At 36.1% G+C, this 60,948-nt stretch overlaps 1 protein-coding gene across 1 annotated transcript; it reads left to right on the top strand.

The window, feature by feature from the left end:
• Positions 1-31,821: 31,821 nt before the first annotated feature.
• LOC124526047 (arylacetamide deacetylase-like 2) lies at positions 31,822-50,874 on the top strand. Its single transcript, XM_047098753.1, has 5 exons — positions 31,822-31,959; positions 44,106-44,328; positions 46,732-46,801; positions 47,725-47,896; positions 50,272-50,874. Exons 1-5 carry the CDS (start codon positions 31,822-31,824, stop codon positions 50,872-50,874), a joined length of 1,206 nt encoding a protein of 401 aa, XP_046954709.1.
• The last annotated feature ends 10,074 nt before the right edge of the window (positions 50,875-60,948 follow it).

Below are 60,948 nucleotides of genomic sequence, written 5' to 3' on the forward strand. Positions count from 1 at the left end.
GGCTGCATATTTTTCCTGTTCATCACATTATTTCCTGCCATTCCTTTCTGGCCTGCCAAGTTTCAGTAGATAGGTCTGCTACTCTCTTATGTGTCTACCTTTGTAAGTTAGGGCCTGTTTGTCCCTAGCTTTCAGAATTTTCTCTTTATCCTTGTATTTTGCCAGTTTCACTATGATATGTAGTGCAGAAGATTGATTCAAGTTACATCTGAAGGGAGTTCTCTGTGCCTCTTGGATTTCAATGCCTTTTTCCTTCCCCAGATCAAGGAAGTTCTCAGCTATGATTTGTTCAAGTACACCTTCAGCCCCTTACTCTCTCTCTTCCTCTTCTGGAATTCCTGTGATACGGATATTATTCCATTTGATTGCATCACTTAGTTCTCTAATTCTCCCCTCATACACCTGGATTTTTTTATCTTTCTTTCTCTCAGTTTCCTTTTTTCCATAATTTTCTAATTCACCTATTTTCTCCTCTGCCTCTTGAATCCATGCTATGGTCACCTCCATTTTATTTTGTACCTCATTTATAGCATGTTTTAGCTACCTATGACTATTTCTTAGTCCCTTGATCTCTATAGCAGTAGATTCTCTGCTGTCCTCTATGCTTTTTTCAAACCCAGAGATTAATTTTATGACTATTATTGTAAATTCTTGTTCCGTTACATTGCTTAAATAATTTTTGATCAATTCGTTAGCTGTCACTACTTGCTGGAATTTCTTTTGAGGAGAATTCTTCCATTTCGTCATTTTGGGCAGTCCCTGCGGTAGCTCCAAACTGCAGGGCACTTCCCCTGTGCTGTCTGGAGTAACTTGTGTTGGTGGGCGGGGCCACAGTCAGACCTGATGTCTGTCCCCAACCCACTGCTGGGGCCATAGTCAGACTGGTGTGTCCCTTATCTTCCTCTCTCCCAGGGGCAGGACTACTGTGGAGTGGTTGGCCCCTGTCTGGGCTACTTGCACACTGCCAGGCTTGTGGTGCTGCTTCAATGGGATCTGGTGTATTAGCTGGGGTGGATCCACAAGGTGCACAGGGGTGGGAGGGGCAGGCTCAGCTCACTTTGCCATTGGTGGTTCCCTGTGGGAGGGGTCCTGCAGCAGAGGGAGGGAGGCAGGCCTGTTGGAGGGATGGATCCACAGAAGCACAGAATTGGGCATTTGTGCAGTGCAAGCAAGTTCAGTGATAGGAACTGGTTCCCTTGGAATTTTGGCTGGGGATGGGAGAGGGAAATGGTGCTTGCCAGCACCTTTGTTCCCCCATCGAGCTGAGCTCTGTCCTTCTGGGGCTCAACAACTCTCCCTCCCTGTGAGAGCTCTCCCCCGAGAGCAGAGCTGTTGACTTTTAACATCCCAAACGTTAAGTCCCGCTGGCTGTCAGAACTCATGGAGTCTGGCCCCTCCGCTTTTGCAAGCTAGACTTCGGGGGGCTCTGCCTTGTCTGGTGGGCTGCCCCTTCACCGCCCCGGCTCCTTCCCGCCAGTCCCTGTAGCACACACCGCCTCTCTGCCCTTCCTACCCTCTTCTGTGGGCCTCTTGTCTATGCTTGGCTCTGGAGAGTCTGTTCTGCTAGTCTTCTGGTGGGTTTCTGGGTTATTTAGGCAGATGTGGGTGGAATCTAAGCGATCAGCAGGATGACAAGGTGAACCCAGAGTCCTCCTACACCACCATCTTCTGAGGTCCCAGCTAACATTTATTCATTTTTGAGAGACAGAGACAGAACAAGAGCAGGGTAGGGGCAGAGAGAGAGGGAGACACAGAATCGGAAGCAGACTCCAGGCTCTGAACTGTCAGCACAGAGCCCGATGTGGGGCTTGAACTCACAAACCATGAGATCATGACCTGAGCCAGAATTGGACGCTCAACCAACTGAGTCATGCAGGCTCCTGTGTCTTTGTGCATTTTCATGTAAACTTACAGAATCTCTGTTGTTTGGAGACCATAGTGCAGGTGGTTGGTTTCCATTGCCTCTTGTGAGGTGCCTCTTGGGTTTCACTTTATTTCCATCATTGGGAATTAGCCAGTAGCTGTGGTGAGAGTTTGCCTTAGACACACATCCTCAAAATGTTGAGATTTTTCCTTGGAGCAGCAGCAGGTAGGTCCATGTGTCCAGAATCTGTTGTTGCAGATGACACTGCAGACCTGAAACTACTGATAGTGGGAAATTAATTTTGGGTTTCCTCCTGCAATCTCCAGGGCCAGGGGGAAAGAAAGGAGAATGTATTGGGGCTCTACTTGCCCAATAGCTAAGGATAAGCCTTTCTTCTCTGGGGGAAAGAAAAGGCTCTAAACACAATGCCCTGCCTTTCAAACTCATGCATATTAAGGTTTTTTGTTTTCTATAATTTCTGCCACTTATTTCCTACCACACTGCAGCTTCTTTCAAGAAGGGAAGTTATTATGTATTGTTTTTGGGTTTGTGAAATTCAGTTTGTATTTGGAATATATGTGAAATTGGGAATTCCTCCTTAGGTCCATGATCATGATATTTTATTATTATGTTTGTTTGTATTAGTAATTTCTATACTTTGAAATAGGGGCTCTTTATGATTAGAAAATCTATAAAATTAGTTTAGTGTTAAAGTTATGATAATTTTCATATACTTGAAAGGCACCAAAATTATAATAATATTAATAAGTCTTATACTACCTTTTATAGCTTTATGAAATACCTAACCTATGTTAGGAGTGAAATTTATCAGTCTGTATTTTGGAAGCCTCTGACTCATGTACTGTTGTAACTTCCACAGACAGAATAATCCTGACATTGAAAGAAAAAATTTTTGAGAAGCAAGCTTTAATTTATTCTGGTTCACACACAGTTGTACTTAAATGCCACTTCACCTAGAAAATTAGCATGTTCCTTTTCGACAAGAGGTTTGGCAATAAAACTAATTGGCTAAGGAAGAACCATTTCCCAAGCAATGGGAGAAACATCCAACATAAGCCCATGGAATCAAAAGATTAGTTTATTTACTAGAGTGCTTTATATACTTAAAAGTATAGAAAGATATATAGTTACAGTGAACAAACTCTTGGAAAATACAGTTATTCATTTCTAGAATGAATATTATTATTCATTGAATGAATAATATTATTATTAATAAGATATCACTTTTGTTGACTAATGATTCCCAGTTACAGAATTGGACATCAACCCACTTTCTCACCTGACAATATGATTTCAAAATAGCTGTTGGCTTTATGTTAAAAGCCTTGAGAACGTAGGAGTTCAGGTTAATCATGACCACATAGAAGATGAATTTCTTGGAAGTCTGACATACACAGTATCACCTTTCCATTTATACCTAGGTCTAGGATAAGTGATAAGCATATTACTAGGCTAGATGGGAATTCATAAATATATAATAAGTACATGTAACTCATCATTTATTAGGGTGTTGTTCAGTTGTTAACTTACAATGTTTGGAAATACAGTACAAAGAATTATAAAATTAATGTTGGCCAAACTAGGTTTGAATGAGAGCTATAATAATTATTGTATTTTTTTGGAAAGATATATTTCTGATATTATATCTGGCATCTGTAAAATGAATAAAACTGTATATACTCTTTACCTTACTTTGATCCATTCTGATGGAACAGCTGTTAATAGAGGCCAACTGTATTAAGAGAAAAAGTGAAGTGATTACACTTTTCAGAAAGTGGCAAGGATGATAATGAGTGGGAAGGTGTAAGTTAATAAATGGAGATTGTAAGAGCATTTGCATGTATCATCTTGCATACTTTAAAAAACATTTTTTAAGTTTCTTTATTTTGAGAGAGAGAGAGAGAGAGAGCATATACAGTAGGGGAGGAACAGAGAGAGAAAGAGAGAAAGAGAGAGAGAGAGAATCTCAAGCAGTAGTGCAGAGCCCAATGTGGGGCTCAAACTCATGAACCGTGAGATTGTGACCTAACCCAAAATCAAGAGTCGGCCACTTAACTGACTGAGCCACCCAGGCAGCCCTCCTCTTGCATACTTTTAAGTCAGTTTAGGTTCATGGGACAGTCAGATGTACTTACATCTGGAGTCTGATTCCCACTTGCAGCATCAACTGTAAAAATACAAGTGTCATAGGACCTGCCATGTACCGTAGTACAGATTACTGCTTTAAGAATGTTTCTTATTCAACTGTACATGACTATCATTTTTACTGTATTACTTAGTATTTCTGGACTGTGATATCACTCAAGAATGGGTTACTCACTGATCTTTACAGGGGTTACAATGACATCTTAATAGTATTGATTATTCTAGCAAATAAACATGGTATATCTCTCCATTTATTTGGATATTCTTGGATTATTTTCATCAGTGTTTAATAGTTTTTAGTAGAGTTTCAGTATATATATCCTGAACACATTTTGTTAAATTTATACTGAAGTATTTAAGTTTTTGCTTCTAGTGTAATGACATTTTTTTCAATTTGAATTCCAATTATTTACTGCTAACATATGGAAGATTGACTTTCGTTCATTGATTTTGTAGTCTTTGACCTTGCTAAGATTCACTTATTATTCTTGGGAGATTTAAAAAAATAGATTCTTGGCAATTTTCTTTTTCCATTTTTAAATGTTTATTTTTGAGCACAAGAGAGAGAGAGATACTTAGCACTAGTGGGGGAGGGACAGAAAGAGGGGGAGACACAGAATTCAAAGCAGACTCCAGGCTTTGACTGTCAGCACAGAGCCCAAGGCAGGGCTTAAACCCACAAACCATGAGATCATGACCTGAGCCTAGGTTGGTGATTAACTGACTGAGCCACCCAGGTGCCCCTTGGCAATTTTCTACATAGACAATAATGTGTGTAAATAGAGATGGTTTCACTTTCCTTTCCAATCTGATGCCTTTTATTTCTTTTTATAGTCTTACTGCAATAACTAAGACTCCAAGTACAAAGATGAATAGGAATTGTGAGACATAACATCTTTGCCTTGTTCTCACTTTTAAAAGGGGGAAGTATTTGGTCTTTCACTGTTGAGTTAGCTGTACAGATTTTAGAGGGTTTTTTTTTTTTTTTACCAGATTAAGGAATTTCCCTTCAATTCCTTTACTGAGTGTTTTTATCATTAATCAATGTTAAATTTTGTCAAATGTATTTTCTGTACCTTATTTAGATAGTCATCCATTTTATTATTTATCATTTATTAATATAATGAATACATGGATTGGTTTTCAAATGTTCAGCCTGGCTTGCCTTCTTGAAATGGATCTGTTTAGTCAAGATATATTATCTTTTCTGTATTGTTGAATTCTATATGGTAATACTTTGTTTGGAATTTTGGTATCTATGTCTCTGAGGGCTCTTGGTTTCTAGTTTACTTATTTCTGTAATAGTTTGCTATTAGGGTAATGTTGGCTGCATAAAATGAATTTGGAAGTGTTCCCTCCTTGTTAAGGGTTGAATTGTACTCCAACCCACCCACAACTCATACACTGAAGGCCTAATCTCTGGTATATCAGAGTATGACCTTATTTGGAGATAAAATCTTCACCAAGCTAAGGGTGCCTAGGTGGCCCAGTCTGTTGAGTTTCTGATTCTTGATTTTGGCTCAGATCATGATCTCACTGTTTGTGAGTTCGAGCCTGACATTAGGCTTTGTACTGACAGTATGGGAGCCTGCTTCGAATTCTGTGTCTCTCTTCCTCTCTGCCCCTCCCTGGCTCTCACATGCACTCTCTCAAAGATAAATGTTAAAAAAAAAATTTTTTTAAAGTTTTCACAGGGCTAGCCAAATTTTTTTTAGAATATTTTTTTAATGTTTATTTTTTTGTGTGTGAGAGAGAGAGAACGAACGTGTGAGACAGGGAGGACAGAAAGAGAGGGAGACACAGAATCCAAAGCAGGCTCTAGAATCTGAGCTGTCTGCACAGAACTTGAATGCAGGGTTTGTACTCATGAACCATGAGATCATGACCTGAACCAAAGTTGGACGCTTAACCAACTAAGTCACCAAGGCACCTCCAGAGCTAGTCAAATTAAAGTGTGGCTATTAGGGTGAGCCCTACTCCAGTATGACTGGTGACCTTATAAAAAAGGGATCTTTGGACATGGAGATATACGTACAGAAATAAGGTAATGTGAAGATATAAGACAACACTATGTAAACCTGAAGATGACCATCTGTAGTCCAAAGAGAGAGGACAGGAAGAGATCCTTCTCTTCTAGCTCAAGAGGAAACAACCCTACCAACATTGTGAACTTCTAACCTTCAATACTACAAGACAATTTCTGTTGTTGAAGCCACCTAGTTTGTGGTACATTTTAATGGCAGCCCTAGAAAGTAAATACATTCCTCTAGTGTGTGTGTGTGTGTGTGTGTGTGTGTGTGTGTGTGTGTGTGTGTATGTGTATACATACATACATACATACATACATACATACAGTGTAGCATTCTTTCATTTGATTTTAGGAATGAGGCAAGATTGCCTACCATAATCATTTGTATTCAATATTTTACTGGGAATTCTAGCTAGAATATGTAGTAAGTCAAGAAAATGAAAGAAAAGAAATATAAATTAAGAAATAACACTTTAAAATAATGTGATTATTACATAAACATTCAAAGGAATCTTCTAGTGACATAACAATTTAAAGCCAGTAATAAAAATCAGTTGCAGTTTCCTTACCAGGGCAAAAAGACTATCATTTTAACAACTACAGAAAATTATAAAGTATCTGGAAACAAATTTAACAATGACAACAACAAATCTAACATTGAACTCTATGGGGAGAGTAATTTAATATTACTGACAGACGTTAAATAATCCTAAGTCAATGAAAAGATATGCCACGTTCATGGATCGGAAAACCTAATATCATAGAGTTGTCAGTGTACCTCAACATAACTTATAATTTCAATGAAATTACAGGAAAGATTTCAATAACTATAATGCAACTTGACAATCTGGTTCCAAATTTAAATGGAAGACAAAAGTTTAAGACAGGACAAGATAATGTTATGCACTTAAGAACAAGATTGGGAAATTTGCCTGAGATATTAAAACAAATGAAGCTATATTAGTGATACTGATTAGAGGTTAGACATAAACCCATGTAAAAGAGTTGAGAGTACAGAAGCATTGCCATGCATATATGAAATATGTTGGTGTAGAAATAACAGATAAGTGGCAAAAATATTTAATAAATAGTTCAGGGCTAATATATCTATATTAAAATTATAAAATAGAAATTTATAAATTTATAAAAAATGAATATATAAAAATATAAAAAATACTTTAAAAATTGGACTCATAACTCACACTACATATAAAACCCATTTTTAGATGGATTAATATAAATGAGAGTCACACTTCAAGAAATAATTATAGAATATTTTTTAGGTCATCTAGTTGGATTTCTGAGAAAAGGCATAAAATAAAAATAAACAAGGAAAATATTAAAACTTTTTTTAAAGCGTAGTGAACCAAGTAATAAAACTAACCTTTCTTTTTTTTAATTTTTAAATTTTTAATTTTATAAATGTTTCTTTTCTTTTTTTTTAATATGAAATTTATTGTCAAATTGGTTTCCATACAACACCCAGTGCTCGTCCAAACAGGTGCCCTCTTCAATACCCCTCACCCACCCTCCCCTCCCTCCCACCCCCCATCAACCCTCAGTTTGTTCTCAGTGTTTAAGTGTCTCTTATATTTTGGCAAAACTAACCTTTCTTTTGCAAACATTGGAAAAACAACACTCGGTACTAAAAAAAACACTCTCCGAAAGCATCATAGAGTCAACGTGGTGTTGACAAATTTCAGGGCCAATGCCCAGGTAAAGAAGAAAACCAATAACAACCTGAAAGTTGCTCTTTTCCCCTAAAGCCATCTGCTCTTTCTGCATGAGCTCATTCTAAGAGATTGGGAGGCTGAGCATATCTTTTGCTTTGCTCATGGGTGTAAAACAGGCAAAAATTGAAGTCCATATTCTGTTCAGAAGGTGTGGTCCTGGTGAGCATCCCAAAAGTTTGGAGGTAAATATAACCTATAATGGTTCTAATAGGTACTGCAACTCACATTCCATTTATTCTCAATCCCCATAACTGTATTAAGGTGATTGAGGAATTTATCAGAATGAAAGTGAAGAGGAACAGAACATAATCATGAGTCTCAAATTATTTCTAGTTTTTCAAGTACAGATACTCAAAGAGAAACAAAAAATATCCCCAGACACAAAAGGAGGCAATGTCACGTGATAAAAATCTGAGGCAAACCCAGACCATAAAAACAGAGCCACAGGAATCCAGATAATCTCAGAGACAGCTGTAAAATGTTCTATGCTCAGTTCAGGGATACAAAGGCATAATTCAGAAAAATTGGCACTTAACTGGAAATTGTTTAAAAAAGTAGAAATTCTAGAACTGCAAATAACATAAAACACAGAGATGGGTTTATTTGTGGTGAGAAATACATTTCAGCAGAAAATAAAAAGCTTGCATTTCTGGCCTGTATCATTGAGAAAATGTGATCTGTGCCTGCTGCATAAGCAAGTACAGCGCCGTGTTATGGTACTGTACCGGAAGTCTCTAATGATTTAGGAAGGGAACACACGAAGAGGTGGGAAATCCTTCTTATGAGGGTTTAAAAAGTCAGCATGGAGGTAGGTAGGTAAGGTTTGAGCTGAGAAATTAGATCCCACAGGAGGTGGGAGACAGATGTGACAAAACTCTAGTGGCCTTATGTGGTTGATGCCTTATGGTATGTTCAGTAGCTGAGGCCAGACACATACAATGTTCTGCTCTGATATTTGTATTTATCATGGAGAAAATTGGGTGAATATTACTTATTATAAACTTGTTTGAGGTAGAGTACACTTGGGAACCCACGTCTGTCTCAGAAAAGCTCCCATATCTCCGTGGGTATTTGTTTAACACAGTTTCTATGTGATGAAAACATCACAGAGAATATGTAATAAGCATATTCTGCCCTGAATGGTTTTCATGTTGCTTCATTAACTCACAACACACAAACACAAAACAAAGCAAAAACCAAACTTAACTACATGCTCCAGGAAATTCTTGCCCTTCTCATTTTCCATGAGAAAAGTTTTAAAACTTCTATAAGTCATGCACGTGATCTTTTTTTCCCCTCACTTCCTAACAGTGGTATTTACAGGAACATGTGTCCTTGCCAGAATAAATAAAAGATCTTCACAGACATCAGGCCTGAATCTAAAGAATTACAAAATAGAAAAAAGTTTTTGCATGTTGTCCATTGCTCCATTTCTGGATGCCTCTTTCTAGTTCCCCAGGTGCTGGTTCCCTGGCACTAGAAGAATCTCAATTGAGGGCATCTTTCAAAATAGCTTGTGTAGAATCCTAGAACAGAAAAGAGGCATTAAGAAGTAAGAAAATATGAATTTCAGTTCGGAAGTATTAACTTCAGTTAATGCTTTAATACTGGTTCACTGATTTTTTTTTTAAACAAACATACCATACTAACAGAAGTTGTTAGTAAAAGGGGTTACTGGGTGTGGGGTATATGAGAACTCTCTGTACTATTTTTGCAGTTTTTCTGTAAGTATAAAACACTGAAGAGAGAAGTTTTAAATAAAGGAGAAGAGTGATGGAGTAGGACCTTGGCAAATACCATCCCCTAATGATAAAACTGCAAAATTCACCCAAAACAGCCATAAACTGAAAGTGAAAAAAAATGACCTATCCAAGTGTTAGACTTCGGAAAGTCTCATTTTATCATTTCATTGAGTAACACAAGATGAAGTTTCGAGCCATTCACAGGGCAGTGCTGCTGACACCTCCTGGAAAATGGTCTAGCAGAGGATGGGGTCAATTTTACTGCTTCTTCATTTTGTATAATGGATTTGTTCTCCCCTTAACTGAACACTGATGACCCGAGGGACATGCATCATTTCCAGACACACTCTAGGGTCTAACTGCAAAGTGGAACAAAATCTTTGCGTATTCTGTCTGTCTGTCTGTCTGTCTCTCTCTCTCTCTCTCTCTCTGTGTGTGTGTGTGTGTGTGTGTTTGTGCGTTGATCTTTCTTTTTCTTTTTTTTAATATTTATTTTTGAAAGAGAGAGAGAGAACATGAGCAGGGCAGGGGCAGAGAGAGAGAGAGAGGGAGACACAGAATCTGAAGCAGGCTCCAGGCTCTGAGCTGTCAGCACAGAGCCCAACACGGTGCTCGAACCCACAAACTGTGAGATCATGACCTGAGCTAAAGTCAGACACTTAACCCACTGACCCACCTAGACACCCATCTTTCTTTCTTTTTAATATAATTTATTGTCAAGTAGGCTAACATACAGTGTATACAGTGTGCTCTTGGTTTTGGGGGTAGATTCCCATGATTCATTGCTTATATACAACATACTCTCTCTTGATCTGCACCCCAGCTCCCCAGCTGCTTGTGCCCTTAGACTGTTCTCTGCAGATCTGAGGTCCCTCACTGATTATCTACTAAGACCTGTGTATCATGAAGGGCCCTATGCTCCCAAGTTTGTTTTAACTTTACAGTGTCAGCTGTAATGCATGATAATATTTCTAATAATGACAATAAATAAGAATCCCTGAGTGCTTACTGAGTGACAGGCAAGCACATATAATAGTATTACAGTGATTCACTCATCATTTCACATATATTTTACCATTTTTCTAAATAAAATGTATTTGGTTATTCTCTAAATTTCCTAGGGCTGAGATAAGAGTGTGACATAATGTTTTATAACTGCTGGGGAGTTTATTAGTTATAACACTAACTGCCGTTATAACTGCTGCCTAGCATATTTGTAGTTGGAATAACAAATTACCACAAACCCAGTGGCTTAAAACAACGTGAATTTGTCATCTTACAGTTCTGTAGGTCAGAAGCCTGTAATAGGTCTCACTGGACTGAAATCGGTATTGGCAAAGGTGTAGTCTTCCCTGAAGTCTCTAGGGGAGAATCTGTTTGCCTGCCTTTTCTACTTTCTAAAAGCTGTGTTCTTTGGCTTGTGGCCCCTTTTATCATCAAAACCAACAATGGCCAGGTGAGGCTTTCTCACATTACATCCTTCTGACAGTGATTCTGCTGCCTCTGTCTTCCATCATTTAGAGACTCTTGTGATGATAATGGAACTGCTCAAATATTCCAGGATAATCTCCCTATTTTAGGTGAGCTTATTAGTAACCTTAATTCCCTCTTTCTGGGTAATATCACACGCTCATAAGTTCCACGGATTCAGACATGGACATCCTGGGAGGGCCATTATTCTGTCTACCACGGTAGTTCATTCCAAATCCCAAATTTATTCCTAATTTGAGAGAATAAGCTCCAACCATTTGATGTCCAGGTTTTGAAAGTTTTCAGACACCCACACTTAATTTCTTTAACTATGTAAATTGGTCCTTTGATTTCTACATACCTACAGCTGTAATTTAGCCTCATAAAATTACTCTTTTCCTCTCTTTCTAATTGGTTTGGTGGTTCCAAGACAGAATGTTTGTTTATTGTAATCTCCATTTCATTTCTCGTCTCAGCCCTTCTTATCACTGGCTTCTCCTAGTGTTTATTCCAAATGATAATGCAGGTGGTGGATTTAATATGTTCCATTTCTTAGTGCCTTTAGACATTAGTGAATTAGCCATTTTTAAATTCACTTAAAAATATTAAGCACATACAATAAGCAAAGTAACATTTAGAAGTTACAAGAAAAGAGAAATCTTACAATGCCTTCTATCAATGTGTTTACTGCCCATTTGGAAAGACACACAAATAAAACATAGTGAAAGTGTTATGATTCCATAAATTACATGAGTGACAGGTAGCCAGATTTGTAAAAAAATTATGAATACTATTATTAATAGTGCTTGTGTTATTCTCAGAAGTGTTCTGGTTTAAATAATAAATTATATTGCCTAAAACAATCTACATGCCAAACAACAATATATGACTGTGTCTCCTTTCCATTCTTGCAATGAATCATTTCTAAAGATTTTGTTCTTTACCAGTGTGACAGGCGATATGTGGTTTTTATTACAAATTTAATTCTTTCATATATTTTAAAGCCAGTTTCATGTTTGAATTTTCCCATTCCTTTTGTCAAGTTTTAAAAATGGATTTTGATCTTTTCCCACTGATTGTTGGTAATTCAATATGTAACACAGAAGTTAGAGTGTTGTTGATGATGTAAGTAGCATCATATTTTTGCTTTGTTTTCACTAGTTTTTTAAAAATAGTACTTAAAAATTGTGCTTATGTGTATGTATTTATGTTAGGTTCAGCTGTGATTGACAGGAAATCTATAGTCTGTCATCATGAGGCGAATTTCTTTTTTAAAGTTTTTATTTTAATTCCAGTTAGTTAATATACAGTGTTGTATTAGTTTCAGATATACAATGTAGTGATTCAACAATTCCATACATTATTTGGTGCTCATACGTTAAGTGCACTCCTTAATTGCCATCACCTATTTAACCCATCCCCCCCCCCCCCCACCTTCCCCTCTGGTAACCATCAGTTTTTTTTTTCTCTGTAGTTAAGAATCTGTTTCTCAGTTTGTCTCTCTCTTTTTCCCTTTGTTCCTTTGTTTTGTTTCTTAAATTTCACATATAAGTGAAATCATATAGTGTTTGTTTTTCTCTGACTGACTTATTTGGCTTAGTATTATACTTTCTAGCCTGCAAATGGCAAGATTTCATTTTTTATGGCTGAATAATATTCCATTGTATATATACCACATCTTTATCCTTCATCACTTGATGGACACTTGGGCTGTTTCATAACTTGGCTATTGTAAATAATACTGGTATAAATATAGGAGTGTATGAATCTCTTTAGATAGTATTTTTGTATTCTTTGGGTAAATATCTGGTAGTGGAATTGTTGGATCGTAGGGTAGTTTTATTTTTAACTTTCTGAGGAACCTCCATAGAGTCTTCAGAGTGGCTGCACCAGTTTGCATTCCCACCCACAGTGTAAGAAGTTACCTCCTCGCCAATGCCTGTGGTTTCCTGTGTTGTTAATTTCAGTCATTCTGACCAGTGTGAGGTAGTATCTTATCATAGTTTTGATTTGTATTTCCCTGATGATGAATGATATCGAGAACGTTTTCATGTGTGTGTTGGCCATCTGTATGTCTTCTTTGGAAAAATGTTTATTCATGTCTTCTGCCCATTTCTTAAATTGATTATTTGTTTTTTAGGTGTTCAGTTTGGTAAGTTCTTTATACGTTTTGGATACTACCCCTTTATCAGATTTGCAAATATTTTCTCCCATTCCATAGGTTGCCTTTTAGTTTTGTTGACTGTTTCCTTTGCTGTGCAGAACGTTTTTAATCTTGATGATGTCCCAGTAGCTTATTTTTGCTTTTGTTTAGCTTGCCTCGGGGGACTGAAAGAGAAAAAAAAGTTGCCATGGCTGATGTCAAAGAGGTTAGTGCCTGCCTTCTCTCCAGTATTTTTATGGTTTTAGGTCTCACATTTAGGTCTTTAATCCATTTTGAGTTTATTTTTGTGGCTGGTGTAAGAAAATGGTTCAATTTTGTTCTTCTGCATGTTGCTCTCCAGTTTTCCCAACACCATTTGTTGAAGACACTGTCCTTTTCCCATTGGATAGTCTTTTTTGCTTTGTTGAAGATTAATTGACCATATAACTGTATGTTTATTCTGGGTTTTCTATCCTGTCCCATTGATCTATGTGTCTGTTTTTGTGCCAGTACCATATTGTTTTGATTACATAGCTTTGTAATACAGCTTGAAGTCTGGAATTGTGATGCTTCCAGCTTTGCTCTTTTTTTCAAGGTTGCTTTGGTTGTGGTTCCATTTTAATTTTAGGATTGTTCTAGTTCTGTTAAAAGTGCTATTGGTATTTTGATAAGGGTTTGCATTAAATCTGTAGATTATTTTGGGTAGAATAGACATTTTAACATTATTTCTTATTCTAATCCATGCATTTGCATTTCTTCCATCAGTGTTTTATAATTTTCAGAGCATAGGTCTTTCACCTCTTTGGTTATGTTTATTCCTAGGTAACTTTTTATTTTAGGTACAGTTGTAAATGGGATTATTTTCTTAGTGTCTTTTTCTGCTGTTTCATTATGGATGTATAGAAATGCAACAGATTTGTGTACATTGATTTTATGTTTTGTGGCTTTACTGAATTTGTATATCAGTTCTAGCAATATTTTGGTGGAGTCTTTCGGGTTTTCTATATATAGTATCATGTCATCTGCAAATAGTAAAAGTTAGACTTCTTCCTTACCAATTTGGATGCTTTTTATTTCTTTTTGTTGTCTAATTGCTGTGTCTAAGACTTTGAGTGCCATGTTGAATAGAAGTGGTGAGAGTGGACACGCTTGTCTTGTTTCTGACCTTAGGGGAAAAGTTCTCAGTTTTTTCCAATAGAGGATGATATTAACTATGGGTTTTTCACAAATGGCCTTTTTTAGATTAAACTATGTTCCCTCTAAACCTATTTAGTTGAGGGTCTTTATCATGCATGGATGTTGTATTTTGTCAAATACCTTTTTGGTTTCTTATGAAATGATCATATGGTTCTTATTCTTTGTCTTCTTGATATTATGTATCATCTTGATTGATTTGAGAATATTGAACCACTTTTGCAATCCAGGAATAAATCTTACTTGATTGTGGTGAATGATTTTTTTAAATGTATTTTTGGATTCAGTTTGTTAATATTTTATTGAGTATTTTTGCATCTATTTGTATTGGGGATGTTGGTCTGTAGTTTTCTTTTTGAGTGGTGTCTTTATCTGGTTTTGGTATCAGGATAATCCTGGCCTCATAGAATGAGTTTATATTTTCTATATTTTGGAGTGGTTTGAGAAGAACAGGTATTAGCTCTTCTTTAAATGTTTGGTAGAATTCACCTGTGAAGCCATCTGGTCCTGGATTTTTGTTTGTTGGGAGCTTTTTGATTATAGATTCAATTTCTTTGCTGGTTATCAGAAACCAATTTCTTAATCACAGAATTTCTAGCCCTACATGATACTTGCAATGACACATTTTAGGAATTTGAGGAAGAGAAGCTCTTAGACAAGGCTAAAAATTACTGCATAACATGATGTAGGGAAGTGGTGGCTGATCAAGTTTGCTAACTATGAATTTATATCAAATCTGTAGATTTTTGTGTATCAAAGATGGAGATCTTTTTCCATATTCAGGTCTTTGAAACTTTGCAAGGAATGAAGTAGTCAATTTGTGTTACCAAGACACAACTTGGTAACACAATATCTTTATGGTAAGAGCTTGAAGAGCCAACAGAACCTGGCAAAAGGGTGGTTCAGATCTTTATGATCCATAGTGCGCTGCTGAGTGCCTGGAGCTAATTACAAACCATCTGTGTGGTGCTGGCTTGAGTTCAGTTCTCAGGTCTAAGAGTGGCAGAAACCATTCTTGTTTCTAAGAGTTTTACATACTAACTTTAGTCACTTCATTTAGGGATAAGACTTTAAAAATTAGTGTGTATCCACTGTTGGCTATAGTGGACAAAGAAGATCAAATCTTATTATGAGACTATGTTCACTTCCAATCAGAGAAAGAGGCTTCTGTAGAATTGGTTTCCTGGAGTTTGTTCACATTCATAGCCATTGGTCACTCTCTACTCATAGAAACAGAGTTTTGAAACTAGAAGATATATTTACTGGCTTTTTACTTTCAAACTTACATCTTCATGGGTAATAATGTACCCAAAGCTCTGTGAGTACTCAGTGAGAAGTAATTTTCAGCTTTTGGACCTCCTATTAAAATCCAGAATAGAATTGCTATTACAAGAGTATAATAAACCTCTTTAAAGTATTAGGGTTAATTGCAGACTTTATATAAAATATAATCAAACCAGCAACCCAAGATATTAATGTATAAATGCAAAAGTGATCAAATAAATGCTAAATTTTTTTAAAGTTTATTTTTTTAAATATATTTTTAGAGAGGGGGTGCTGTGGAGAGGGAGAAGGAGAGAGGATCCCAAGCAGGCTCCATGCTGTCAGCCCAGAGATGGAGGCAGGGCTCGAACTCATGAGCCGTGAGATCATGATCTGAGCCGATATCAAGAGTCATACACCTAGCCGACTGGGCCACCCAGGCACCCCAAGTAAATGCTAAATTTACTTACTTGGGAGGTAAAGAAACACTTGCTAGATCATTGAGAAGGAAAATCATGTAATTTTATGCATTAGGAAGAGGATGTATTCTGTAGCTACATTAATTGGGGTTTGAAACGTGACAGGAATCTAAAAATGTGTTTTTGATTGGTTAAAATGAGGTTTCTTATTTATTGCTCAGTATAAAGTCTTCCATTAGTTCTGGGGTATACCAGAGGGCTGGGTCTATCAGTCTAGATGGTTAGATCTGGTTATAGTAAAATACTATATTTAGATATGGTTCTGGCTCTAAGTGGAACCACTTTCTTTTATATTGGTATGTATCAATATGGAAATGGTGAATTCTAATTTCAGCTTTTATGAATTAGCTGAAATGAGGTGGTTGAAGGTGTATTACACGGAAATCAATAATGGTACTTCTCTGGGACGCGGTCTGGCCTTTGCAGATGTCGTACTTTCTGACTGGCCTATACTGTCTGTATCTGGAGGCAAAGTCCTCCAAAACCTGTTTTGAAATGCATCTCCTTTTTATCTTGATGATGTCCCAATAGTTCATTTTTTCTTTTAATTCCCTTGCCTTGGAAATGTATCGAGTAAGAAATTGCTGTGGCTGAGGTCAAAAACATTGTTGCCTGCTTTCTCCTCTAGGCTTTTGATGGTTTTCTGTCTCACAATCAGGTGTTGCATCCATTTTGAGTTTATTTTTATGTATGGTGTAAGAAAGTGGTCTAGTTGCATTCTTCTGCATGTTGCTGTTCAGTTTTCCCAGCACCATTTGCTGAAGAAACTGTCTTTTTCCATTGCATACTCTTTCCTGCTTTGTCAAAGATCAGTTGGCCATACTTTTATGGGTCCAATTCTGGGTTCTCTATTCTATTCCATTGGTCTCTGTGTCTGTTTCTTCTGCACTGCAAAGGAAATAATCAACAAAACTAAAAGGCAACCAATGAAATGGGAAAAGATATTTGCAAATGACATATTGGCTAGTATCCAAAATCTATCAAGAACTTACCAAACTCAACTCCCGAGAAACAAATTATCCAGTGAAGAAATAGGCAGAAGACATGAGTAGACACTTTTCACAAAGAAGACCAAAGATGGCCAACAGACACATGAAAAGGTACACAACGTCACAAATCATCAGGGAAATATGAATCAAAACCACAGTGAGATACCACCTCACACTGGTCAGAGTGGTTAAAATGAACAAATCAGGAAACTACAGATGCTGGCGAGGACATACAGAAAGGGTAAGCCTCTTGCACTGTTGGTGGTAATGCAAACTGGTGCAACCACTCTGGAAAACAGTGTGGAGGTTCCTCAAAAAATTAAAAACAGAACTACCCTATGACCCAGCAAGGCACTGCTAGGAATTTACCCAAGGGATACAGGAGTGCTGATGCATATGAGCACATGTACCCCAATGTTTATAGCAGCACTTTCAACAATAGCCAAATTATGGAAAAAGCCTAAATGTCCATCAACTAATGAATGGATAAAGAAGATGTGGTTTATATATACAATGGAATACTATGTGGCAATGAGAAAGAATGAAACCCTGCCATTTGCAGCAGTATGGATTCTACCAGACGTTTAAAGCAGAGATAATATCTATCCTTCTCAAGCTGTTCCAAAAAATATAAAGGGAAGGAAAACTTCCAGACTAATTCTACGAAGCCAGCATTACTTTGATTCCCAAACCAGACAGAGACCCAGAAAAAAAAGACAACTACAGGCCAACATCCTTGATGAATATGGATGCAAAAATTCTCAACAAGGTACTAGCAAATCAAATTCAACAGCATATAAAAAGAATTATTCACCATGATCAAGTGGAATTCATTCCTGTGCTACAGGACTGGTTCAATAATCGCAAATCAATCAATGTGATATGTCACATTAATAAAAGATAAGAACATATTATCCTGTCAATCGATGCAGAAAAAGCATTTGACAAAATTCAGCATCCTTTCTTTTTTTTTTTTGTTGATGTTTATTTAGTTTTGAGAGAGAGAGAGAGAGACAGGGGAGGGTCAGAGAGAGAGAGAGAGAGACAGAATCCAAAGCAGGCTCCCGATTCCACACTGTCAGCACAGAGCCCAGCGTGGGGCTCAAACTCACGAGTCATGAGATCATGACCTGAGCCGAAGTCGGACACTCAAACGACTGAGCCACCTAGGCGCTCCCAGCATCCTTTCTTAATAAAAACCCTTGAGAAAGTCAGGATAGAAGGGACATACTTAAACATCATAAAAGCCATTTATGAAAAGCCCACAGCTAATGTCATCCTCAATGGAGAAAAACTGAGAGCTTTCCCCCTGAGATCAGGAACATGACAGGGATGTCCACTCTCACCGCTGTTGTTTAACATAGCATTGGACGTTCTAGCATCAGCGATCAGACAACAAAAGGAAATCAAAGGCATCAAAATTGGCAAAGATGAAGTCAAGCTTTCACTTTTTGCAGATGACATGATATTATACATGGCAAACCCAATAGACTCCACCAAAAGTCTGCTAGGACTGATACATGCATTCAGCAAGGTCGCAGGATACAAAATTAATGTACAGAAGTCAGTTGCATTCTTATACACTAAGAATGATGCAACAGAAAGACAAATAAAGAAACTGATCCCATTCACAATTGCACCAAGAATCATAAAATCCTAGGTTTATTCCTAACCTAGGTTAAACCTAACCAAAGATGTAAAAGATCTGTATGCTGAAAACTATAGAAAGCTTATGAAGGAATTGAAGAAGATATAAAGAAATGGAAAAACATTCCGTGCTCATGGATTGGAAGAATAAATATTGTTAAAATGTCCATACTACCAAAGCTATCTACACATTCAATGCAATCCCAATCAAAATTGCACCAGCATTCTTCTCGAAGCTAGAACAAGCAATCCTAAAATTTGTATGGGACCACAAAAGACCCCGAATAGCCAAAGTAATATTGAAGAAGAAGACCAAAGTGGGAGGCATCACAATCCCAGACTTTAGCCTCTACTACAAAGCTGTAATCATCAAGACAGCATGGTATTGGCACAAAAACAGACACATAGACCAATGGAATAGAATAGAGACTCCAGAATTGGACCCACAAAAGTATGGCCAACTAATCTTTGCCAAAGCAGGAAAGAAGATCCAATGGAAAAAAGACAGTCTCTTTAACAAATGGTGCTGGGAGAACTGGACAGAAACTTGCAGAAGGATGAAACTAGACCACTTTCTTAACACCATTCACAAAAATAAACTCAAAATGGATGAAGGACCTGAATGTGAGATAGGAAACCTCAAAACCCTAGAGGAGAAAGCAGGAAAAACCTCTCTGACCTCAGCCGCAGCAATTTCTTACTTGACACATCTCCAAAGGCAAGGAAATTAAAAGCAAAAAGGAAGTATTGGGACCTCATGAAGATAAAAAGCTTCTGACTGCAAAGGAAAAAATCAATAAAACTAAAAGGCAACTGATGGAAATGGGAAAAGATATTTGCAAATGACATATCGGACAAAGGGCTAGTATGCAAAATCTATCAAGAACTCACCAAACTCCACACCCGTAAAACAAACAATCCAGTGAAGAAATGGGCAGAAGACATGAATAGACACTTCTCTAAAGTAGACATCCGGATGGCCAACAGGCACATGAAAAGATGCTCAACATCACTCCTCATCAGGGAAATAGAAATCAAAACCACACCAAGATACCACCTCACACCAGTCAGAGTGGCTACAATGAGCAAATCAGGAGACTATAGATGCTGGCGAGGATGTGGAGAAACGGGAACCCTCTTGCACTGTTGGTGGGAATGCAAACTGGTGCAACCACTCTGGAAAACAGTGTGGAGTTTCCTTACAAAATTCAAAAATAGATCTACCCTATGACCCAGCAATAGCACTGCTAGGACTTTACCCAAGGGATGTAGGAGTGCTGATGCATACGGGCACTTGTACCCCAGTGTTTATAGCAGCACGTTCAACAGTAGCCAGATTATGGAAAGAGCCTAAATGTCCAACAACTGATGAATGGATAAAGAAATTGTGGTTTATATACACAATGGAATACTACTTGGCAATGAGAAAGAATGAAATAAGGCCTTTTGTAGCAATGTGGATGGAACTGGAGAATGTTATGCTAAGTGGAATAAGTCATACAGAGAAAGACAGATACCATATGTTTTCACTCTTATGTGGATCCTGAGAAACCTAGCAGAAGACCAGGGAGGGGAAGGGAAAAAAAAGTTAGAGGGAGGGAGGCAAACCATAAGAGACTGTTAAAAACGGAGAACAAACTGAGGGTTGATGGGGGGTGGAAGGGAAGGGAAAGTGGGTGATGGGCATTGAGGAAGGTACCTGTTGGGATGAGCACTGGGTGTTGAATGGAAACCAATTTGACAATAAATTTAATATTAAAAAAATGGTTTTAAAATAGCAATAATAAAGTCATATGTTAATGTAAAAACATATTTTATAGAAATAACTAAGAAAAGTAGCATCACTTTACACTTTTGCAAATCTCTTTAATATCTGCTTTAATTAAATACAGCTGGAGTCTCATCTCTGCTTCTGCAAAAAAAAAAAAAAAAGAAAGATATGGACTTAGTGTCATGTTATCTGTAGGTTTCATGCTTGTAGTGATATCTCTAGTCCTTTGTGGTCTTTGCAGCATTCCACACACAGAGTCTGCCTCATGACTCTTGTAGGACTGGTTTAGTGGTGATGAACTCCTTCAGTTTTTGTTTGCCTGGAAAAACCTTTCTCTCTCTTCTATTCTGAATGACAGACTTGCTGGATAAAGGATTCTTGGTTGCATATTTTCCCTATTGAAAATTTCCTGCCACTCCTTTCTGGCCTGCCAAGTCTCAGTAGATAGGTTTGCTACTACCCTTAAGTGTCTACCCTTGTAGGTTAAGGCCCTTTTTCCCTAGCTGCCTTCAGAATTCTCTCTTTATCTTTGTATTTTGCCAGTTTCACTATGATATGTCATGCAGGAGATCAATTCAAGTTACGTCTGAAGGGAGTTCTCTGTGCCTCCTGGATTTCAATGTCCGTTTCCTTCCCCAGATTGGGGAAGTTCTCAGATATGATTTATTCAAGTGCACCTTCAACCCCTTTCTCTCTCTCTTCCTTTCTGGAACTCCTATGATACGGATATTGTTCCATTTCATTGAATCACTCAGTTCTCTAATTCTCTCCTCATTATCCATAATTTTTTAATCTTTTTCTCAGCTTCTTTTTTTCCCATAGTTTTATCTTGTTTTTCACTTATTCTCCCCTCTGCCTCTTCAATCCTCACTGTCACCTCCTGTAGTTTATTTTGCACCTCATTTACAGCACTTTTTAATTCATCAGGACTATTTTTTAGTTCCTTGATCTCTACAGGAATAGATTCTCTGCTCTCTTCTATGCTTTTTTCATGCCCAGAAGTGAATCTTATGACTATTATTATAAATTCTTGTTCAGTTAAATTGTTTGTATTTGTTTTGATAAATTCTTTAGCTGTTATTTCTTCCTGGAATTTCTTTTGAAATGAGAATTCTCCCGTTTCATCATTTTGGCTAGTTTTCTGTCCCTTATGTGTTTTAAAAGCTTGTTATGTGTCCTCCACCTGCGAGCACTACTATAATAAAGTGGGGTCATACATTGTCCAGGGCCTGGCCCTCAGGAGGTGTTTTGGAGTCTGTTACTTGCTCTTTCTTGTTGTTACTCTGGTTGCTTTATCTCCTTACTCCTAGTGATGTTTTCGACCCGCCACCACGTGTACTTTGATTTGTTTGTTGAAGTATCCCTGGAAAAGAAAACAAATAAACAAGAAAAAACAAAAACACCAGCTACAGCAAAACAACAGGGTGGAGGTGTTGTTGTTGGAAGAGGCCTTTCCCATACAAAGTGAGAAAAGACAAGGGCAGAGAAAAAGAAAAAAGAAAAATCAGCAGGCAGAGAAACTCTATGGCTTAATCCAGAGAGAGAGAGAGGAAAATAAAGGAGATACATAACAGGTATAAAGAGAATAGATTAAATATGTCTGCTTAAACAAGCCAACAACCAGAATAACCAAATTAGAGGAGGGAAGAAATAGGACAGAGGGGAAAAATACACACACACACACTAAGAATTGTCCAAGAATTAAATCAGGAAATGCCAAACAGCTGGTTGCCTTGGAACTGGTGGCAGTACTGGTCGGGAGGAGGGGTCTATCTTATTCCTCTGTGTCAATCCTATCTTGTAGATAAGCAGTTACCAGGCGTGGAGGGGTGTGATTTGGTGTAGGCGGCTCCTGCCTCTACTGTGGGCCCTTGTCAGTTCCCTGAAGCCCCACCTTGGTGGTGATGGGGAAAAAAATGGTGACTCCCCCAGTCTCTACTCCATGGACCAGGTGTCCCAAACCACTCTGTCAGACCGACCTCACCGTGTCACGGGCATGAATGAAGTGGTTGTGCTGCTCTGCTGACTCCCGTACCTCTCTTGTGCTCTGCTGGGATTTAAACCCTGATGTTAAAGAGTCCTGCTCCTTGTGCCCCAGTTCCAGGGAATTGCACTCCATGCCATGGATATATGGCCTCTGGTTGGTGGACACAGGCAGTCTTTGTCCTTTGAAGGGATATATACCTTCTTCCCACAGCACTTTGGGGAGGGGATTGTTTTCTTCTGTGGACTTCATCCCTGACCTAGCCACCACACCCAGGGCTGGCTCCCCGACTCCCCAGGTGTGTGAACAGGGCAGCTGCCCCCATTCTGGTGGAAGCCCCACAGTTAGAGTTTGGATCTTTATCCAACCCTGTCCGTGTTTTTTCTATTGTCCAGATAGAGTCCTACACTTCCCCAGCCTCTCTCTTCCCTTTGTTTCTTCACAGTAGGGGATCCCTCCCCATCCTGCCTATGCAGCCTGTTATGTCTCTTCCAGTTCGCAGTCATGTACCTATGGCCTGCCAGGTTGTCCCTGTGGATCTCTGGAGACGTCTCTGTCACCCTGCAGCCTGGACTCTTAGAATTCAAAGTCCTTTGGCCTCAACACTGCTGTGTTTGAGAGATGGGGGAACTTGGCGTCCCCCTTCTACTCTGCCATGTTGGATCCCCCTGTGATAATTCCTTAGCAGATATAACCACTTCCCCTTTTGTTCTACCTCTGGATTAAAGGAAGGAAGTACACAAATGCACAAAGTTACACATTTCTTTATATCTGGATTTTCATTAATTATCTCAATGCTAGTGGCAAAGATGAAGGGTGAGTGTGCCATTTACCCCTTTTTATCTTTCAAATTGTATTGCATGTGAATTAACACCTTATGCAAATGAGATTTTAAAAACATTTTAGTAATGCTCAAGATATTTCCAAGGGTGTTTAAAATTTTCATAGGTTTAACAAACTAGTAAAACATCATGACCAATATGTAATTAGTTGTGTGTATACATCTTGGTTTGAATTGCCAACAAATTATTTAACATTGTTGCATCTATGTTCATGAGTGATAACTTTCTGTAATATTCATTGTAATGCCTGTCAGGATTGATATTAAGATTATACTGAACTCATAAAATGAATTGGGAAGTATTCTCATTATATCATGTGGAGGAGTAGTTATTAAGATTGTTGTTCTTTCTTGCTTAAATGTTGGTTGTCATCCCATGTGTCATAGGTAGTGTTGTCCAGAAGCAGATCCCTAGACAGAAACGTGTACCAATAATTTCTTAAGGAAGTGCTCTCAGAGAAATCTGTGAGATAACATAGGAAGTAGGGAAAAGGAAGGTGATGAAGCCATGTAAGTATATGGTGTCAATATAGCACCCTCAGAATGTAGCCTGATTCCACACAAAACTTCTGAAGTGTAGGCTGCACCACAGCCTTCCTGTCTGGACCCCAGGAAGTAGAGCTGGGCTTCGATATTACCTTATTTAATAAAATACATTTAAGGCATGAGTGGTGGTTGTTGTGGTGTGAAATTTGAGGCACTCTGATTGTTTAGATTTGATGTGTAACAAAGTGTACTGGTTTAGCATCTTGGGGAAGTTCTTCAAAATGAGTCACAGGAGGATATCTGAAACAGAGCATACTCAGCCCAGGATACACAAAAATAGTTTAAAAAGTATCTAAGATCTGAGTAGCTCACCTACATGATCCATTACTCTCCACACGTTGCACTGCATAGATCAGTTGAATCTCATTAAAATTATTCTCTTCAGTTATGGATTATTCAAGATAGCATGTTTTGTATGATTTCTATTTTAAGTTTGTTAAGGTGTTTTATGGCCCACATTGAGGTCTGTCTCATTCCTTGTGAGCTTGTGAAGAATGTGTATTTTGCTGCTATTGAATGAAGTATTTTATAAATATCGATGAGATTCGATATTGGAATGATACTGTTCAGTTGGATGATACTGTTCATTCAGTTCAACCATATCTTTACTGATTTTCTGCCTGCTAGATCTGTCAGTGACTAACAGAGAGATATTAAAGGCTCTAGTTATAACCATTGTTTTGTCTATTTCACCTTACATTTCTACCATTTTTTTTTAATTTTTTTTCAACGTTTATTTATTTTTGGGACAGAGAGAGACAGAGCATGAACGGGGGAGGGGCAGAGAGAGAGGGAGACACAGAATCGGAAACAGGCTCCAGGCTCTGAGCCATCAGCCCAGAGCCTGACGCGGGGCTCGAACTCACGGACCGCGAGATCGTGACCTGGCTAAAGTCGGACGCTTAACTGACTGCGCCACCCAGGCGCCCCACATTTCTACCATTTTTTGCATCACATAGTTTGATTCTCTGTTGTTCGGTCCATACGTGCTCAGGATTCTGATGTCTTTTTGGAAACTGATCCCTTTATTATTATATAATGCTTCTTATCCCTGATAAGTTTCCTTGTTCTGAAGTCTGCTTTTGTCTAAAATTAATGTAATAAATCCATGTTTCTTTTGATCAGTGTTAGCATGTTGTATCTCTGTCTCTTTACTTTGAATCTGTGTCTATATAATTGTAGACAATATGTCGATTAATTGTAGACAATATTTCTATGTGTCTATGTATTAATTATAGACAATAAAAAATGAGTCTTGTTTAGTTATCCACTCTGCCAGCTCTTACGTTATTTAGACTATTGATATTTAAAGTGACTATTGGTAAAGTTGTATTAGTATCTACCACGTTTGTAATTATTTGCTGTTCATTACACTTTGTTTCTTTTTTTTTTTAATTCAGCCTTTAATATTTTTTTTTAATATATGAAATTTATTGTCAAATTGGTTTCCATACAACACCCAGTGCTCATCCCAAAAGGTGCCCTCCTCAACACCCATCACCCACCCTCTCCTCCCTCCCACCCCCCATCAACCCTCAGTTTGTTCTCAGTTTTTAACAGTCTCTTATGCTTTGGCTCTCTCCCACTCTAACCTCTTTTTTTCTTTTTTTTTTTTTTCCTTCCCCTCCCCCATGGGTTTCTGTTAAGTTTCTCAGGATCCACATAAGAGTGAAACCATATGGTATCTGTCTTTCTCTGTATGGCTTATTTCACTTAGCATCACACTCTCCAGTTCCATCCACGTTGCTACAAAAGGCCATATTTCATTCTTTCTCATTGCCACGTAGTACTCCATTGTGTATATAAACCACAATTTCTTTATCCATTCATCAGTTGTTGGACATTTAGGCTCTTTCCATAATTTGGCTATTGTTGAGAGTGCTGCTATAAACATTGGGGTACAAGTGCCCCTATGCATCAGTACTCCTGTATCCCTTGGATAAATTCCTAGCAGTGCTATTGCTGGGTCATAGGGTAGGTCTATTTCTAATTTTCTGAGGAACCTCCACACTGCTTTCCAGAGCAGCTGCACCAATTTGCATTCCCACCAACAGTGCAAGAGGGTTCCCGTTTCTCCACATCCTCTCCAGCATGTTTCTTCATGTTTCCCTCTCTTCTCCCTTCTCAGATTTAACCAAACATTTTATATTATTCTTTTTTCTCTCAGCATATCAATCATACTTATTTTATAAATTTTTTTAGTGGTTACTTGAAATATACACAACCATTTATATCTGTTTTTGGATAACACTGTAGCATTTCACTGTTAGTATAGGTACCATATAACACAGCGTTCTCAATGTTTCCCTCTCATCCCTCCTAACAGTAATGTCATTCATTTCGCTTATTCAGATGTGATAATGACACAATGCATTGTTGCTCTTAATGAATTTGAGCAGGTATCTGTTAATCAATTAAGAATAAGAAGAAAAAAGTTTGGTTTTAACTTAGTTTATTCTTTCTCTGATGTTCTTCCTTTCTTTATGTAAACCTGAATTCCTTACCTATATAAATTTCCTTATTTTTGGAGAACATCGAATATTTCTTTCAAGGAAGGTCTATAGATGATAAATTCCCTCAGTTTTGTTTGTCTGATAAAGTCCAAATTCTTCTTTACTTTGGAAGGATAATTTTGCTACATACAGTATTCTAGTTTGTTGGGTTTTTTTTCCTTCAACACTTTAAATATTTCACACAACTTTCTTCTTGCTTGCATCGTTTGTGAAGAGAAGTCTCATGGAATTCTTACCCTTGTTCCTCTTTGTAAGGTGCTTTTTCCTCTGGCTTCTTTCAAAATTTATTCTTTAAATAAATTTTTAAAAATATTTTTCCTGCTTGGTGTTTGCTAAACCTTCTGGATATGTGGTTTCGTGTCTGGTGTAAATTTTTGAAAATTCTCAGCCATTATTACTTGAACTTTTTTTTTTTACTCCTCTTTTTTCTTTTCTTTTCTTTGTATTCTCATTAGGTATATATTCTACATTTTATAATTGTCCCACAGGGCTTAGATATTCTCTTTCATTTTTTTAAATTCCTTGTTTATCTTTACATTTTAGTTTAGGAACTCTCTATCACCATATCTTCAAATTTTTTTTTTTCAACATTTATTTATTTTTGGGACAGAGAGAGACAGAGCATGAACGGGGGAGGGGCAGAGAGAGAGGGAGACACAGAATCGGAAACAGGCTCCAGGCTCTGAGCCATCATCCCAGAGCCCGACGCGGGGCTCGAACTCACGGACCGCGAGATCGTGACCTGGCTGAAGTCGGACGCTTAACCGACTGCGCCACCCAGGCGCCCCTCACCATATCTTCAACCTTACTGATTCTTTCTTTGAACTTGTGTAGTCTACCAGTGAGCCTTTAATGCATTATTCATTTCTTTTACATTGTTTTTTATTTCTTGAATTTCCTTTTAAGTTTCTCTTAGTGCTTCCATTTCTCTGGTTATATTAATCATCTGTTTTTGCATATTGCCTACTTTTCCTTTAGATTCCTAAATATATTGGTCCTAAATATAATGATCAATATATTGATCCTTAAATATATTTATCAGTTATTCCCTGATAATTCCAAAATCAATGTTGTATCTGAATCAGGTTCTGATGCTTGCTTTGTCTCTTTAGACTGTGGTGTTGGGCTTTGTTTGTTTTTGTTTTTGTTTCTGTGGCTCTGAGTCTTTGAGCTGTGATCTTTTAAAATACTTCTTAACCTTTTCTTTTTTCTCCCTTTATACTTTATTTATTTAGTTAATAATAAATTTATTTATTTAAATGCAAGTTAGTTCACACACTGTGTAGTAGAGTATGTAGAGTAGGAGTAGAACCCAGTGATTCATCCTTATTTTACTTATTTATTTATTTATTTATTTATGAGAGAGAGACAGAGTGCCAGCAGGGAAGGGGCAGAGAGAGAGGGACACACAGAATCCAAAGCAGCTGTCAGCACAAAGTGTGACACGGGTCTCGAACCCACAAAGTGCGAGATCATGACCTGAGCTAAAGTCTGACGCTTAACTGACTGAGCCACACAGGCGGCCCCATCCCTTTATACTTTAAATGAGGCAGGAAAATCAAAGAGGAATAGAGTTGGCTAATTATTTTTTGCCAAGTGAGATAAGTCTTCTACAGTGGATATTAGGCCTTTCTTAGAATAATCTGAGACAATTCCAATATTTTCTTTTTCTCTCCCCCTACTCAAGATAGGAAGGATTTTTCTCCATTGTTTACTATGACAACCTACTGAGTGGATGTCCTGGATGTAACACCCAGGAAAGGTGGTGAACCTCTTTTGTCTGGGCCTCCAGTAGTTTTTAACTCCCCAGCTTGTCTGCACTCAGCATCAAACTGTTTGTCAAAATTATCATTTAAGTCTTTCTACCAGTTCCTGGCTTCAGTGGTTTCTGCTTCAGATAATCTGATCTTGGCTGTGATTCTTTGTACTTGCGTATCTGTCCAGATTTGGAGAGTTCTTTGTCCTCTGACCTCAATTCTCTGATGAATCTAGGAAAAAGGTTTTGCTTTATGATTGTTCAGATTTTGTCTTTTTTTTGTGTGTGTGAAGATTGTTTGATGACTTACAAGCTCTATACATGTTGGAGTTTAAAAAAATTTTTTAAGATTCCATCTTGATAAATTGGTAAAATTTTTGAGTGTATTTTCCAGGTTCTGTAAGAGTTTGAGAATGTGGGTTTTGATCACCTGTTCCACTGGAAACAGGACAGGGAAAAGGTGGGCCATGAATTGAATGGAACCTGCAGAGACACAGACCAACCTGTACCCTCTCCTTTCTGGGTGAACTGGGACCTTCCATCCCAGGAAACTGGTTGGAGGATCTACTTTATACACAGGGAAATCCAACCAACTCCCAGAGCACAGCTGGGAAGACTGAGGCTCCATCCCAGGAAATTCAGTTTCTTCTACATTTTTAAAAATGCATTTTCAGATGTTTTTCCAAGTCACAGAAGTATTCCTTACAGAAAAGAGAAAGGAAGGGAAGGGAGGAAAGGAGGAGGGGAAGGAAAGTGAAAGGGGGAAGGGAGGTGACAGAGTGTTTATAGGGTGTATTGTTTGAGCTGGGGCTGGAATGAACCTACCTGAATCACCTTCTGTTGCTGTGCTGCTATGTTTTTTCTCTAGTCTTGGGTCTCCTAATCTGTCCACCCTCTTCTTTCCAACTTTTAGAGGTTTTCTATGTTTACCTCTTGCATTGTTTCCAGAGTTTATAGTTGTACTTAGAAGAAGCAAGGAATAAATGAGTCTCTGTCATTTTGTGTAGACTGGAAGGTCAGTTTGGCTCATTTTTATACCTTCCATGTTTCTATATAGCCTATAGAACATTCTGGTTTACCATTATGAATACTTTCTTTGGCTGCTAATTCTGACATTTGTGCCAGTCTGTTCAGTTTTAATTCATTGATTTGTTTATTCATTATGGATTTCTTTCCTCAGCATATTTTCATGCTAGGTTATTTTTTATTGGTGTCAGAAATTATAAATTTTACCTTTCTGTGTGCTGCAGATTGTTCTTTTAATAGTTTGACTCTTTCACTTCTCACTTTTAAGATTGGTTGGTCAGAACCAGAGCAGTGTTCAGTGTGGGGCTGATGATTCCCCACTCCTGAGGTAAGGCCCTTCTGTGTGGTTGACCCATGAATGTGCTCCATGAGTGTTTAGATTTTCCAATATGACTCTTAGAACAGACTTGATTCCTGGCCCTTTGTGAGTACTAATCACTGTTAACACTCATTGTTTCAAGTACCTTTGCCCTAGATATTCTTTCCTTATGCATGTGCCAATCAGTACTCACGGATGCCCTGCTGCAGATCTCAGGAATTCTTTTTGTGTGCAGCTCTCTGCTATGGTTTTCTGTCCTGTGAACTACAGCCACTGTGCTGTCTAAGGACGCCTTGGTCTGTTTATTCATCTTAGGGGATCACCAGGCTTCTGGTTTCCCTTCTCTATGCCACAGGAAACTCTCCCAAGGCAGTAAGCTAGGGCAATAAGTGGACTCACTTTGCTTATTCCAAACCTTTCAGGAATTACACTCTGTCCTGATGTTCACTGTCTTAAAAACTATTGCTTCATATATTTTCAATTATTCTTTGTGGTTTGTTTTTCTGTCCATAGATGTTAGGAAAGGTAGATCTGCTCCATTACTCTATTTTGTCCGGAAACTAATAGATTTCTCGACGTTTGCCTTTAAAACTTGTATTCTTTATTTGTTACTAGCATGTGAACAGATAGTGGATTTGAAATATCTATATTTTATTCAGCAATGTTGCTAAATTTACATTTCATTTCTGGTTGGTTTAGTCTCCTAAATTTTCTGTGTGCATTAGTGTATCCCCTGAGAGCAAAAAAGATTGATTGTTTTCAGTCTTGATGCATCATAATACTTTTCTGGACTTATTTCACTGGATTAAGTGAATAACCAATAGAAGGTAAAAAAGAAGTGATGGGAATAGATAGACATACCATGTTTCACATACATTTTGGTTTCTTCTTGCGAGTTGGTATTATTTTTGTTTTTATCTGGTATTATTTTTTTTTATTTTTAATCAGTATTTCTTGTAATGTGAATCTGCTGGTGACAAATGAGCTTTATTTATTTTCATTTTTTCTCCATTGAGGAATATTTTTACATGTATAGCATTTTATATGGGCAGTTACTTTTTTTTCCTTCAGTATTTTACATATCTCATTTTATTGTCTTCTTATGTCTGTTGCTTGGTATGTAATATCATCCATCTTTAATACTGTTGTTTTCTTTAATAATGTGATGTCCCCTCCCCCATTAGTTTCTTTTAACATTTGTAGGAGGAAGGCATGCAAAATGAGATTGATATTTTAAAATGTTGACTTTTTCATTATGCACATGCTGGATTGTTCATATTTAGCTTATTTTCAGCCTTCTTATCCCCTTCCACCGATGTGGTTCTTATTCCTCAATTTAGAACATGTTTTAGAAGAATGACATTTTTCCTGTCACTTTGGTGCTTAGATATATAAAAAAGCAGGGTTGCAGTAAGAAATTTATGGTGTGGGGATAATGTATCAATTATTACAGTAACAATAACAACTTCTGTTGCAAAATGTGTCCCAAATAAACAAATTATTCTATGATAAAATTTCCAAAAATGGTCTTAGGAAAGGTAAATCAGAAAGAGAAAGCTCTGCAGAGGAATGGAAAAATACCAGGTTTTGCTCAATTTTATAATCATTTCGCTTAATACTGAACTTAAGTATTTATAAGGCATGTAATAAATATTTGCTTAATGAATAACTTTCCCATGATTATACAACAATATGGATTGCAATTTTTAGGCATAACATTAGGTAATCACTTTATAAATATTTTTGGACTCCATAAATTAATTTAACATGAGGTAAACTCTCCATAAATGTTTCTGTACTGGATGAATTAATTATCAACTTGGGACAAGAATCCTGGCTTCTTCTCTTCTTGTGTCATGCTCAGTTGATGACCTTGAATTTTAATTTTGTTAGTGATCTATGCCATAGGTGTTAGCCCTGAGGTTGACTCAGTATTACCTTGTGATTTTTTTTTTAAACTCCTCACTAATCCTTGCAAAAAACTAATGGGAGAAACAGACTTCATGGCTTACCTTGTGCTCTGCTAAGACACTCAAATTTATTGTGCTAGGATGATTATGGTGTCACAAGGTGAAAGAACTTCTGCCAGCATTTTAAATTGTTTGCTATTCTGTCAGACTATGTGATGGGATATATTGTGTGTGAGTTGTGTTTCAGATACAGTGTGTAATTGTTAAACCAGTTGCTACTGTCACTGTTAATGTTGGAACCGAATGTAAGGACACTGTTGCTGAAGTGGCGATATTACTTGAGAGAATTTGTCATTTCCCTTTGTCCTACTACTTAGCCTTCAGTATATATGGAGTGGATTAAATTATTCCTATACAAGGTTCTGACAAGAATATCATGGGGTTCAAAACTCTGTGCTTTGGACTGACTTTGATTCTCTTTGCTTATTATATTTATACACCGTTACCAGAAAACATTGAAGAACCTTGGAAAGTAGGGGTCATCGATGCTCTTATAAAAACTACTTCTCTTACGGTAATTTTTTCCCCGCCGGGGGACTGGGATACCTTGTTATGAGTACATATAAACTTTCTTTCAATTAGTATTTTGAAAGAGACTTTGGTTTTCTTTTAGAACAAATTAGCAAAATAATATTAATTAATTTAATTATTAACAAACCAATTTAATCTCTAATACAAAGCAGAGGGAGATAAAATTGTTGCTGATAAGAGTCTATATCTAAAGATAAATCCATCATATGTTTTGATAAGAATAAAAGAAATGGTATCGTCTAAGTGGAAAATCTGGGGGGTTATTAAATCATTGGATTATATTTGATATTTCTGAGGGAACCTGAACCTCGTCTCATTCATTCTCTTAAAACTTACATGTCTATATTGATTATGTTTATATTTTGATGTATATTTTGTACCTTTACTATTTTAATATCTTTTTCTTTCTTAGTGGTTATCAAACTTTTTGGCCACAGAACTCTATAAGTTATTAAGGACCCTAAAGAGCTTTTTTATATTTATAATATTTATCAATATTTACTGAATTAGAAATTGGCCTCATTAAAAATTCTCTTAATGATGATGGTGATAATAATAAGCTCATTAAAGGTTAACATAGATAATAATTTTATTAAAGTTGAATATATTTTTAACACAAGAAAAATTAGTTATGATAGTGACCTTGTCTTCTATTTTTGCAAATCTTTTTAATATCTCTTTATGAAATATAACTGGATTATTGTATATGCTCTTGCATTTAGTCTGTTGCAACATCACATGTCTTGTAGCCTCTGGGGGAACCAGAGAACCACAGGGATTCTAAGACCACACCTTGAAAACCATTTCTTTTGTCTACCCTTCATCCTCAGGTGCTGGATTTTGGATTTTTTTGTGACAGTGACAGAATTTGAACTCAAATCTACCTCATTAAAAATATTTTCTCCCCTGTCAAAACATGCTGCTGTTCCTGAGGCCTATGAATGATGGTGACAATAGGAAGTTTTAGGGGAAATGCTTCAACAGACAGTAAATGATTAGAGGGGAGTAGTGCATGGTGTATGGAAGAGGCCGCCTAGTGTGCTACACAGAAGAGATGAGAGATCTGTCACCCTAGGTAGCTTGAGATGTCTACTGCTCAAAATCCAAAGTATGCTGAGTCACCCCTGGCCCCATTTTTTCCCTCTTTATTGCTAATGCTTCACCTTTTCATTCACTGGATAATAGATGAGCAAGTGCCAGCCCTATAGAGAAACCATAATGTTATCTTCTCGAATAGCTCATGTATCCTTAAACTTCAGAATAAACCAAAGCTTATTTCCTCATCAGTGTTAGCACATTCTGAAAGTATGCAGCTATAGAATTCAACTGTTGCTTTATCAGATGCAAAATAGAATTAAGACATTACACATCTAAAATAGAACTGACTACAAGTAGCTTACATACAAACGTATGAATTAATTATACTAATAATTTATCAGCTTCTGCTTGTTAAAGGGATAACCATTTTGTCCCTGTCATTTCTGAATTATAGTAACTCCAGGGATTCCCGGAGAGAATTTTAATTTTTTTAAATATATGCCAGGAAGGCAAACCTCACAGTTCTTGATACAATGGTGTGGAATAAGTATAAGACTATGCAGTTACATATTCAAATTAGAGACAGCCAAAAGTAGAAGAAAGAGCATGAGCATTAAAGACAATCAGATTTTAAAGAGTCTACTTAATGCTTTTGTGGCTCAATTCCTCCTTTGCAAAATAAGAAATGTAAACAACATGTTGCAATTTTTCTAGAACAATAAAGGGATGTGTGTTTTAAACATTACTTAGTGATGTCTAAATGGTGGCTGGTTATTGTTCAGTAAAGAGCTAGTCAGCATCTACTCATTGGAGCTGTGAGAGATGAAGAGCCAAAACTCTATAAAATTTAGATTTAAAGTGACATATTTACTAAATTGAAAAGCTCTTCACTATAATTATTTTCAACTAGCAGTGAAAATATTTAAGAATATTTTCAATATAAATTAATAGTGAAGAAAGCTAAAATGTGTTGACCATTTGCAATGTACCCTGACCAACTTTAATCTCTTGAAAAGTATTACCAAACTTTTACAACTGCACTTTGAAGAAGTCACTATTACTATCTTCATTTTAAAGACGAGGAAAATGAGGCACAGGGAATAAGTAAGCCAGCCAAAGACCTACAGTTGATAATTTGTGGAATTGGGAATCAAACCAGACAGTCTTGATTCAGACTCTTTTTTGTTTTCTCTTGCCAAATTTTACATTTAATTTTAACTTTGTGTATAGTAAAATTTGTTCTTTTGGTTATACGGTTTTATGAGGTTTAAGTTGTGTATAGATTCAAGTAACAACCATAACAATCAAGATGAAGGAATATAATCCTTTGAAATCACCTTTGTGCTGCTCCTTCCAGTAAAGCTTCCCCATCCTAAACACCTGGTCATCACTGCTCCCTGTATGTCCTTGTACATTGCCATTTCCGTGGTGTCATATAAATGGATTCATACTGCACATGGTCTTCTGAGTCTGGCTTAACACATTTTATCTAGTAAAATGCATTTGAGAGTAATCCATGTTGTTGAGAGTATCAAAAGTTAAATCCTTTTTAAAACTGTGTAGTATTCCATTATTTGAATGTGTCACAGTTTGTCCACAATGAATAGTTGAAGGATATTTGGGTTGTTTCCACTTTGGAGTGGATACAAATAAAGTTAGTGATAATTCATAGAGAGGCTTTGTGTGAACCAAAATTCCAATCTCTATTGGGTAAATACCTAGAACTGGATATACTGTGTGTTATTATACAGTGTGTGTTTAACTTTATATAAAACTACTGAATTGTTTTCCAAAAATCCTGTCTCATCTTCCATTCACATCAGCAGTATATGGTAGTTCTAGCAGTTCTACCTCTTGATCATCACTTAGTATTTTCTATTTTGCATTAAAAACCATTCTAATTAATGTAACCTCATTGATATCCATTTGCATGCCCTTAGTTCCTAAAGATGTGTATCTTCTCATGTACTTATTTGCTGTTTCATGTTTTTGGGAGGTGATGTGTATGTATGTTCAAACCTCTTCTTTGTTTCAAGAAAATTGGTTCTTTGTTTTGTTTTTGTCAAATGCTGAGCATTGTCCTATTCTGGACACAAGACATTTGGCAGGTATTTGATTTGCAAACATTTTTTCTTAGTCTGTTTCTTCCTTTTTAATTGTCTTAAGTTACACAACAAAAGCCTTGGATTTTGTTGAAGTCCAATTTATCTTTTTTTTTTTTTAATTTAGTATTATCTTTTGGTATTGTGTCTAAGAACTTTTGCCTAACCTAAGCTAAGATCACAAAGATTTTCTTCTATGTTGTCTTCTAAAAGGTTTGTTGTTTTACATTTTACATTTAAGTATTAGGCCCATTGTTAGTTAATTTCTGTATTAGGTGTGAGGAACAGGTCAAGGTACATTCTTTTTGCATATGGATATGTCTAGTTGTTCCAATTTGTTGAAACATCTTCCTTTCTTCGTTAAATTGTCTTACACAGTATGTCAAAAATAAATTGGACAAATTGGTTTATTTCTGGACTGATATTAATCTCCTCCCTGGATCTGTGAGTCCAGAATTTCCTGATACCGTATTAACTGTATTGACTATCATAGCTTGTTAGTAATCTTGAAACCAGGTTGTATGAGTCTTCCAACTTTGTTCTTCATTTTCAAAATCTCTTTGGCTGTTATAATTCATCTTTCTTTCCATGAAAATTTAAATTTATCATATTGGTGACCAAAAATTCTGATGAGATTTCGACTGGGATTAGGTTCACTCTATACATCAATTCAGAAGGAATTGACATTTTAATATTAAGTCTTCTGACAGTTAACTTAATTCTCAATTTAATTAGGACTTTGATTTCTTCCATCATTGTTCTATGCTTTTCAGCATATGAATACTCGATGTATTTTGTTTTATTTATAACTAAGTATTTTAAATTTTGGTACTGTTGCAACTGGTATTTTTAAATTTTGATTTCTATTCATTGCTAAATTTGAAATAAAATTGATTGTTTATATTGACTTTGTATCCTATGGTTTAGCTAAACCTGCTTATTCATTTTAAGAGTTTTTTTTATAGATCCCGTAATATTTTCTACTTAGATATTCATGTTTACTGAAAGCAGAGAGAGACTGTTTTTCCTTTCTTTCTGATATGTATAACCTTTTCTTCCTCTGCTTTATCGCATTGAATAGGACTTCCAGAATTAGGTTGGATGGAAAGCAAACATTCTTACTTTTTTCCAGCTTTTAGAAAAAAGTATTCAGTCTTTCACCATTTTTAAAAAATTTTTAAATGTTTATTTATTTTTGAGAGAGAGAAAAAGCAGAGTGTGAGTAGGGGAAGGGAGGGGCAGAGAGAAGGAGACCCAGAACTGGAAGTAGGCTCCAGGCTCTGAGCTGTCAGTACAGAGCCTGATGAGGGGCTTGAACTCACAAACTGTCATGACCTGAGCCAAAGTCGGACACTCAACCTACTGAGCCACCCAGGTGCCCCAGTCTTTCACCGTTAAATAAGATCTTGTTTTATTTTTTGTAGCTGCTTTTTATATTAAGAAAGTTCCTTTTTATGGTAAGTTTGCAGAGAATTTTTACCATGAAAAGATAGTGAGTTTAGCCAAATTCTTTTTCTTCATCTGTTAAGATGATATATAGCTTTTCTCCTTTCTCAGTGTCATGGGTAACATTGATTTTCAAATATTTTACTTATCTTGCTTCCTTGCGATAAAACTCAATGGATTGTGATACATTATCCTCTTTTTATACTGTTAGATTTGATTTAAAATTTTGTTGAGAATTTTTGCTTCTATATTGTTCTGTAGTTTTTCTTGTACTATATTTCTGATTTAGGTAACAAGGTAATGGCAACCCAATGAAATGAGTTGGAAAGCATTCTTTTGTGTTTTATTTTCCAGTAGCTATTGTGTAAGATTGGTTTCTCCCCTGAATATTTAGTATAATTTGCCAATGAAACAAACTGGGCCTTAAGTTTTATTTTTGTAAAATTTTCAATGCCAAATTCAATTTTTAAAATAGTTATAGACTATTCAAATTATCTATTTCTTTTTTATAAGTTGCGGAAGATTGTGTCCTTTCAGAAATTTGTAGATTTCTCAAGTTGTAAAGTTTATGAGCATAAAATCTTTTTTTAAAGTATTTTTTTATTATCTTTTTTATGTCTATAAGATCTGTAGTGATATCCCTTACTTCAATATTCATTTTGGTAATTTGGGTCTTCTCTATTTTTTTAGTTAGTCTACATATAAAATTGATTAATTTTATTCTCTGAAAAGAATTAGCTTTTGTGTCACTATTTTTGTATTTTTTGATTCGTTTTAATTTCATTGAACTCTGCTCCCCTTATATTTATTATTTCTATCTTTTGATTTCTTTAGTTTTCTTTTGATACATTTTTTCTAGCTTATAAGAGAGGAGCTTTAACTCTTGATTTGAGACTTAATTTCTAGTATGATAATTTAATTTAATAAATTTTCCTCCAACCAGTTCTTTAGCTACATGCCACAAATTTGAGCATGTTTTATTTTTATTTTATTCAAATCAAAATATTTTTTAATTTCCCCAGAGAATTTATGACACCTGAGGTGTTTTTTTTACACTGAAAACCATAAAACATGGATGAGACAAATTGAAGACACAAATAAATAAAAAGATATGCCATGTTAATGGATCAGAAAATTAGCATTGTTAAAGTCTCCATACCACACAAGGCAATATACAGATTCAATGCAATCCTGATCAAAATTCCAATGAAATTGTTCACAGAGACAGAAGAAACAATTCTAAAGTTCATTGAACCACAAAAGGTCCTGAATAGTCTAAGCAATCTTGGGAAGGAAGAATGGAGCTGGAGGCATCATAGTACTCAATTTCAAACTGTATTACAAAGTTATAGCAATAAAAACAATATGGCATTGGCATAAAAAGACACATAAACCAAAGGAACAGAATAGAAAGTCCAGAAATAAACTAAAGCATGTATAGTCTATTAATTTTTGATAAAGGCACCAAGAATACACAATGGAAAAAGGGTAATATCTTCAATAAATAGTGTTGAGAAAACTGGATATTCATATGCAAAAAAAAAAATAAACTGGACTCTAGTTTTATACCATACACAAAAATCCATTTAAAATGATGAAAGACTTCAGATTTTAATCTGAAACCATAAAAAATCCTGGAAGAAAACATAAGGCAAAAGCTCCTTGACATTGGCACTGGCAATGACATTTTGAGATGACACCAAAAGTGCAAGTAACAAAAAGCAAAAATAGACAAGTGGCATTCCATCAAACTAAAAAGTCTCTGCACAGCAAAAGAAACAAGATGAAAATGCGATCTGCAGAATGGGAAAAAATATTTGCAGACTACATTTCTGATAAGAGCTAACATCTAAAATATGTAAGGAACTCATGCAACTCAATAGCATTTTTTTTATTTTAAAAATAGGAAAATAGCCAGAATAAACATCCCCCCCCCCACCGAGAAGACATATAAATGGCCAACAGGTATATGAAAAGGTGCTTGAGATCACTAATCATTGGAGAAATGAAAATCAAAATCACAGAGACATCACCTCATACCTTTTCAGATGGCTGTTATGAAAAAGATAAAAACAAGTGTTGGCAAAGATGTAGAAAAAAGGGACTCTTGTGCTCTGTTGGTGGCAATGTAAATTGGTAGAACCACAATGGAAAACAATACGGAGGTTCCTCAAGAAACTAAAAATAAAACTATCATATGATTCAGAAATCCCTCCTCCAGATCCTTCTTCCAAAGAAAATGAGAGATATGTGCTCTTTCAAACTGATTCCAGCATTACTCACAATAGCCAAAATATGGAAACAACTTAAATGTCCATCAGTGGATGAGTGAATAAAAAAAAGTACATATATACAATGGAATATTACTGAGCCTTAAAAAAGAAGGAGATCTTGCCATTTGCGACAAAATAAATGAACCCAGAGGGTATTATGCTAAGTAAAATAAGCCAGACACAGAAAAATAAAAAAACTACATGACCTCACTTATACATGGAATCTAACAAAGTCTAATACATAAAAGTAGAGAGTAGAATGGTAGTTGCCAGGGGTGGGTAGTAGGAGTGAAGAGATGTTAGTTAGGTAGAATGAATAATCTAGAGATCTAATATTTCATAACATGGCCATAGTTAATAACACTGTATTGGATACTGGAAATTTGCTAAGAGAGTAGATTTCAAGGGCTCTCACCACATAGACAAAAAAGATAACTGTAAGGAGATATGTTAATTATCTTGACTATAGCAATCATTTCACTATGTATATGCATATCAAATCAAGTATGTAGTACACCTTAAATATGTACAATTTTTATTAAAACTATTTTTTTTACTTTGTAATATCTGGCAATTTTTCTATCTTCTGTTTTTGAATCCTAGCTTAATTCTATTATAGTCAGAGAACATAGTTTCTGTGAACTCAAGTTCTTCCAGTTTATTTGTTTTATGGCTTAGAATGTGGTGTATTTTAGTGAAAATTCCATATGCATTTAAAAAGGTTCTATATTCTGCCATTTTGTTCATTCTATAAATGTCAGTTATTCAGGCATTTTATATCTTTAATGATTTTCTGTATTTTTTCCCCTCAATTACAAAGTGAGAAGTGTTGACATTTATAATTATGTGGATTATCTATTTCTCTTCACAATTCATTCAGTTTTGTTTCATGTATTTTTGAGTTCTGTTTATAAATGTTTATTCATTTTGCACTATTGCCTTGGTAAATTGATTTTTATAATGATGGAATGCATCTCTTTAACCCTACTAACTTTTCATAGCTTACATAGATTTAATAGTTTACCACTTTTCATAGCGCATAAAATTTCAATCACATAGGTCTCTTTACCCTGACACTTGTATATATAGGTGTCATGTGTATTGTATTTATATGCATTAACCCCCATATATGTTAACACATTTTGTTTTCAACAGTAGTAAATATTTTAAATAATTTCAGAAGGAATATTAATTTGTTAATTTCATTCACCCTTTCTTCCTTGATTTCTGAATTCCGATATTCCCTCTCGCCAGTGTTTCTGGCCAGAAAGACAATTTTTAGTTAGGGTTTTAGTCATCCATTATATTTTACAGTTCTACATAACTGGGTCCACCTTCAGGGTGAAGCTTTGAGAGAAAAAATAAGGAAAAATAATGTATTATTCCTTAATACTCTTTGGATAACAGAAGACCCTTTTCACATTTTTCTCTGGGCAGAGAATCTTTGCTCAGTGTTTTACATGTCTGCCTTCACCATGGTGGAAAAGCTGCTCTCTGCAGATGGAACTGGCCTTGGAGCCTGACGAGAGAAAAAGGGAGAAAAAGAAAGGAAAAGAAAATGAGACCCACCTCCCTCCCCCCATTCACACTCTGCTGTATAAGATATGTATTTCCCAGTCCAATACCTGGAAATCAAGGATTTCTCTGGGGATATTTGCTTTCATCTCTTGGGTTGTTAAAGAGCTTGGTGTGACTTCAGGTCAAAGCCAGAGGGCAAGAGAGAAAAAAAAAGGTGAAACTCTCTTATGAATATTTCTTCCAGTTTTGACTTCCTCAAATTCTTTTTTTTTGTTTTGTTTACCTTTCAGAGTGCTCAGGTAGATTCTTTTCTGTCTAGAGTTTTTAGTTGTAATAAGTAGGAGAGATAGGCTTTAGTGAGCTTTATCTTGGCCAAAGAAAGCCATCAAAACCTTTCATTTTAACTACTTGATTACAAATAAAACTCAATAACTCATAAATGTATTCACCATGAATATATTCTTTAAGACTCCAAGAAAAATAAGTTGAGAAGAAAATATTGAAATTCATAAATACATGTTTTGAAACAAATATATTTGTTAAATATATTCAGGAAGAATATAGTATAAAACTACTTTGTGGTAAATTTGGAAAATATTTCCATCCCATGAATACACTCTTTGACAAACAATCTTTAAGAGTTGATCATTCAATGGTTTGACTTGGGACAAATTGATCCAGAACTTACGGATATTGGAAAAACAAATAATTTATGGTACTTAAATCCATGGTTTCCTTGCAAAAAAATAGATAAGTAATGTAAGGAGGAAGAGAAGAAAATTCACATCTCTTTTCATTTCTTGCCATAACTTGAGCCTCATCACTCATTTTATCCCTGACTGATCTGGCTTTTATCAGATGATAACTAACTGTAATTGAAGGAAATGACAAATGGAGGTAAAGTAAGTAACGGGTTTGGAGCGACTATTGAGAGCAGGATGAAAATCAACAGATGGGTTATTAAAAAGTCAAATGACTCACTCGTCTCCTTAATTCCCCAAACATAACAAATAAGATAAATCTTTCCTAAAAAATGTGTCTTCTCATTGCATCTCCATTTCCTCTGTTGCTTTCCTAGACTAGTGTCTCCTTTTCATCAGGATCATCTGAAAAAACTTTCTAGAGAAGGGATATGTAATGTTTATTTGCAGGCATTCTAAGGACTATTTTGGCAAAGCATTGACTTTTTCCCTTTCAATGTTTCAACCTCCAAGCATTTGTTCAAATTCATCTCCTTATACAATGAAACAATTTTACCTCTTATGACTGCCTTATGATGAGATTGGGGTCAAGAGGTGATAAGAGATGGGGATGTCTGCTGTGGATGTTACTTAGCTAAAAAAATAGTTATTTTCTATTTTGACATCAAAGTTTGAATGTGTCTTCTTCAAAATGTCTGCCTCAAAGAGATACGTAAAATGTTCTGTTTCTAGAAAAAAGCATCCAAGCAAGGAAAATAATATTTATGAAGAAAAATAGGTAAATACAAGCATCACATAACAAAAAAATAAATAATTCCAGATAGAAGAAAATATGCATTAGAAAGCAATAACATTATGTCTAAGAAAATTGCAAATGCCACTTTAAGGAGATCCCTGAACATGTGGAGAAGATTTTAAATTTGAAAGGCCAGCAAAGTTGGAGAAATCTCTTGAAGATTTGGGAACAAATGAGTGACAAGAGAGTTGGGTCTCAGTGAAAGTGCGATGAGCCTAGTATGAAGATCCCAAGGTCTTGCTGAGGTGTTGCCTGAAGTTATTTTCTGACTTTGGCATATCATTTCACCAGTTAGGTCTTGGTGTATTTTCAACTAAGATTAAGAAATTGTTGAAAATGAGGGCGCCTGGGTGGCTCAGTTTGTTAAGCATCTGACTTAGGCTCAGGTCATGATCTTGTGGTTGGTGAATTCGAGCCCTGATTGGGCTCTGTGCTGACAGCTCACAGTCTGGAGCCTGCTTTGGATTCTGTGTCTGCCTCTCTCTCATCTCTCATTGTTCTCATTCTTTTTGTCTCTCTGCTTAAGATCCAGTTTTCAAGGATAGTGCACTAAATCTACCTTAAGTTTACTTTCTCACCTCTTAACTAGTGAGTGGTTATCCTTGATCAACTGGCTCATCAAAGGTTTCAAATAATGGGAGTTGGTAGCTCCCTAAAGTGACTAGAACACTGTTACCAAAATAAGGGATGTTTATGTCTACTCAGATTCTAAAGGCAAAAGATGTCTATAACATGGAATTTGAAATTTGGTATTATCTCTCTGACCTAGCCTATTTCCAATCCCTAAAGATAAGTATATATTATGGATTAGATATGGCTGTCTACTTGATAAATGTTTGACATATAAATGTATATAAATATTATAAATAATGTTATACAAATATATAAGTACTATATAGAGACATATACTATATATTATATAAATATGTTTCTGATATGTAATAAGATACATACTTCTAATATATAATGTATATGTATTCTAATATATAAGATATAACATATATTTCTAATATATAATAAGATATAAATATTTCTATATATGTGTATCTATATATGTTTTAATTGAGAGCTTAATGGTATTTTAAAGCTAATTAAAGTGTCAATGTCAAAATGGCGGCTTTAAGGCCATATCATGTCAACAACTTATTATTCCTCATACAACTGTCATTTTTAAAATTCAAATTCTTCCTATTATACAATCTTTTCCTATTGTTCTAGTACTTAATAACTTCTTTCCTTCCATTTTTATGGGTTATTATAAAAAAACATAATTTAGTACTTTTATGTAGAGGAGTACCTGCCTTGTGTAACAGTGGCCTAGAAAAAATGGATTTACATTTTGCTTTGCTAATTACTGGTTATCTCATTTTGGTCAGTAAATTGGACTTACCAGGTGTCAGTATTCCCAATGTTAAAGCAGATGAGTTAGATGATCTTTAACACCTAGTAAAATTATAGCCACCTCATATAGGTATTGTAAATGCTCTGTAATAATTCTTTTGTCCCCACAGTATTTCAGGATTCATCATATGTGAACTATTCTTTGATATGTTACAAAGATGTTATAAAACTTACCAAAAATACTAAAGATAGTTTTATTTAAAGTAGCGTTTTTTCTTCAAGCATTTTTTAAAATAAACAAAATAACCTATTTGTAGTTGAAATAACTGAAATAGCTTTATTAGTAATGTGATAACCAGATGCTTCTAAAATTTTAAATAAAATTGACTGACCAATGAAATAACAAGAAAATATTGAGATTATATACATAAAGAAGTATAAAATCTGGAGTACCTGATGGCTCAGTCAGTTAAGTGTCTGACTTCAGCTCAGGTCATGATCTCACGGTTCATGGGTTTGAGCTCCACACTGATAGTGTGGAGCCTGCTTCGGATTCTCTCTCTTTCTGCCCCTTCCCTACTTACGCTTTCTTTCTCTCAAAATAAACTTTTAAAAAAGAAATAGTTTTTTTAAGAAGTATAAACTCTATTATTTCTCAGATAATTTTTCAGATAAAAGCTTAGAATTAAAAAATAAGTAGCCACAGTACAATGATGACATTTAATGAGATTACTCTTATTCCAAAATACAACATACTTAAGATTTATCTAGAAGCGACAATAGTATATGTGTCAGGATGTGCAATAAGAACTCTATGGTGTTATATTATTCCTTCTTCCATTTTGGTTGCATCTTTCTATGCATTTGGTATTACTTAAAATTGAAATATTCAATGTTTGAAATTTTTTTAACAGGCTACGTTATTGGAAAATATGGGTCTTATTGGATATGCGGAATTTTTTTCCGTGTTACTGAAATTGGACCAAATAGTACTAATTTCAGATGAAAACGTTACAGTGATGGATACAAAGTTTACTGACGTTCCAGTGTGTTTGTACTTGCCAAAGAAGAAGTCAGAAAGCCAGAGACGGGCTGTAATTTTTATTCATGGTGGTGCCTTTGTTATGGGAAGTTGCAGTAAGTGTATCTTATATAAACAAATGTATATGTGTGTGTGTGTGTGTGTGTGTGTGTGTGTTGCATATTATGTAGATATATATTCAAATATATTTGTATATATAACTGGCAGAACTTTATTTCTATGTTATTTGTGTTTGTGACTATGTGTATGTATCTTAGAGACTTTACCAATCATAGTTTAGACATATTTTTCACAAACTTCTTAGAAAATAAGTATATTAGATTTTATTTTTTCGAAAAACTTTATCAAATAAAGTCACATTGGCGTTGTAAAATTGGAAATTCAATTATTAACCTTAAAACCTAACTTTGAAATTACCAAATGACCTGACTTCAGGTTCAGAAAGATAGAAGTGAACAAGATATTGTAAATGTTGAGTCAGAACTGATATTATTTACAACTTCCAAGTAGCAAATACATGTTCATATTGTAGACTGTGATACAACAATACTTGTTTTGGGACTTAGAATCCAATGCATAATTCTGAACTTAAAATAAAACATAAAATAGAACTGTGTAATCAGCTGTTCCCATAAATGCTATCCCCATCTAGTGTTGGAGATGATTTTAAGAAATGCCAGTGGAGTAGCTAAAATGCTTATACATTCCACAAACATTCACACAGACACAAACTCAAACATGCTCTAACATACACACACTGAGTTATACATATTAACATATATACAGAGTTGCTTGTAGAATGTCAGTATTATGGAGTCACCACACAGCATAAAACACAAAGAATGTTTTACAAGACGCTCAGAAGATAGAAGAAGCTAATGGTAAGGCTCCTTTCCTTGAAGAACCCACAGCCTGGGTCATTAAACCCAGATTGACTCCATGATCTGTTAATGTTTCAAGACTACTACATATGCTACTGTAATCAGGTGGATGGTCAACTTTTATTTTGTTAGGTAAGCACATTCTTAGGTACTATTGTCACAGTCTTAGAAATAAAGAAATAGAGAATGATAAAGTAACTTGTTCAAAGTCCTACTATTAGTAAGTGGTAGAACCAGTAGTCAAAACTAAGCTTGTCAGCAGGACCCACAGCATTCACCCTCACACTACTAGTGAGCAGCCCCATCATGTGGCTTTAAGATGCTGTGTCCTATATGTCCTTACTTCCTCTCCTTCATGCCAATGACTATTGTAAACCTTCAGCACTCTTTCCAGCCCTCAGCTGATCCCTCCTGAGCTATCAGGGATGTATGTCCATAATCCACCACTGCTCCCCTCCTCCCACATAAGGACTTTCAAATGAGAGAGCCAAAGCATAAGAGACTGTTAAAAACTGAGAACAAACTGAGGGTTGATGGGGGGTGGGAGGGAGGGGAGGGTGGGTGATGGGTATTGAGGAGGGCACCTTTTGGGATGAGCACTGGGTGTTGTATGGAAACCAATTTGTCAATAAATTTCATATATATAAAAAAAATTATTAGCACCTTATTAATCCTCAGCTTCACTTCTTTCTAACTGTGTCCTAGGAAAAGGCATTTTTATCTTCGGGCACAGTTGAATCTCTCTACTTTGCTCTCTACTTTCTTCCTATTATTTGGTTTATCAGTACTTCTATTTCATTTTTCTACCTACAAGCATGTCATCCCAGTTGACTCCTAAGTGTTACTACCTCTTCTCCTTTGTTCCCAAATCCTTCTCTGTACGTAGTCCTCTTTTATTTCTCAGACTCATTTCTATACACTGTGGAGTTTGTTTTCCCCTTTTGAATACTTCTTTAAGCTGTGTAATTTGAGAATGGCCATTCCCTTCTGTTTCACTGAAATGGCCATTTCACCCTCTACTCCTTTGGTTGTGTGAAACAAATTTCTTTGAACTTCCTTTTGCCTCTCGCCTTTCCCTTCATCTGTATCTCCCTCTCCAAAACAATACAAATAGAAACAAACACAAAAACAGGTTCTCCATTTTTATACTTTATAAGTGTTCATGTTTCCCAGTATTCCTTTCTGTAGCTTTTGAATCTGCAATGCTCTTTTATTTAGTTCTTTAAACTTTTCAAACTTACCCACTCCCACCCACTGGCTGATTTCCCGAGGAATTTTATCACCGGTTATTTTCCTTCGTGGTTTTAGTTTATGCCGCCACTTTTCTCCAAATTCTTACATCACTTGTACTTAACATTTATTTCTCTGAGGTCTTTATGCATTCTCATGACTCTGTCTTTAAGTATATTTTCTTCTGCAATGACATTCTCCATTTGGTGGTAGTCATCAAATCTTATATCTTTGAATCCTTCTACATTACAACAGAAAAAGTGAAAATAGAGGGATTCCGCCAGTTAATCATATTTCAGTCACTATCCACAAATATAGATGGTTTTCTATTGTTCTTTATTGACAGGGTACACTTTTATATTCTTCTTTTTTTTTCTTTCATTTCAGGGCAGATGGCTTATGACTTCCTGAATAGATGGACAGCAAATAAACTTGGTGCTGTTGTTGTGGGAATAGAGTAAGGCAATCATGTTTTTTTTTTTTTTTAATTTGGGACTATCTCAGAATTTTAAGGCATTGTCAGAGTGAGAGATCTTAGTTGCTCATGATTTTTTTCTGAATTTCCAAAAATATACTGGAAAGACTAGCAAATGTCAAGTACTTTCTAGCTTCTCACTTACCAAGAAACTCTAACATGTTTTGGGCTTGAAGTCTCTAGCTGTATATCTGCACTATGTAATTTATAGGAGAGATGGGAAAAGAAAATTCTTCATACTGAGGGTGAAGTAGAGTATGCCTGAATTTACAAATGACTTTCCAACCATTGAGCCAAATAACTTACTATACTTAAATACTTATATTTCAAAGCTTTTAATTTTTTGCATTTAAAATTAAAGTTTATTTTTTCTCAAATATTATAAGGATTTTATTTTGAATCAAGTTTCTAAGTAGTGCTCATGATATAAAACATGGAATGTCATCTTGAAGAATTTTAACCTAAATAAATTTCTTATATTAGAGACTTTCAAATCATTTACTCTCTGATTTGATGCTTTTAAAATCTCTTGTGTCCTCCCAGCAGTGGTTCTGAAAAAATTTGAATTACCAATTACATTGAGAATCTGATGAACACTACAGAGCATCTCCCCTACTAATTGTTGTTTTGCTGAAAAGTGTACATGCAATTTTACGAGGATAAAGACACAATCCTTGTCTCTCTCATCTTCCCATAGAGCCAACATTTTAAAACCTTTATACCAGAATTTACTTTTTATTTTAAAAATAGAAGTTGGTAGTAAATCTGGGTTCAATTGGTGAGATTAAAATGTCAGAGTGGGGCCAATTTGGTTTATTGGACCTGTTGGTTAAACTGAGTTGCTTAGATACATGCAACTGAAGTTTAATTATATATGCTTTGTTACTTTCTCTTTTTTTCTTAAGCTATAGGCTAGCTCCTCAATATCAATTTCCTGTTCCCCTTGAAGATGTCATTTCTGTGGTCAGATTCTTTCTACAGGATAACATTCTTGCAAAATATGGAGTGGATCCTTCCCGAATCTGTATCTCAGGTGATAGTTCTGGGGGTACATTGGCAGCAAAAGTTACTCAACTGGTATGTTTTATGTGTTATATATGTTGATAGTACACATACGTTATAATTCTAACACAAAAGAATCATTTTATTTGTTAGGATATTTTTATTGGCCTTGTGTGTGTTTTTTAAAATTTAAATCCAAGTTATTTAATATATAGCATAATAATGATTTCAGGAATAGAATTTAGTGATTCATCACTTACAGATAACACCCAATGCTCATCCCAACAAGTTCCCCCCTTAATTCCCATCACTTCTTTAGCCCATCCCCCCCACCCAACACCCCACCAGCAACCCTGTTTGTTCTCTGGATTTAAGAGTCTCTTATGTTTGCCTCCCTCTCTGTTTTTATATTAACTTGCTTCCCTTCCCCTATGTTCATCTGTTTTATTTCTTAAATTCCATGTATGAGTGAAATCATATGGAATTTGTCTTTCTCTGACTAACTTAGTTCACTTAGCATAACATACTCTAATTCCATCCACGTTATTGCAAATGGTAAGATTTCATTCTTTTTGATTGCTGAGAAATATTTCATTGTATGTATATACCACATCTGCTTTTTCCATTCATTAGTTGGTGGATGTTGGGCTTTTTCCATAATTTGGCTGTTTATAGCGTTGCTATAAACATTGGGGTACTTGTGCCCCTTCGAATCAGCATTCTGGTATCTTTTGGGTAAATACCTAGTAGTACAATTGCTGGGTCCTAGTGTAGTTCTATTTTTAATTTTTTGAGGAACCTCCATGCCGTTTTCCAAAGTTGGTTTGTGTTTTACACTGTGAAATGGCAAATATATAAAACCAACCTAATGTCCTTTTGCATAATTTTTTCTGTAGACAGATGTGGCTTTAGAGGCATTAAGGGGAGACTACATATATTGCTAAATAAGGATTTGATTCAGCCATCAAGTTTCAGAAAAATAGGACAATGTCTAGGAACTACTATTGAATATCACAAGGGATTTTTTGTTCTACTTAGCTAAATTGTAAAATCTTCCAAGCATTTGGCATTATTGTAATCCATGTTTTAAATCCAGTAGAATGTCATCAGATAGCATTTGGGGCATGTGCCATGCTTGTATGGAAGAATCACTACTGTGATGAAGAAGAACGATGGCCTAGGCTAAACTCTTGCTTTGTATAGTTAAGTAATAACCATCCAAACAATTGATATATTTGAAAATTGAATTCAGCCCCACACATAGTTCCTACTCCCAAAACCGCTTATGGAACAAAATTAGCATAAGAGGAGGGACATATACATTTACAATCAGCAGAATCTATTTACTTATTTTGTGGGATCACTTTTACTAGCTTGAGAACGTATCTGTTGAATCTCTATGCTTCATTTTTGTTTATATGGTCACCGTTTCTTCCACTCAGTTTATGAGATGATCCATTTTTTTTTCTAGAAAATTATCTGTCTGAGGATGCTAGGGAGGGACCAAGGGCATAGGAGAGATTCTGTTAGGGAAATTGGTCTTAGCTTCTTTATGAACTTGTGGCACTGACTATACAATGAGTATACATTTTAGAGTTGGCTGGATATCATTTCCTCTTGTGAGGTACTACTGAGATTACAGTTAATTGCCTCATTTGGTATGTCACCTACTTTGGTGAGGGGATTGGCTTTCAAAATCACTCTCCAGATACCTAGACTTACATGTGCTATGGCAGCAGGAATAGCCATTTGCCCAGATGTCATAGTTGTAGAAGCTGGTCTGTGGCTCAGGTAATTTTTCTTGAGAGATTAACTCTCCTGTAGTGTTTAGGACTAAGACAGAAGGAACGGGGAATATATGGTGGCTTTTCTCACCCCATCACTGAGAGCTTAGGATACCTCATACCTCTGGTAAGAAAGAGAAACTCCAGATACAATGCTCCATGTCTTTGCCTGCCCTTCAAATTTTCATAAATTCCTCTGCTTATTTACCATCACAATACATTATGTTCTCCAGAAGGCAACTTGTATATTAGGAATATTTCCTTTAACTTGGTCCAACTCCTTCTGAATTTAGTTAGTATGTGTGTTTGAGCATTCATATTTTATTGTTATAGTCTATCTTCTCAGGTTACTTTAGATCAAAAAGTGATTTTTAAACATAGCTCGTAATCTTCTCTAAGAATCTCATTATTATAATTTTATTTCATGGTCATATATGAATAAACATGTGTAAGTGTTTGATGTATATGTGTATCATAACTGCTGAAAGCGGGCTGATGCATTTTAATGCCCTTAAAATAAAGTCTAAATATTATAAAAAGAAATAACCATTAGGTCCTGTATTGGTTTTGTAACTATTTACATCATAACTGCTCATATTATTGGAGTAAAACCTCCCAATCGTATAGTTTGGAGTCTTTTCACATTTTATTATCAATTTTTTTCAGGTACAAAATGATCCAGAATTCAAAAATAAAATTAAGGCACAAGCTTTAATTTACCCTGGCTTGCAGGGGGTGGATGTTTTAATGCCCTCTCACCGACAAAATGAGCATGGTCCGATTCTGTCAAGGGATATGGCAATTAAAATGGGATGCCTGTACTTGACCAAGGATAAAGCACTGCCCCAAGCAGTGAGAGAAAATCAACATATGCCCCATGGATCAAGACATCTGTTCAAGTTGGTTAACTGGAGTACTCTTCTTCCTGAAAAATATAGAAGGAATCACATATATACTGAACCAATTATTGGGAAGCTTAACTCTTCGTATCCAGTATTTTTGGATAGCAGGTTATCACCCTTGTTAGCCACTGATTCCCAATTAGAAAAATTGCCACTAACTTATATCATCACCTGTGAACATGATATCCTAAGAGATGATGGACTTATATACGTCTCACGACTTCGAAATGCTGCAGTTAACGTTTCTCATGACCACATAGAGGATGGGATCCATGGAGCACTTTTTTTCATGACAACACCATTTTACTTACGTGTAGGCATTAGAATAAGTGATAAATATATTAATTGGCTTGAAGAAAATCTATAAATAGTACATGTAGCTAGCGAATTATTTATTTAGTAATATAATCCAAAGGTTATATTTGAAAGTTTGTGACTTTAAGGAACAGAACAATGATATTCTTTTTGAATAAATGTAAGTTTAAAAGCAAAGATTACTGTGTACCTTTGAACAAGTTACTTAATTTCCCTAAACTTGGATCTTTTTTTTTTTTTTTTCAACGTTTATTTATTTTTGGGACAGAGAGAGACAGAGCATGAACGGGAGAGGGGCAGAGAGAGAGGGAGACACAGAATCAGAAACAGGCTCCAGGCTCTGAGCCATCAGCCCAGAGCCCGACGCGGGGCTCGAACTCACGGACCGCGAGATCGTGACCTGGCTGAAGTCGGACGCTTAACCGACTGCGCCACCCAGGCGCCCCTAAACTTGGATCTTAATAAATGTAGAGATTCACTGTATTAATCCCATTAAATACAATTTATTTTGCTTGATAAGTTTTAAATATGCACCAATAATAGTAATTTTTTTTTTTTTTAAAATGTGATTACAAACAAAACAAGCAGGACAGTATCCAGGTAATGATAGGAATGGTAGTGGTAAGTGAGGAGAAAATTTAAAGAAGAAAAATCACAATGGCATTTGTGTGTATGAGGAAAACTACATTATATTGAAAACCTATTTTTTCAATTAATGGTCCATACATTAATTGTATTCACCAAATGTAAATTCCATTAGGTTTTTTATTTTTTTCAATTCACCTAATACAAACAAAATCTGCTTTCAAATATATTGCTCAGTTTCTTATAGAAGGAAAGGATTAACATGTAGACTATAAATTCTTTCAAAAGCCTAAATATTTGGCTCTCACTATGCTTTTTTTTTTAAATTAAGTTTATTTATTTATTTTGAGAGAGAGCACAAGTCGGGGAGGAGCAGAGAGAAGGAGAGACAGAATCCCAAGCAGGCTTCATGCCATCAGTGCTGAGCCCATTGCAGGACTTGAACTCATGAACTGTCATGAACTGTGAGATCATGACCTGAGCTGAGATCAAGAGTCAGATGCTTAAGCAACTGTGCCACTGAGGCACCCCCTCACCCCCACCCAACACTCAAACTTTTAAAAATATTGATTGCTATATTATCAATCCAAGAAAGTTTCTAGTCACATACTGAACACTGATTAAATAAAGAAGCAGAATGTAGTTCTAATGACCTGAAGATACTAGGATGACATAAAATCCTGGGTGATGTGCTCTCACATGGGGGACACATAGGTTGTGTCATGAAATTATAGGTATAACTTTGATAACTTATTTATAAATTTGGTTTTACTACATATTAACATAAAGTTATTGAGTAAGAAACTTTTGCAATCCTTTAATGCTGTTTGAATCATTCTATAATATGTCACATAAATCAATATTGGTTCAGTGTGGGAGAAGACAAAGATAAGCAGTAAAACAGACTAGAAAATACAGAATCCCAATATCAATGATGAATTTCTATGTGGAAGAACAAAAGTGGAACACAATAGAGGGTTAATTAAGGTGGTAGAGTATTAAGGGGCCCTGGACTTGCCTTGGTCCTCGAACATAGTTAGATTAACATCAAATCATTTCGAACATTTAGGAAATTGATCTGAGGATTAAGAGAAGTATTTCCACAATTAGAGGGCGAGAACTTGTCAGGTATGAAGTGCAGAGATGTGAATTGGGGGAGAGAAGCCCACAGTGGCACAGGGAGAGGAGAGAGTGAGCTGGGGAGAAACAGCAGCACATAGGGTTCCTACTAGAAAAACACTTCGCCAAAATGGGGAGTTGGGAGGAACTGACTATTGCAAGTTTTTACAAACAGAAGAGCTCAAAATTCTGAGATTTTAGGAGTCCACAACATATGCTATCGTCAAGCCATACGGGCAGTGGTGCTCCTGGAGAGAAGGAAGGTGGAGATATCCCCTGTGTTGCATGGGGAGAAAACATTCCCCTTCTTGGAGTACATACAGAGAAGGGTATATTGCTTCTCCAAGGGCAAAAGACCCGGAGAGCATCATTGAATGGCCATTCATCAGCAAGGGACAGAAGTGCACGGAGAGGGCAGATAACTTGGTCACTGTTTTTCACTGTACTTCAACATAAACTCCAAGCACCTGTGAGGTCATGCAGCTGCTTTTCTGGGACAAAATGGCACCAGACATAGCACAGTGAAGTCTTCTCCAGAGGAAGGGAGTGGATCCACACCTTGTCAGGCTCTTTAAGATTTGGAATTTTGAATCCCAACCATGCCAGAGATAAAACACAGGAGATTGTGGTGCCAGGTGTTTGAGGGCCTGGCACAGGCAGGTATCTGACAGAAGTCTGAAACCCAAGAGGGGAGTTGGTTCACTTGTCTTTAAGGGTTTCCTGAATAGGGGTGGGTGAGAGCTCCCCTCTCCAGGGAGGAGAGAGTGGGATGATGTCATCTTCACCCCACCCACCAGCACTGTTGGACTTCAGTGGACTTCGCTCAGTGAGCAAAAAAAAAAGTGCCCGCGATGCAGGCTGGAGCCACTTATACCAAACCCCGACCTCTGCATATTGCAGGTGCATCTTAAGGCAGTTCTGACTGTGAACCAGTGCAGAAAGCCTGTCGCACATAGAACAAATGCATGTGCCAAATGTACACATCATAGAGTGCTCCAAAGTGTGAGTTTCAGTTCTGATAGAAATAGGACCAGGATTTCTTTTTTTTCGTTCTTTAGATTCAGGCTTGTAGTGTTTGTTTGGTTGTTTTTACATTTGCCTCCTTTTTTTCTCTCTCTCTCTCGTTTTCTTTGAAATCAGGCTTATAGTTTTTTGTTTGGTGTTTTGTTAGTTCCTTTTCATTTTCTCTTTTTTTGGATCGGGCTTATTTTAACAAACAAATCAAAGCACACCTAGTTAAAGGTCCAAACAATCCTCCATGCAAGAAAGGAGGAACTCTACAGAGGACTGACCTGTGGAAAAGAGCAGCAACAACACAACAGCAAAGTGCACAAAGCACACACCAGAAACACTTCCTGAAGTGCTATGCCCTGGACAGTGTATGAACCCTTCTTAATATAGCATTACTGCCAGGAGCAGGAAACATAACAAGCTTTCATAACATGAAGAAAGAGAAACCTAGACAAAATGACATGACAGAGGGATTCTGCTCAAAAGACAGATCAAGAAGAAACCATATGTAGGGATTTACTCAAAAACAGATATAAGCCATATATCTGAACAAGAATTTAGAACAACAGTCATAAGAATGCTAGCTGGGCTCGGGAAAAGCATAGAAGACACCAGATAAAATACTTAAAAACTAGTCAGGTCAAAATAAAAAAATGCCAGTATAACTGAAATGCAAAACTGGATGTAATCATAATGAAGATGGAAGAGGCAGAGGAATGGATAGGTAATACAGAAGATAAAATTACGGAAAATAATGAAGCTGAAAAGAAGGGGGAAAGGAAACTATTAGATCATGAGTATATACTTAAGTGATACACAAAGCATAATAATATCTGTATAAAAGGAGTCCCAGAAGAAGAAGAGTGAGAAAAAGAAGGTTTATTTGAACAAATTACAGCTGAGGACTTCACTAATTTGAGGAAGGAAACAGGCATTCAAATCCAAGAGGCCAAGAACTCCCCTCAGAATCAACAAAAACAGGACAATACCAAGACATATAGTGAAACTTGCAAAATACAAAGATCGAGAATTCTGAAAGCAGCTGGGGACAAAACGTCCTTAATGTACAAGGTTAGCAGCAGACCTGTCCACAGAAAACTGGCAGGCCATAAGAGAGGAGCATGATATATATAATGTGCTAAGTGGGAAAAGTATGCAGGCAAGAATACTTTATTTAGCAAGGAAGGAGAGAGAGAGTTCCCAACACAAGGAAAAACTAATGGAGTTTGTAAACACTAAACCAGCTCTGCAAGCATTATTGAAGGCAACACTTGGGGAAGAGAGACTAAGGCAACAAAGACTAGTAGCAACAGAGACAATGTACAGGAATAGTGACTTTCTGGGTAGCATGATGGTACTAAATTCATATCAATAATTACTCTGAATGTAAATGGACTAAATCCTCCAATACACATGATACACATAGGGTATCATAATGGATAAAAAACAAGACTTATTGATATACTTCTTACAAGAGACTCATTTTAGACACCTTCATATTGGAAATGAGGAAATAGCCATTTATCATGCTAATGGAGAATGTGATACACCACATTAATAAAAGAAAGTATAAGAACCATGTGATCTTCTCAGTAGTTACAGAAAAATCATTTGACAAAACACAGTATCCTTTCTTAATAAAAACCCTCAAGAAAGTAGGGATAAATGGAACTTACCTCAATATCATAAAGGCCATATGCAAAAGACCCATAGCTAATATCATCCTCAATGGAGAAAAACTGAGAGCTTTTCCCCTAAGGTCAAGAACACAACAGGGTTGTCCACTCTGACCACTGTTGTTCAGTTTGCTACTAGAAGTCCTAGCCTCAGATATCAGATAATCAAAAGAAATAAAAGGCATCCAACTTGGCAAGGAGGAAGTCAAACTTTCACACTTCATGGATGATACTATACTTTATGTAGAAAACCTGAAAGACTTCACCATAAAATTTCTAGAACTGATACGTGAATTCAACAAAGTCACAGAATATAATATCAATGTACAGAAATTGGTTGCATTTCTATACACCAACAAAGAAGCAGCAAAAAGAGAAATCAAGGAATCAATCCCATTTACAATTGCACCAAAAACCATAAGATACCTAGGAATCAACCTAACCAAAGAAGTAAAAGATCTGTACTCTGAAAACTATACAACACTAATGAAATAAATTGTAGACACAAATGGAAAACCTTCCATGTTCATGGATTGGAAGAGCAAGTACTGTTAAAATGTCTGTTCTACCCAAAACAATCTACATATTTCATGTTATCAGAATAACATTGGCATCTTTCGCAGAGCTAGAAGAAACATTCTAAAACTTGTATGTAACCAAAAAATACCCCAAATATCCAAAGTAATGTTGAACAAGAAAAGCAAAGTGGAGGCATCACAATTCTAGATTTCAAACTATATTACAAAACTGTAATCATCAAGAAGGTATGGTACTGGCACAAAACAAATAGATCAGTGGAACAGAATAGAGAACCCAGAAATGGATCCACAACTTTATCATCAACAAATCTTTGACAAACAAAGAAAGAATATCCAATGTAAAAAAGACAGTCTCTTCAACAAATGGTGTTGGGAAAACTGGACAGCCACATACAGAAGAATGAACTTGGACAACTTTCTTATACCATACACAAAAATAAATTCAAAATGGATAAAAGGCCTAAATGTGAGACAGGAAACCATCAAAATCTTAGAGGAGAACACAAGCAACAAACTTTGACCTCAGCCAGAGCAACTTCTTACTAGACACATCACTGAAGGCAAGGGACACAAAAGCAAAATTGAACTATTGGGACTTCATTGAGATAAAAAGCTTCTGCACAATGAAAGAAACAATCCACAAAACTACAAGGCAACCAATGGAATGAGAGAAGATATTTACAAGTGACATATCAGATAAAGGTCTAGTGTCCAAAATCTATAAAGAACTTATCAAACTCAACATCCAAAAAATATATATAATAATCAAGTTAAGATATGGGCAGAAGACATGAACAGATATTTCTTCAAAGAAGACATACAAATGGCTAACATATACATGAAAAAATGCTCAAATAAGAAAGGCTCACATCATTCATCATCAGGGAAATACAAATCAGAACCAAAATGAGATATCACCTCACACCTGTCAGAATGGTGAAAATTAACAACTCAGGAAAAAACAGATATTGGCGAGGATAAACAAATAAGGGAATCGTCTTACACTGCTGGTGGGAATGCAAACTGGTAGAAAACAGTATGGAGGTTCCTCAAAAAGTTAAAAAACAGAACTATCCAATGACCCAGCAATTACACTAGTAGGTATTTATCCAAAGGATACAAAAATTCGAGGTAGCACATGTACCCCAATGTTTATAGCAGCACTATCAACAACAGCCAAATTATGGAAAGAGCCCAAATGTCCATCGACTGATGAGTGAATAAAGAAAATGTGGTATATACATATACAATGAAATATTATTCAGCTATCAGAAAGGTTGAAATATTGCAATTTGCAATGATGTGGATAGAGTGGGAATGTATTATGCTAAGCAAAATAAATCAGTCAGAGAAAGAAAAACAGCCTATGATTTCACTCATGTGAGTTTAAGAAACAAAACAGATGAACATAGGGGAAGGGAAGGAAAATTAAACAAGATAAAAATGGGGAGGCAAACCAAAAGAGACTCTTAACTATAGAGAACAAACTGAGGGTTGCCTTAGGGGAAGTGGGTGAGGGAATGGGGTAAATGTGTGATGGGCTTTAAGGAGGGCAGTTGTGGTGAGCACTGGGTACTATATGCAGGTGATGAGCCACTAAATTCTACTCCTGAAACCAATACTACAGGTATATGTTAACTAACTTGAATTCAAATAAAAACTTGAGGAAAATAAAGTGGAACACCATATTATATGATAAATAAAAATAAGTTGTAAAAATACTAAAGATATGAATAATAATTCAAGAATAATTAAAAATATTAAAAGAAATTTTAGGAGTAAGCAATATGTCTCACTTGTCCTGTGACAAGAACCAGGTAGTGTTTTCCATTGCTACCTGTTAAACAGGCTCTCACAGGGAAGAAAGTGTTCCAGAGAATGAACAGTTTTTACAGAGAATGAATATTTGTACATTTTGTGAAAGTTCAAAAGATTTACATTAACATATAGACAGGAATCATGAGTTTTAACATCAAGGAATGCAGGGAGTAGAAGCATTGATGACTATCTTAAAGACAACATGATTTTCTTTCAGGCTGCTCATTTACAAACCAGGTATACAACATGCATTTGGTGGGCCATAAATCAGGCTTTCGGTTTCAGTAAAGTTTATGTACACTCGTGCTGACTTGGAAAGAAATCTAAAGGGCTTCCTTTAAAGACCAGGCCTTTAGAGAGTTTTTCTCTCATCGGGCTTTAGCTTGTATTGTTTCTCCTCCTTGCTGAAATATTCACTCATGGTGTTACAGTTCCAAGTTAAAGGTCATGACTCCAGGGATTTAGTTTGTGAATTTCTGCCTTATGAAGCAACAGGAGGAAGATTGCTGTCCTCTCTGCAGGTGTTTGCATCACACACAATTCGGAGTTATCTGATCTTCAGTGGGTGTTTGGGTGTTTTTTCCAGTACCTTTCCCCTCTCAGCCTAACTATACCAGGTCAGACTTGTGTTTGGATGGATGTCCAAATAATGTATTGTGTAAACTAAGATAATTGTGAAGGTGATGACCTCAGGTGAGAGGAACATATGATCACCCTCTACAGCATGGAGCATTTCCCCAGTTCCTTCAGGATAGAGCTCAAATTCCCACATTTGTCTTACAAAGCCTGTCTTTGTCTCCAGGTATGTCTGTCTCCGTGGCTTTAGCTGCTGTATATAATTAGACCACCAAACCAACATCTTCTACATGCCTGAGGCTTTCCTTGTGCCAGGAAGATGCTACCTCTTACCCTCCTCAAACACCAGAGAAGCACATATGCAGCTTTCGATTCACTTCTTAAGAGGTATTTAACTGCTCTATGATAGGTTTTTGTGACCCTTTCTCAGTAGAATTCACCACTGAAATAAAGAGAAAAGAGCGTGTACAAATGCACATGTACATACATTCATATGCATACACTATGTCTCTATACAGCTGTTCTTTCATTTATTGGTGAGAGCTAGGAAAAATGGAGAATTTGCCATGGATGCATAACTCATAAATTTTAAGATTTTTTTTTTTAGAATTTAGCATAGATTTTCTCCTGTTGTTTAAATGGCTTTCTATACTTGTTAATGTCTATTTCATTCTTAGTACTTTCTATTTCAATTGAGTCTTTTTTTGATATTTAGTTGTTTAGAGATTTTTTTTTTTAGTTTTTAACCTAATTGTGATGAGACCTGAGAATATGGTCAGTATGTTACAGTCCTACAAAACTTCTTGAGATTAGGGTTATTGCATAACATGTGATCAATTTGTGTATACGTTCATATGCATTTCTAAAGAATATTAATCTTTAATTGTTGGTTGAAACAGTCCACTTATACCATGAGTTTGAGCTTGTTAATGTGCTGTATAAATCTTCCACATCTTTCCTAAAACTTTTATCTACTTGATCTCTTAATGGTAGGAAAGAAGTATTAAAATTCTCTCATTAATGCAGTGAATTTTTCAGTTTCTTTTTGAGTTTTATGTTTTTTCCGTCCGTATTTTGAGGCTAGTTTACTAGAGTATGGAATTGATCTGTCATCTAGGTGCATAAAAAATTTTTGTCACTATTTGGTGAGTTTCTTTATCTATAGTTTCTTTATCTATCTATAGTTTCTTTATCTATCTATCTATCTATCTATCTATCTATCTATCTATCGTTTCTTTATCTGTCTATAGGCAAGAAATGATTCTTGCCTCGAGCAATGTAGCTATACCAGCTGCCAACTAGACCATATGTTTCTTGAAATATGTTTTGTAATATGTTGAATGCCAATATTTTTGCATACTATATTTTAGATTTGATTTCTGTGACCAATATATGGATATTTAAGAATGCTATCAGACTATGTTTATTCTATTTTTACGCTATATTAAAGCAACTCTTATTATGGTTCTAGTCATGAGAATTACTGCCCATTTTTTTTAAATGTGGGCTTTAAAAAGCCCATAACAGTGAATTTATCACGTTAACCATTTTTAAGTGTACAGTTCAGTAGTAGTGGTAATATCTTCACGTTGTTTTACAACAGATCACTAGAACTTTTTTTATCTTGCATCACTGAAATTCTTTACCAACTGAACACTAATTCCCCTCTTTCCTGCCCAGAGGCCTTGGCAATAGCTTTTTACTTTCTGTTTCTATCATGTTGACTGTCTTAGATACTTCATATGAGAAAAATCTGACAATATTTGTTCTTTTGTGACTGGCTGACTCTTGCTTGGCATAATGTCCTCAAGTTTCATTCATGTTGTAGCATATGACATGATTTCCTTCTTTTTAAAAGCTGCGTAGTATTCTAATATATGTATATGCCATGTTTTCATTATCCAGTTATCTGTTGTTGGACATTTGGGTTGCTTCCGCCTTTTGGTTATGGGGAATAATGTTGCAGTGAACATGGGTGTGCAAATATCTCTTTGAGATTCTGCTTTTCATTCTCTTTCATTTCACTCAGAAGTGAGATGGCTGGATCACATGATAATTCTACTTTTAATTTTATGAGTAATCTTCATACCGTTTTCCACATGACTGCACCATCTTACATTTGCATTAATGTAACCTGGTGCACAAGTATTCCATTTCTCCATATCCTCACACCCACATGTTATGTTTTGTTTTTCTGAATAATAGCCATACTAATGCTATAAGGTGATATCGCACTGTGGTTTTCATTGGCATTTGTCTTATGAATAGAGATGTTGAACATACTTTTGTGTGCTTTTTGGCCATCTGTATATCATATTTGGAGAACTGTTTATTCAAGTTTTTTGCCCAGTTTTTAAGGATGTTGTTTGTTTTTGTTGTTTGGTGGTAGAAGTTGTCTATATATTCTAGATATTAACCTCTTATCAGATATATGATTTGAAAATATTTTCTCCCATTCCACTGGTTTTCTTTTCACTCTGCTTTTGTTTTAAGTTTATTTACTTAGAGAGAGAGAGAGAGAGAGAGAGAGAGAGAGAGAGAGAGAACAAGCAGGACAGGGGCAGAGAGAAAAGAGAGAAAGAATCTCAAGCAGGTTCTGCACTGTCATCACAGAGCCCAGCGTGGGGCTCGAATTCATGAACCGTGACATCACGACCTGAGCTGAAACCAAGAGTTGGATGCATAACTGACTGAGCCTCCAGGGCACCCCCACTCTTCACTCTTTTGATTGACTCCTTTGATTCCCTGAAAAATTTTAGTTTAATTTTTGTATATTTTCCTTTCACTGACTGTGTTTATGGT

This window comes from Lynx rufus, unplaced genomic scaffold (assembly GCF_022079265.1).
Source record: "Lynx rufus isolate CCGP_SWC_20201006 ecotype Redwood Valley unplaced genomic scaffold, mLynRuf1.p SCAF_5, whole genome shotgun sequence".
Classification (NCBI taxonomy): Eukaryota; Metazoa; Chordata; class Mammalia; order Carnivora; family Felidae; genus Lynx; species Lynx rufus.

Coding starts and splice junctions, on each gene's coding strand:
- LOC124526047 (XM_047098753.1), top strand. CDS start 31,822: ATGGGGTTCAAAACTCTGTGCTTTGGACTGACTTTGATTCTCTTTGCT. Junction 31,960..44,105: donor TAAAAACTACTTCTCTTACG/GTAATTTTTTCC, acceptor TTTTTTTAACAG/GCTACGTTATTGGAAAATAT. Junction 47,897..50,271: donor CAGCAAAAGTTACTCAACTG/GTATGTTTTATG, acceptor AATTTTTTTCAG/GTACAAAATGATCCAGAATT.